Source organism: Mobula hypostoma, chromosome 30 (assembly GCF_963921235.1).
Source record: "Mobula hypostoma chromosome 30, sMobHyp1.1, whole genome shotgun sequence".
NCBI lineage: Eukaryota > Metazoa > Chordata > Chondrichthyes > Myliobatiformes > Myliobatidae > Mobula > Mobula hypostoma.
The window spans coordinates 14,634,775-14,706,863 of NC_086126.1; the positions used below are offsets into that span (position 1 = coordinate 14,634,775).

The 72,089-nt window shown below is 48.0% G+C and overlaps 2 protein-coding genes across 2 annotated transcripts in view; one reads left to right on the top strand and one right to left on the bottom strand.

The window, feature by feature from the left end:
- pld7 (phospholipase D family, member 7) overlaps nucleotides 1–15,726 on the top strand; it is a 58,620-nt gene extending 42,894 nt beyond the window's left edge. The window contains exons 11-13 of the mRNA XM_063036545.1: nucleotides 1,607–1,772; nucleotides 5,846–5,945; nucleotides 10,065–15,726. Coding sequence (XP_062892615.1) covers nucleotides 1,607–1,772; nucleotides 5,846–5,945; nucleotides 10,065–10,270 — 472 coding nt within the window. The 3' untranslated portion in view covers nucleotides 10,271–15,726. The remainder of the gene's footprint in view (nucleotides 1–1,606; nucleotides 1,773–5,845; nucleotides 5,946–10,064) is intronic.
- A 3,119-nt stretch (nucleotides 15,727–18,845) lies between these two features.
- polr2g (RNA polymerase II subunit G) lies at nucleotides 18,846–46,248 on the bottom strand. Its single transcript, XM_063036304.1, has 8 exons — nucleotides 46,116–46,248; nucleotides 43,890–43,999; nucleotides 35,640–35,799; nucleotides 28,007–28,057; nucleotides 23,339–23,404; nucleotides 21,683–21,754; nucleotides 20,591–20,624; nucleotides 18,846–19,771 (listed from the first exon to the last, which is right to left on the bottom strand). Exons 1-8 carry the CDS (start codon nucleotides 46,125–46,127, stop codon nucleotides 19,758–19,760), a joined length of 519 nt encoding a protein of 172 aa, XP_062892374.1. The 5' UTR covers nucleotides 46,128–46,248; the 3' UTR covers nucleotides 18,846–19,757.
- Nucleotides 46,249–72,089: the final 25,841 nt, after the last annotated feature.

Genomic DNA, 72,089 nt, shown 5'->3' on the forward strand with positions numbered 1-72,089 from the left:
CCCTCCTCTCTCCCTCCCCTTCTCCCCCCTCCCCCCTCCTCTCTCCCTCCCCTTCTCCCCCCTCCCCCCTCCTCTCTCCCTCCCCTTCTCCCCCCTCCCCCCTGCTCTCTCCCTCCCCTTCTCCCCCCTCCCCCTCCTCTCTCCCTCCCCTTCTCCCCCCTCCCCCTCTTCCCCCTCCCCTCCCCAGAAATATGGTTGTACTGTCTGTTTCCTTTTGTTTCTTGTTCCCCCTGGACTGCTCTCCCCTCCCATTCTCTCTCCACACACCTCCCACCCTCTGCGATTAAAACCTCCCGTGTTTTCTCACTTTTCCGGCTCTGACAGTGGGGCCCCTTAACCCCAAAATCCCTGCTGTTTCTCCCTCTGCGGATGCTGCCTGACCTGCTGAGCATTTTCCTATCCGAGATACTTACCTGGAGTGCTTTGTGTTGTCAGTGATCCCTCCCATCCGTCCAGCAATCTCTCTGTTCCCCCCCTCCCCGCCCGCCATCAGGCAGCAGGTCCCGTAGCATTAGAACAAGGACTGTTAGGGTGGGAGACAGTCTCTTTCCCCTCCCCCAGGCCGTGAGACGACTGCACTCCCTGCCACCACATATCAGGTATTATATGCCTGCAGCGTTACCCTGTTTACTTTTAATTGTATACACACCTTTTTTATTTGCTAATCTGAGTGTGGTAATATTACATTGTGTTACTGGGTGTGAGTTACATGTATGGTTCTGTACAAGGTTTCGTTTGGCTTGGCACGATACGTGTGCACGGTTGAGCGACAATTGGCTGGCGTTGCCCAGATGCAGACAGACGTACACAAACACATACATATATAGGAATGAAAGGCTTACCATATGAGGAATGTCTGCCAGCTCTTGGGCTGTATTCCCCGGAGTTCAGGAGAATGAGGGGGGGATCTCATAGAAACTTTCCGAATGTTAAGAGGCCTGAACAGATTAGATATGGCAAAGTTATTTCCCATGGTAGGGGAATCTAGGACAAGAGGGCACGACTTCCGGATTGAAGGACGTCCCTTTAGAACTGAGATGTGGAGAAATTACTTTAGTCAGAGGGTGGTAAATCTGTGGAATTTGTTGCCACGAGCGACTGTGGAGTCCAAGTCATTGGGTGTATTTAAGGCAGGTTCTTGATTAGCCAGGGCATCAAAGGGTATGGGGAGAAGGCAGGGGAGTGGGGACGATTGGAAGAATTGGATCAGCCCATGATTGAATGGCGGAGCAGACTCGATGGGCAGAATGGCCTACTTCTGCTCCTATATCTTCTAGTCCTGTGTATACTTACACAGGCCTCTGTCGGTCAGAGTTCACTGTGGATGTTGTGCCCTCGCTGTCTAGATCTGCAAGCCCGGGCAGTACGATACGGAGAGCGAGCTGTTGCCCTTGTAGCAAGCGCCCCCTCTCCACACATCAGTTTGGCACCAGGAGTTGCCAGTCCGCGTTGAGCTCAATGTAGGGACTGCCTCAGGGACTCCCGCTCCGATTTCCCCCTCGGGGTTCACTCCCAAAGCCTTCCCCGTGAGCGGGTGTAGCCCCAAGGCAGCGTCTCTACCCCCTGCCCCCGCCTAACTCCCGCTGCCGTCTTTCCCTCGCCCCAGATACTGGCCGACGATCGAGGACCGTTTGCGCGCTGCCGCCTGCGAGCGCAGGGTGACCGTCCGCCTGCTGATCAGCTGCTGGCCGCACACGTACGCCCCCATGCTGGTCTTCCTGGAGGCGCTGCACGTCCTGCGAAAGGAGCCGCTCAGTTGCAGAGTTGAGGTGGTGAGTTGCGGCGTCCGGGGAGGGGGGGCAGGGGGGCCGGGGGGGTGGGACTCCCGCTCACGCTAGTGGGCGATCGTCGTTTGGAGAGGCACAAGACGGCAGACGCTGTAATCTGGGGGCGGAGGAGCTACTGGGGGATCCGAGGGGGGGGAATGGACAGTCGGCGTCTGGGCCGAGGGGTCAGGGATGGCAGGGTAGCGCCGGGGTTCGATTCCCGCCGCTGACGGTAAGGAGTTTGCACGTTAGCCCCAGACGCTCTGATTTCCTCCCACATTCCGGCTCAGCAGTCGTGTGACGACAATTGCGGGCTCTCCCCCCCACACCCAGCACATCCCCGGACCGTGTGGGTCGTTGACGCAAGTGACACACTTCACTGCATGTTTCGATGTGCGTGTGACAGAAAACCTAACCGGCTGTTATCCCGCTGGTGTTCCAGGCGGCGATGAAGGTCCTCCATCTCTGGCGGGGTTCGGGGCTTCCCTCCTCGTGCCAGTAGCTTCCTCTCAGTTTTCACTCCTGTCAGTCACGCAAGTCCCGGGTGGAGACTCAGGAATACCGTCACACTCAGATGTAGAAGGAATCTTCATTGCCGTTTCCGGAACAGTTTTGTTTGACCAGTCAGGGTTGTTGGCCCCGAACCTGGAGGACCGGTGGGCCACTCTTAGTTTGACCTCTCCCCTTTGACCTGTTTGGCACGGGTGACCCTACCAAGAGCCAAAGCACAAAGCCCTGACCCCAGCCAGCAGAGCTCTCCAGGTCAGTGAAGCAGGCAAGCCTCCAAACCCTACTGCGAGGTTATGGTCCTCCTGGAGGGTTATGACAAATATAGCAAATCTTTATCTTCATTTGGGCTGAACAACAGGGGGTGGGGGAAAAAGCTGGAATAAAGAGGTGAGGAGTTGGGGTGCAGGAGGTGATGGGTGGACCCAGGAGAGGGGAGAGTGGGAATAGTGACCGAGGCTGGGAGGTGATGGGTGGATCCGGGTGAGGGGATAATGGGCAGATGGAGGAGGGGAGAGTGGGAATAGTGACCAAGGCTGGGAGAGGGAGGAGTGTGTGGGTGATGGACAGATGGAGGAGGGGAGAGTGGGAATAGTAACAGAGACTGGGAGAGGGAGGAGTGTGTGGGTGATGGACAGATGGAAGAGGGGAAAGGAACAGGGTGAGGATGGCTGGGCCGGGTGTAGGAGGAACAGGGTGGATCAGGGACAGAGGGGGGGCGTCTGAAATCGGAGAATAAGTTCATAGTTACCCTGCTGCCCAAGGGTTTTGACCCTCAAACCCAAAGGTGAGGAGATCAGATACCTAGCACATACCGAAAGACCCAGACGGGGAGGATGTTTCCTGCAGTGGGAGAACCTAGGACCAGAGGACACAGTTTCAGAACAGAAGGACGTCCCTTTAGAACGGAGATGAGGAGGAATTTCTTTAGCCAGAAGGTGGTGAATCTGATGGAATTCGTTGGCCACAGACAGCTGTGGAGGCCAAGTCATTAAAGCAGGTGCTGATAGGGTCTTGTTTAGTGTGGGTTACGGGGAGAAGGCAGGAGAATGGGGTTGAGAGGCTTAATAAATCAGCCGTGATGGAATGGCAGAGCAGACTCGATGGGCTGAATGGCCTAATTCTGCTCCTATATCTTATCGTTTTTGTGTCAGTGCTTCTTTCTTTGGTAGAACATCCATTCTGAGCTTAAGGGTCCAGGATATCTAACCTGGAGAATGCCCCTCCCTCAGACAGAGTCATAGAAATAGGTCTGTGGCTCAGTGAATCCACATCAGATATCAACCACCTCCTCGACTCTGCCCCCCCCCCCAACCCCCAGACCTTCCCACTCACGCACAATTAACCGCACTCTTTTGGGAAACTATATCACCCGCTGTCACGGGGGGGGAGGAGCGTGCAAACTCCACACAGACGTGACCAGAGGTGGGGATCGAACCCCCCTGCTCCGGCTGGGGAAATGAAAGTGCTGGGGTTGCCCGGGAACTCGGTGACTGCAGAGATCGGTCTGTGGAAGGACAGAAATCAGGGGACGATGACAATACCCAGCAGGTCAGGCGGCGTCCGGGAAGGGGGAAGACGCTGACCCTTTCAGCTCCGGATTATTGCATGTAGTCCTGGTCACCTCCCTACAACTAGATTGAAGGAGTGCGCGGGAATTTTACACCGACGTCTCTGGGACTCGAGCTCACAGTTAACTCGCCGTCAAAGTACATGCACGTCACCGTACGCGACCCTGAAATTCACTGTCTTGCGGGCCTTCGCAGTCGGTAGAAAGAAGCACAATGGAATCGGTGAAAAATCTCACAACCGAGACGGACAAACAACCGGCGTGCAGAAGACATCAAACAGCGCAAATACAGAAAGTGATCGATAGCGAGAACACAAGTCACGGAGTCCGTAGGTCATGGAGTCAGTTCAGGGTTGAGGTGGGTGAAGTTAACCACCGTGACTCGGGAGCCTGATGGCTGAGACTGTTCCTAAACCTGGTGGTGTGGGACCTGAGGCTCCTGTACCTCCTTCCTGATGGCAGCAGCGAGAAGAGGGCACGGCCTGGGTGGTGGGGGTCTCTGATGATGGATGCTGCTCTCCTCCGACAGCATTTCACGTCGATGTGCTCGATGGTGGGGAGGGCTTTACTGGGGCCGAATCTGCTACCTTCTGTAGGATTTTCCGTTCGAGGGCATTGGTGTTTCATACCAGCCCGCAATGCAAGTCAAGTCAGCATCCTCTCCTCGCAGTTAGAGAAGTTTGTCAAAGTTTTAGACGACATGCCAAATCTGCAGAAGCTTCTGAGGGAGTAGAACTGCTGCTGTGGCTGTCACCTTTGTGATGGCACTTAGCACGGGCTGGACCCAGGATAGGAAAACGCCGAGGAATTTAACGTTGCTGACCCTGTCTGATTCCCCCGATGAGGACTGGCCCACGGACTCTTCGGTTTCCTCCTCCTGAAGACAGCTCTTTGCTCCCGCTGGCTCTGGGAGAGGGTAACGCCATTCAACCAGGTTTTCAGTCTCCCTCCCGTACGCCGATCTGCCACCAGCTTAGGTTCGGCCAACAGTCAGCAAGCTTTAAAATATCGCGTGGGGGCTGTTCTTAGCCTCACAGTTCTAAGTAGAGAGCTGGTAGAGCGGAGGGGGGTGCTGAGCACACAGACTTGCGTTAGGAGGACTGGAGCTCTAGGGGAAGATCGAATAGATTCAGACTTTGTTCCTTAGAGCGCAGGAGAACGAGAGGAGATTTGATAGAGGTATACGTCATTACGTGGGCACGTGGCCAAGTGGTTAAGGCGTCGGTCTAGTGATCTGAAGGTCGTGAGTTCGAGCCCCAGCCGAGGGAGCGTGTTGTGTCCTTGAGCAAGGCACTTAACCACACATTGCTCTGCGACGACACCAGTGCCAAGCTGTATGGGTCCTAATGCCCTTCCCTTGGACAACATCGGTGGCGTGGAGAGGGGAGACTTGCAGCATGGGCAACTGCCAGTCTTCCACACAACCTTGCCCAGGCCTGCGCCCTGGAGAGTGAAGACTTTCCAGGCGCAGATCCACGGTCTCACAAGACCAACGGATGCCTTAAATTCTTAATATGTAATTATGAGGGGTGTAGATAGGGTAAATAAAAGCAGGCTTTTTTTTCCACTGAGGTTGGGTAGAACTACAACCAGAGGTCATGGGTTAAGGGTGAAAGGTGAAAATAACCATGTAACAATTACAGCACGGAAACAGGCCATCTTGGCCCTACTAGTCCGTGCCCGTGCCCATATTTGAGGGGAACCTGAGGGGGATTTTGCGTACCTCTGTCAAATCTTCCCCCCATTCTCCAGGGAACAGTCCGAACCTATTCAACCTTTCCTTATACGTCAGGTCCTCAAGTCCCTGGCAGCATCCTGGTAAATTTTCTCTGCCCTCTTTCAACCTTATCGCCATCTTTCTGGTAGGGTAGGTAGGTGACCAAGAGTACTCCGGGTTAGGTCCTCCTGTACAACCTCAACGCGGCGGTCTGCGGATCATTCGTGGCCAGCTCCTTCCGGTGAGGCTTTGGACCGCCCCAGCCTGTTTTGTGCTCTGTTGCAGAAACTCTTCCGGGTTCCAGCCACCGCGGAGCAGCAGAGGATTCCCTTCGGCAGGGTCAACCACAACAAGTACATGGTGACTGACCGCATTGCTTACATCGGTGAGTGCTCTGGGTCGGCGGAGGGGTGATTCGCCCGTACCCCCGCCCCGGCCGCCTCTCATCCACCACTGAGGCTGCTGTGATTGCCGCCCTACAGGCTCGCACGGCAGCATCGCAGTCGGCGCGCTCGTTTGACGGGGGCAGCGACTGTTATCGAAGAGTACAGCTCAGGGACAGGCCTTTCGGCCCATAGTGTCTGTGCTATCCCAGCTAAAAAGCAAATCAGAAGCACCCCAACCCTCCTGCCTACACCATGTCCCTATCCCGCCATCCTCCTCACATCCGTGTGCCCATCCAAACGTCTCTTGTTCTTTTCGGCGTGTCACACCAGACAGTCGGCCGTTCTCGTCTGGCGCGTGGTGTCGGGATGGGTCTCCTTTCGGATTAACCGGCTCACGATATGAACGTTCCTGACTCGACCTTTGTATTTTTCACGGGGCCAAGTGGCTAGCTCGACGCTCAACCTGGCACGGATGGAAAGTGTGCTCGGGCGGGGGGTGGTCTGACTTGGATTTGAACTCGGGAGCCTTCGCTCCGGAATCCACTGTGCCACCAGCGATGTCTCTTAAAAGCCTCTAATCTAATAGCCTCTGCCACCATTCCAGGCCTCCACAGCGCTCTGAGTAAAAAACCTGCCCTCGCATCCCCACTCCCCCAAAAACTACCCCCTCTCACCTTCAAAGCATTCCCTCTGGTATGAGACATTTCAGCTCTGGGAAACAGATACTCCCTGTCCACTCTATCTATGCTTCTCATAATCTTATAAACCTCTATCAGATCTCCCCTCAGCCTCCAACGTTCCAGAGAAAACAACCCAAGTCTATCCACCCTCTCGTGGTAGCACACGTCCTCTAAACCAGGCAGTGTCCTTATAAACGCAAAATACTCTGCACATGCTGGGGTAAAAGCAACGCTCACAACACGCTGGAGGAACTCAGCAGGTCGGGCAGCATCTGTGGAAAAGATCAGCCAACGTTTCGGGCCGGAACCCTTCGTCAGGACTGTAGAGGGAAGGGGCAGAGGTCCTATAAAGAAGGTGGGGGAGGGTGGGAAGGAGAAGGCTGGTAGGTTCCAGGTGAAAAACCAGTAAGGGGAAAGATAAAGGGGTGTGGGAGGTGATGGGCAGGAAAGGTGAAGGAGGAATAGGGGAAAACACAATGGGTAGTAGAAGGAGGTGGAACCATGAGGGAGGTGATAGGCAGCTGGGGGAGGGGGCAGAGTGAAACAGGGATGAGGGAAGGGAGTGGGGAGGGAATTACCGGAAGTCGGAGAATTCTATGTTCATACCAAGGGGCTGGGACAGGATCTCCTGGTAGCCACCCACTTCAACTCTGCTTCCCACTCCCATTCAGATATGTCTGTTTATGGCCTCCTCTACTGCCATGATGAGGCTGAACTCAGGCTGAAGGAGCAACACCTCATATACCATCTAGGTAGTCTCCAGCCCCTTGGTATGAACATAGAATTCTCCAACATCCGGTAATTCCCTCCCCCTCCCTTCCCCTATCCCTATGTCACTCTGCCCCCCTCCCCCAGCTGCCTATCACCTCCCTCATGGTTCCACCTCCTTCTACTACCCATTGTGTTTTCCCCTATTCCTTCTTCACCTTTCCTGCCTATCACCTCCCCACCCCTTTATCTTTCCCCTTACTGGTTTTTCACCTGGAACCTACCAGCCTTCTCCTTCCCACCCTCCCCCCACCTTCTTTTTAGGGCCTCTGCCCCTTCCCCCTACAGTCCTGATGAAGGGTTCCAGCCTGAAACGTCGACTGATCGTTTCCACGGATGCTGCCCGACCTGCTGAGTTCCTCCAGCGTATTGTGAGTGTTGCAGGGTCTTTATAAATCTCTTCTGCGCCCTCTCCAAAGCCTCAGCGTCCTTCCTGTAGTACGGTGACCAGGTTAAATTCCTGCCGCTGCCGTTACGGAGTTTGCACGTTCTCCCGGTGACCGCGTGACCAAAGACCTACCGATTAGGCTGGCTGCTGGGCAAGCGGCTTTGATGCTGGAAGCTGGGTAACGCTCGCAGGCTGCCCCCAGCGCATCCCCGGTCTGTGGCGCTGAACGACACATTTTGTTCGGACGTACGTGTGACAGTGGAGCCGATCTTCAATGTTATGTCTACCTCCTGGGGATTCCCACAGTAAGCGCGGTCGCGCATGCTCCCCGCCTCTGTGAGGTCTCTGAACCAACCCAAAAACCTTAAAGGTTAGCTCGACAGAACTACAGAAAACCTACAGCACAATACAGGCCCTTCGGCCCACAAAGCTGTGCCCAACATGTCCCTACCTTAGAAATTACCCAGGGTTACCCATTGCCTCTATTTTTCTGAGCTCCATGTACCTGTCCAGGAGTCTCTTAAAAGACCCTATCGTATCCGCCTCCACCACCGTCGCCGGCAGCCCATTCCACACACTCACCACTCTCTGTGTGAAAAACTTACCCCGACATCTCCTCTGTACCTGCTCCCCAGCACCTTAAAACTGTGTCCTCTTGTGGCAGCCATTTCAGCCCTGGGAAAAAGCCTCTGACTATCCACACGATCAATGCCTCTCATCATCTTATACACCTCTATCAGGTCACCTCTCATCCTCCCTCGCTCCAGGGAAAAAGGCCGAGTTCACTCAACCTATTCTCACAAGGCACGCTCCCCAATCCAGGCAACATCCTCGTAAATCTCCTCTGCACCCTTTCTATGGTTTCCACATCCTTCTGGTAGTGAGGTGACCAGAACTGAGCACAGTACTCCAAATGGATTCTGACCAGGCTCCTATATAGCCGCAACATTACCTCTCGGATCTTAAGCCCAATCCCACGGTTGATGAAGGCCAATGCACCATATGCCTTCTTAACCACAGAGTCAACCTTTGCAGCAGCTTTGAGTGTCCTATGGACTCAGACCCCAAGATCCCTCTGATCCCCCACACTGCCAGGAGTCTTACCACTAATACTATATTCTATCATCATATTTGACCTACCAAAATGAACCACCTCACACTTATCTGGGTTGAACTCCATCTGCCACTTCTCAGCCCAGTTTTGCATCATATCAATGTTCCGCTGTGACCTCTGACTGCCCTCCACACTATCCACACACCCCTAACCTTTGTGTCATCAGCAAATTTATTAACCCATCCCTCCACTACCTCATCCAGGTCATTTATAAAAATCACAAAGAGTAGGGGTCCCAGAACAGATCCCTGAGGCACACCACTGGTGACTGACCTCCATGCAGAATATGACCCATCTACAACCGCTCTTTGCCTTCTGTGGGCAAGCCAGTTCTGGATCCACAAAGCAATGTCCCCTTGGATCCCATGCCTCCTTACTTTCTCAATAAGCCTCACATGAGGTTCCTTATCAAATACCTTACTGAAATCCATATACACCACATCTACGGCTCTACCTTCATCAACGTGTTTAGTCACATCCTCAAAAAATTCAGTCAGGTTCATAAGGCACGACCTGCCTTTGACACGGCTGTGCCTCTCCAAATGTTCACAAATCCTGCCTCTCAGGATCGTCTCCATCAACTGAAGTAAGACTCAGTGGTCTATAATTTCCTGGGCTCTCTCTACTCCCTTTCTTGAATAAGGGAACAACATTTGCAACCCTCCAATCCTCTGGAATCTATCCCGTCCCCATTGATGATAGAAAGATCATCGCCAGAGGCTCAGCAATCTCCTCCCTCACCTCCCACAGTAGCCTGGGGTACACCTCATCCTAAATCCATAGAACCATAGAACAGGCCCTTTGGCCCTTCTTGGCTGTGCCGAACCATTTTCTGCCTAGTCCCACTGACCTGCACACGGACGATATCCCTCCATACACCTCCCATCCATTTTCTTTCTTTTTCTCTCTCTTTCCATGTCATTTATTTTGCATGCACAAATCACGTATAATTTATGCATTATGCAAATTTATGCTAATTTACACGCCATTTTCATCTTCTGTATGTCTATAACAGCGTTAAACTTACGGAGAAAATGTTTCCGATAGATCCAAAAGTAAATACCGACATGCAGGTTTTGGAACAGGTAGGAGATATGAGGAGAGAGGAAGGGGGCTGACCACGAAGTTGTCACAAGCATGTAACTTGCGATCTTTTTTGCTTCGAAAGGTACATCCAACTGGTCCGAAGACTACTTCATCAGGACGGCTGGCGTGGGACTGGTCATCAACCAGACTGGGGCGGACGCGGGGAACCCCGGCACGGTGCAGAGCCAGCTGAGGGCCGTTTTCCAGCGCGACTGGGACTCTGACCACGCCCTGGAGCTGGGCAGCAAAGGAGTTAAAGAATGCCTGGAATCGAAGCAGAGCGCGTAGGCAGCAGCGAGTGTCGCGCAAGTCCGTTCCGTGAAGGTGGGCGGTGGGAGGGAGGGGGCTGGCTGGCAGAGGGGTGGGGGGAGAGAGCAGCAGAGTCTCACACTCCCTCCCTCCCTCTATTCCTCATCTCTTCCCAGAGGCTGGGTGGCATTTTCATTTTAAAGCTGGCATGGGTTTCGGAACTCTCCACCGCTTTGCAGTCCCGCGACAGTAAAGGAGGGGACGGTGCCAACGGGAGGAATTTCACGACATGGAAGCTGCCGTCACTCTTGAACCTTGACCCCTCAACCCCCTAGGGCCCTTCCAGAAGCCATTGTTAGCAGAGACACAAACTTTGGATTTGTCGGAATTGGAACGGTTCTCCGATTCCCACCCCCCCTTTTCGGCTCATCCAGCAAGCGTGATTGTAGGAAGCAGCCTTTGAATGACTCTCTGGCTGCCCGTGCCACAAGGGGAAGCTCTTCTGCTCCGAGGCAGGTGGGGTTGCTGGTATTTCGGATCCCCGGCCCTGTCTCTGCCTGCGAATGCCACTTAGCCTAGATTTTAACTCTCAGGCCCCGGCTCGTCTCCTCTCACTCATCTGCGAAGCTCACGGGTATACGTACACACAGCAGTTTACATAAAAGTTTCTCAGCTTCTCCCTCCCCACCTGGGTACTTGTAATATACATATATATTAAAAAAAAAGTTGCGTTTGCATCGTGCCTCGTCCAGACTCTGGTTCGCCAAGGCCACTTGCATAGCATAGGATTAGGAAACTTTCTGCCGAGAAGGATTATTAGGATTTAACGCTTTGTCGGAGAGAGGACACAAACTGTCCTGTTTTGCATGAAACACTCAGTGGCCACTTTGTAAGTACAGGCGTGGAACCCGGCGTGGTTTTCTGCTGCTGCAACCCATCCACATCAAGGTCTGACATGTTGTGCGTTCAGAGATGCTCTTCTGCACACCGCTGTTGTAACGGCTGGTTATTTGAGTCACTGTCAGCTTGAACCAGCCTGAACACCATTAACAGGGCGTTCCCAGGGCTGCCGCCTGCTCGATGTTTTTCTCTCCCCCCACCACCGGTTTCTCGCGCCCATTCTCCGTAAACTCCGGGGACCGCCGCGCATGGAAAACCCCCAGATCAGCGGTTTCCAGAACGCTCAAACCACCCCCGCCTGGCACCGACAGTCGTTCCACGGTCAAAAAACAAAATCACCCAGTTCACATTTCATCCCCGTTCTCGTGTTCGGTCTGAACAGCAACCGAGCCTCTTGACCGTGTCCGCGTGCTTTGACGCTTGGAGTTGCTGCCAGGTGATTGGCTGATTAGATCCGTGAGCAGGTGTGCTGATAAAGTGGCCCCTGAGTATAGGTATAGTTTCGAACTGGGCTACGTGCTTAGCCCGCTAGATCTGTGGTAATAGTGTAGAGCGTCAAGCAGACTTGTTAGTGGTGAGGACAATCGCCCAGAGTTGATCGCTGTTGTTACCGCTGACCTTTGCCCCCTTAGACTGCTGCACAGAGGACCAATATAGTGTTCAGTTATAAAAGTATTCCTAGAAGGGAGAACTTTTAAATGTATATTTTGTTAACAGTTCTATTTTTGAAGGCTCTTGTTCTCTATTGTAGGATTTATTTAGCTTGGACAAAGAATGAGTGATTATTTTTTTATACGGACATGTAGCAATAATTAGCCAGACCCTTGCCTATTGGAACATAGTTTTTAGATACAGGAGTAGAGAATATTTGTTTTGTGAACTTCTATAATTGCACCCTTATTTTGCTGAGCCTCTTATAAACTTGATAGAGAAAACCTGTTACATTCATTTCTCAGTGTATCCCAACATTAGTTGTTGACTAATTCCTCCTGGATAATTTATTGGAGAATCCAAAGATTCGTTTTTGTTTCTCGGAAGTTGCTAAGGGATGAACTGTGCTAAATTTTAAACAGTCTGTTATAAATCCGCCCGGCGATTTCTGAAATGGCAGCTCTTTCATCCTGAGTTTAACCATAAAACACAGGAGCAGTATTGGGACGTTCGGCCCATCGAATCTGTACTGCCGTTCGTCCGTGGCTGGTTTACTGCCCCTCACAAGGCCCGTTCTCCCGCCTTCTCTTCCTTACTAATCGAGTGTCAACTGGCTAGTTTTTGTTGGCTAACCCGAAGTTGAAACAGCTTGTTCACAGGGCGAGCTCGGGCTTTTCTCTTTGGAGAGGAGGATGAGAGGTGACCTGATACAAGATAAGAGGCTCAGATCGCGGGGACAGCCAGAAGCTTTTTCTTGGAGGTGGAAGTGGCTAATGCAAGGGGGAGTAACCTTAAGGTGAATGGAGGAAAGTATGGGAGGGGTAAATTCTTTACACGGGAGTGGGGAGGTGCGTGGTAGAGGCAGATACATTAGGGATGTTTAAGAGACTCTTAGGCACATGGATGATAGAAAAAAAAAGGGGGGGGCTACGTAGGAGAGAAGAGCTGGATTGATCTTAGAATAGGTTAGAAGTTACGCACATCGTGGGCTGTAGTGTTCTGCTTTATTTTACTGGCCTGAAGTGGTGGGATGCACAGTTCAGCAAGCTGTGATTCAGGATGTCTGAATCTGTCCGGTCGAGGGATGGCATACCCGGTGTTACTGATGCTGGGGACAACGTGCCCTCGCAGATCCCAGCCCACGGCCGGGTACTGGCAAACCCCTGACCACTTCACCCCCGAGACCTGAAGTCAGACGTCCAGAGGGAGTCAGTGGAGGTCTGGACCTGACACCGGCTGCTTCTGACAAGGGACCCTGTCCCCTTGACCAACTGCCCAGCAGCAACGTCCCGCAGGCGAGTCGGGGCACAAGTTTAAAAATGTGACGTCATAGGCACCAGGCATAGATGGACAGTGTTGGAGTAAACCCCAAAGTCATTTAGGACAAAGTAGCCCTCTTAATCAGCACCCTGTCTGTCACCCTAAACCTTCCTGTCCCATCCACAAAATGACCTCATTTACTCGTCTGGGGTTTTCTGAAACCCCAAACCCGTGACCTCTAACACCAAAAGCAGTAGGCATGTGGGGAGTGGCCCCAACTGCAGATTCCACCCCCTCCCCGCCCCAGCTTGGAAAGGTAGCTGCGGTTCCTTTATTACTGGTTACAAATCCTGGAATTTCCTGCCCAGACTGCAGTGCTGGTAGAAATCGGCCTAAGGGCGTGCAACAGTGCTGGCTTTGCCAGCGAAGTTGAAACCCCTTCTGAGAATTAAAGTGTGTAGGAACGATAAGACACAGGAACAGAATGATACCATTCAGCCCAGCGAGTCTGCACCGTTTCATCATGGCCAATTGATTGTCCCCCTCTGATATTTTGTGTGTTTTCTTTGCATTTGTGTATCGATGTCCTGGCAGGCAGCCGTTCACTAGCGTTCCTAGATGTCTGGGTGAAGCTGTGAGTGGGCCACCACATTGAAATCGGTGCGGTTTGGGTTACAAAGGTGCTGCTGTTTCTCTGGTCGCTGAAGGCTTCCAGTTTGTGCAGATTTAGGCCATTCGGACCATCGAGTCTGCTCCGCCATTCAATCGTGGCTGATTTATTATCCCTCTCAACCCCATCCTCCTGTCTTTGCCCTCGCTAATCAACAACCCATCGACCTCAGCTTTATATACACCCAATAACTTGGCCTCCACATCTGACTATGCCAACAAATTCCAGATTCACCACTGTCCGGCTGAAGAAATTCCTCCTCATCTTTGTGCTTAAAACTAAAAGACTGTCCTTGCATTCTGAGGCTGTGCCCCCTGGTTCTAGATTCTCCCTCTATTGGAAATGTCCTCTCCACGTTCAGTCTACTCAATATTCTACAGGTTTCAGTGAGATTCTCCCCTTCACTCTTCTAAAGTCCAGTGAGTACTGGCTTAGAGCCACTCCTTTAACACTCGTTCATTCTTATGAACCTCCTCTGGACTCATTCTCCCTACCAATAAATACCAAATCCTGCGCTGGTCCAAAGCTTCCAAATGCTAAGGAGAATTTCTGGCAGCCTTTGTGTTTGACGTTAAGCTCGCAATATTCAGTAACTTCCAGCGCATTACCAAGCCACTGGCTAGCTTTCTGCTAAGGCAGAAAGTTTCCGAACAGTTGCAATTAATCCACTTTAAAACAGAGTGGATTTACTTACTTCATACTTTATTGTCGCCAAACAATTGATACTAGAACGTACAATCATTACAGCGATACTTGATTCTGTGCTTCCCGCTCCCTGGGGTACAAATCGATAGTAAATATTAAAAATGTAATCATAAATCATAAATAGAAAATGGAAAGTAAGGTCGTGCAAAAAAACTGAGAGGCAGGTCTGGGCGTTTGGGACTTGGAGCAGTGGGAGAGGGCACAGCCTCAGAATAGAACATCCATTTAGAACCGACGAGGAGGAATCTCTTCAGGCAGAGGGAGGCGAATCTGTGGAATTCTGTGCCACAGCAGAGGTTGAATCATGATTAGTAAAGGCATCAAAGATTATGGGGCAAAGGCAAGTAGAATGGGGTTTGGAGAGAAAATAAACCAGCCATGATTGAACAGTGGAGCAGACACGATGGGCAGACTGGCCTAATTCTGCTCCAGTTTCTTGTACTCAAAGGTTCATGTGAAAATCCCTGCTCTCACGCTACAACTGGGTAAGGAGCTGTGGCCGAGACCGGGGATGCTGTGTGTGTTGAGCTCGGCCAGTACTTAAGGGACAGTTCCGGTGCTAGCAGACATTAAATACACCGAAGCTCTCCACGCCATGCAGATTTGTACACGGCACAACACAACCCGTTCTCCCTGCAGTCCGAGGGGGGATTAGAATCGGGCGTGAAGTGTGTCTGCTGCAGGACAACCGTAGGTAGGGTTGGGAAGAAAGCTAGTGACACATTGGCCTTCATAAATCTGAGTACGGGAATTGGGATGTTACACTGAAGTTGTAAGTTTGGAGTATTGTGTACAGTTCTGGTCACCTACCTACAGGAAGGATGTAAATAAGATGTTGCCAGGGCTTGAGGACCTGAATTATAGGGAGAGGTTAGGACTTGATTCCCTGGAGCGTAGGAGAATGAGGGGAGATTTGATAGAGGTATACAAAATTACGAGGGGTATAGATAGGGTAAATGCAAGCAGGCTTTTTCCACTGAGGTTGGGTGAGACTAGAACTAGGGGTCATGGGTTAAGGGTGAAAGGTGAAACGTTCGGGGGGGAAATTCTTCACTCGGGAGGGTGCCACTGGAAGTGGTGGATGCGGGTTCAATTTCAACATTTAATAGGATTTTGGATAGGTTTGGGGATGGAATTGGATATCCAGCTCTTCTGGGGGCGGGGGGGGGGTGTGGTTAACACTCCTAACTTAAAAGGTGGTGTTGCCATGGTAAGTTTCCTTTCTGCCTTGAATTGAAGTTGTTTTCTGAATGCTGTTTTAGAATGCTTTTTTTTAAAAAAAAGATTTGTCATGCTTGTGTTGAAATAAAGTGATGCTTTTTTTTCTCCCTTGGGACTTGCATGGATTTTTTTTTTGGACGATGAAATATTAATGTCAAAATAAGCCCTGGTCTGTAAGGGCACAGAGGCTGGAAGTATTCACACTGATGTACGGTCCGAGGGGAGGACTGTATTCAACACTGAGGAATCCTCACCGTTGCTGGACGTCGGTGTTACAGTTACTGAACCACATCTGATACTGCACTCATGTTGAAAGCAGAACTACTCACTTTCCGGATCGATGGTGGGTCTCGGCACGAAACGTCGACTCTTTAAACCCCTCTGTAGATGCTGCCCGGCCTGCGGAGTCCCCCCAGCATTTGGCGTGTGTTGCTCTTGAATTAGAGCTGTAACCCAGGGTACTTTACCTCTGGTGTGCCCACCCAGCTCCGCGCGACCACGTGACACTCCTTCCCGCCGCCCACGCAGGGCCGTGGGACATCGCAAGCACGGGAGCCCGTCAGAGCTGAACACAATGCCAGTTTAAAACAAATCCCTGCACGCCACCCGTACCCCTCCATCCCCTGCTCGTTCAGCTAAAAGCACGGCCCCTAGCGGCCTGTTCACACCACCAGTCTGTGTGCAAACAAAATGTTGAAAAAATATCCCCCCTCGCCTCAACTTCACATCCTCTATTTCCACCAAGATACGATGATAACTGCGTGATCTATCGGTGACTCTCAGTTGTATAAACTTTTGTCAAGTCTCCCCTCGGTCTCCGATGCCGCACAGAAAATAACCCACGTTCGTGCAACCTTTCATTACAGCTCCTGTTGCAGGCCGCAGCCTGGTACACCCCTTCCAAAGCTGCAGGGCCTCGCAGGGAGAGTTAACCTACCCCTCGATCCACCTCCAGCTTTAAAGCACGGTCAACTGAACCAAGGTGACTTTATGCACTCTCTCGGGTACACGTCAACAGTCGAGGCCAATGGTCAGCCAGTGCAGAGTTCCTTCTTTTAACAGCGTACATAGAATACACGATGAGCCGGTTGGTGGTGTAGTGTCATACGCACCGGGCTTCCAGGCGACTGGTCCCCGGGTTCGAATCCGGCCGGCTCCTCGTACGCTTCCCATCTGTGCAGGATTCAGCCTCGGCCCTCATAAAAAAACAGACAAATGCTACGGAACTGGCAAAGGTTGCTGCCCGACGCGGATAGGAGCAGCTAAAATAGAGCATGGCACAGGAACACAATGTCGCACCAATTAAACTGGTAACCAACTGGACTAATCTCGTCTGCCATATCCTTCCCTTTCCTTACATTCACTTTATTGAGAGTGTGAAATAGGCACTTGGAGCCGCACCAACCAGCAATCCCTGACAACCCCTATTTAACCCAAGCCTAATCGCGGGACTGTTTACAATGACAAATTGCCTTACCCAGTACACGCCCCTGGACTGAACTCAAGTACTGTACAAAATAAAATAAGAAACGGGAGCAGAAGTCGGCCATCCGGCCCGTCGAGCCTGCTCCACCATTCAATAAGATCATGGCTGATCTGACCACAGACTCATCTCCACCTACCTGCCTTTTCCCCATAACTCTTAATTCCCCTACAGTGCAAAAATCTATCTAACCTTGTCTTAAATATATTTACTGAGGCAGCCTCCACTGCTTCATTGGGCAGAGAATTCCACAGATTCACCACCCTCTGGGAAAAGCAGTTCCTCCTCATCTCCGTCCTGAATCTACTCCCCTGAAACTTTAGGCTATGTCCGCTGGTTCTAGTCTCACCTACCAGTGGAAACAACCTGCCTGCCTCAGTCTTAATTTTATATGTTTCTATAAGATCTCCTGTCATTCTTCTGAATTCCAGCTGTTACGAGAATACACATAAAATTAAGATGTTTGCTGGCCTGGGCTAGCATCAGTGGCATCAGCAGTTGGTCTGCCACCTGCCCTCAGGGGAAGGAGAGATAAGGAACAATGGAGCAGCGTCTGGAGATGTGTAATGAAGGGATGTGGGAGGAAGAGCTGTCTGGAGCGGCTCCCCCCTTTGAAGCCTGAACTGTTTGAAGTGATGGACAGGCGATACCCCAGCAGGGGGATAAAAAGGGACAGGTTCGCTAAGACAGACACACACGCCACCCGAGGTAACGAGACCCTGGAAGCGGTGCGCTTCTCACGAGTGGGTGAGAAGTGCCAGACAACGACAAGGGTGGAAAGGTACGATCAGCGGGAACCTGGTGTGTGTCCGCCCTTGCCTGGGTGCCGGGTTCACTGCAGAGGATCGACCGCATCTGGAGGAGGGGTCACAGTCGGTGACCTCAGGTGACATCACCAAGGACCCGCCCAAATGCTGTTTGTGAGCCATCTCGCTGGTCTGTGAGTGAAGCCGTGTCTGAATGATCAGTTGTTCCTATTCTATGTCTCTCTTCCCCACCTTGTCCATCGCCATGACAACGATTACTGCGAACTGAACTACAAACTGGACTGAACTTTGAGTCATTTTGAAATTGGTCATTTACCCCTAGACAACGATAGAGCTTGATTGATGCGGTTATCTTAATTCTGTGCACATGTGCGTTTATCATCGCTGAACTGTTGCATTTATTATCCTTTCGATTAATGTGTTGCTTGTTTCTTTAATAAAACTTTCTTAGTCCTAGTACTCCAGACTCCAACTGAGTGATCCATTTCTGCTGGTTTGGCAACCCAGTTACGGGGTACGTAACACAGCGAATACGGTCCCAGGTGAGTCAATCTCTCCTCATAGTCTAACCCCCTCATCTCTGGTGAACCTCCTCTGCACCGTCTCCAAAGCCAGTAGATCCTTCCTCAAGCAAGGAGACCAGAACTGCACGCAGTACTCCAGGTGCGGCCTCACCAGTACCCTGTACAGTTGCAGCATAACCTCCCTGCTCTTAGATTCAATCCCTCTAGCGATGAAGGACAACAATTCAATGGCCTTCTTGACAGCCGGCTGCACCCGCAAACTGACCTTTTGTGATTCATTGTAGTACCTATCTAAAAGTTCCCAATATTCTAACTCTACCACCACCCCAAGCAGGACATTCCAGACACCCACCACTCTCTGTTAACAAACTTGCCGCTCACATCATTTTTGAAACTGCCCCCTCACCAATTTTATTTTTTAAATGTTTAGCAAATAGACCAATTAACATCCACAATCAGTTTTGATGGGTAAACAGTGGAAAACGTAGTTTAAAACTGCATAGAAGGCATTAAATAGAAATACCAGAACATTTCCAAGTCAGAGATCTATTTATTAGATAGGAAATACAAGGGGATCTTTGTGGCTTGCTTAGAATTCAATTAAAAATGGGAAAAAGAAACCGCAAAATATTCCATCAGAAAACCAAAATACATTTTTTTTTAAAAACTAGGGAATCAGAAATCACATCTGTTTTAAGTTTAAGATTCAGCCAACACCCTAAGCCTCAGCTTGTCCAGGATAACCGACCGACAGGGGGAGACAGAGTTCCTGGAATGGAAGCGTTGGGCAGTGGAGGCCACAGAGAGAGAAAACAAAACATCAGCCTACTCCTTTCTGGGAAGGCTCAGCGTGTTGGAGGAAGCCCACGGCGATCACACGCTGCCGCTAACACACCGCCGGAGCGGATACCAACTTCTTCGCAGCTTGACCGCGGGTTTGAAGTAGAGCCGACGTCAGCGTGGAGGTTCCAAGGCAGCAGTGCGCACCCGCTCACGTGAGCTATGGCAACACTACCGCCCTGGTGGAGGGAGTTGGGGGGGGGGTCACTCCAGAGGGGCATGAACGGGAGGGTGCGTGCTGCCTCCTTTTGGGCTGAGGGTTCCAGGGAGGTGTCTTCAGATTTACAGACCCGTTTTGCATAGGATCTCGCTGCCCCTTGGCTCAGTCCTCGGACGGCAACCACACCCGCGGGGTCGGACCCCCAAAAGAGCGGGCGTGCGGTACTGACGTCGAGCAGGTCTTGCGCGGCGAGGTGGGGCGGCGGTGCCCTGCCAGGGAAGGGAGCGGTCACCCTTCAGAACTCCTGGTCCCTGTGGCGGCGGGTCTGGATGGGTGGTGGGTGCTCTAGCTCACAAGCCCTGCAAGAGAGAAAAAACGCTTGGCCATCAAGTGACGGAGGCTTGCACGGACCTAGAGGGCAGCCCCTGCCTCCCAAGCCGATGAAACGTTAACAGCACCAAACCCGGCATGCCCCCCATTCCGCAAGATCCTCTGGGAACGCTGTCAACAGAGGCTGAACAGGCTCCGAATCCAAGTTCAATTGTCATTCAACTATCCACACATATACAGACAAATGAAACATCGTCCCCCGGGGCCAAGGTGTAAACCACAACACATGCAATCACACACAGAACACAGCGTTACGATCCAGCACACACAGTCACTAAATAACGACAGCACAGATCCCCCAGTGGCACGGCCTGAGGATTGATGGTGTATGGGACAGTGCCCTTTGGGGATTAGCAGGGACAATCTTACAGAAAGATGCAAGATCCCGGGGGGAGGGGAGATGTGGAGAATCTTCAATAAGAGAATTTAGTTTGTCACTTAAAACTAAGGCGTTTGGAAATTTATTACTGTGTGGAGTGGCGAGTATTTGGTACTCTCTGCCTGAGGGAATACGGGAGGCCAGTTCAGTCCATCAGAAGGCCGGGTGGGAAGCTGGCCTGTCCTGGGGGTTAGAGGGCTGTGTATGTGTGAATGGGTGGCTGGGTGGGAGAAATGGGGCTCGTTTCGCTGTTTCATCTGCATCACCCCGCCACCCATTCTTGATGTGCTGGGAGTTACTGCCCACACACACGGTGAGGGGTGGGTCTTGCCGTCTCATCGCGCATCCAGATGACGGGGAGACACCCGCTAGCCCCCTGTCCTCCCGGGACGACAGCATATGTACTCACCGAGGTAGTCATCCATCAAAGAGCCGATGGCAAACTGCAAGTGAAGTGAAAACACTTGTTACAGGAGTGGACGGGACCCTGCAATCTCCCCTCCCTCCTCCACACAGCTAAAGATGGTGTGTTTGGCATACAGATTCCTCTGCCTCGCCCCCTCCCCCCCTCGCGGGCCGTTCCCCTCCCCTGCCCCCCCGCGGGCTGCTCCCCTCTCCTCCCCTGCTCCCCTCCCCCACTCCCTGCAGCCCTCCCCCCTCCCCTCCCCCACTCCCCGCGGGCCGCTCCCCTCTCCTCCCCTGCTCCCCTCCCCCCACTCCCTGCGGCCCTTTCTCCCTCCCCTGGCCCCCCCGCGGGCTGCTCCCCTCTCCTCCCCTGCTCCCCTCCCCCACTCCCTGCAGCCCTCTCCCCCTCCCCTCCCCCACTCCCCCCCCCGCGGGCTGCTCCCCTCTCCTCCCCTGCTCCCCTCCCCTCCCCCACTCCCTGCGGCCCTCTCCCCCTCCCCTGCCCCCCCGCGGGCTGCTCCCCTCTCCTCCCCCGCTCCCCTCCCCCACTCCCTGCAGCCCTCTCCCCCTCCCCTCCCCCACTCCCCGCGGGCCGCTCCACCCTGCTCCCCTCCTCCACTCCCTGCAGCCCTCCCCCACTCCCCGCGGGCCGCTCCCCTGCTCCCCTCCCCTCCCCCACTCCCCGCGGGCCGCTCCACCCTGCTCCCCTCCCCTCCCCCACTCCCTGCAGCCCTCCCCCACTCCCCGCGGGCCGCTCCCCTCCCCTCCACCACTCCCTCCGGCCCTCTCCCCCTCCCCTCCCCCACTCCCCGCGGGCTGCTCCCCTCTCCTCCCCTGCTCCCCTCCCCCACTCCCTGTGGCCCTCTCCCCCTCCCCTCCCCCACTCCCCGCGGGCCGCTCCCCTCCCCTCCCCCACTCCCTGCAGCCCTCTCCCCCTCCCCTCCCCCATTCCCCGCGAGCCGCTCCCCTCTCCTCCCCCACTCCCTGCAGCCCTCTCCTTCTCCCCTCTCCCACTCCCCGCGGGCGCTCCACCCTGCTCCCCTCCCCTCCACCACTCCCTGTGGCCCTCTCCCCTGAAACCGGGCTGAGTACTCACTATGTCGTTTTTATCCACCCTGGTCCCTACGATCTTCAGGCGAATCTCATCATCTTGCTGAATGACTATGTCCTGAAGGGGAAGACCCAGAATTACAAAAGACCACTCTGTCAAACACACACACTAAAAGAACAGCCGCTCTCTTCCGATGGAATCTGGGAGAGGCCAGGGCCAGAGTGGAAATTCTCTCCGAGCCCCTGAAGTGATTCCAGGGCCCGGAGGTTCGACATGAAACGGCTTCCTTTCTACAATTCCAAGCAGCAATGGTCAGGCTCCCTGCTTACAGACACAGGACAACAGCAAGGAGCTCCAGCGCCTCACCACTCTCGCAGGTAGGAATTTGCTCTCAGGCCTGTGGAAGTGGGTTACTCCTGATTCGCTATTGTAAATCTAACAGTCCCAGTCTTACGGACATCCGGAGGCTGTACTTCTGGTTGGACAGTCGTTACAGCTCTGCCGGCCAGTGAGCTGAAAACTGAGCAAAACCAAAGCAACGATGGTGCTGGAGGCAGCAAACCGGTTGTTTGCCGTTCTTTGTTTGTGCAGCTTTTCACTGATTCTATTTCATTTCTTTGCTCTACCGCGAAGGTCTGCAAGAAAATGAACCTCAGGGTGATATTTGGTGATCTGTACCTCCTCTGAAAACTGCAGAAATCCAAAAGGAAAACAGATAATGCCAGAGCACTTTGAAGATAGGGCAGCATCTGTGGAGAATGAAGAGTCGTTGCCAGGTCCGGCTGAGGGAACATTATAACTGCTTCTCTCTCTCCCCCCCGCCCCCCCACAGATTACTCCCAAACCTGCCAAGTCTTTCCAGCACTTTCTTTAAAAATCCCACACAACGTTATTTGGTATTTTCCTTCAAGTAATTCTAGCCAAACTGTTAACCTTTTTTTGCTTCCAGGGGCTGAAGTTAGGCGGGATCCAGGACATCTGCTCTCATCTGCACTGAAGGGCGACTTTTTTTTTATAACAGTTTAAACGCGAATGGACAGTGAACCAATTCATGAATACTACCTCATTATTTTTGCTCTCTCTTTGCACTACATTTAGATTTTAAAATAAAATTCTTATTGCAATTTATAGGTTTTTAGCAACAGAATTGATATCATCGGCATATGTCATGAAACTTGTTAACAGTGGCAGCAGTACATAACAAGAAAAAAATGAATTAAAATATATATTTTATGTAGTTAAACTAACTAAGTAGTGCAAAAACAGAAATAAAAACATGGGTTCAGTGTCCATTCAGGAATCGGATGGTGGAGGGGAAGAAGCTGTTCCTGAACCGTTGAGTGTGTGTCTTCAGGCTTCTGTACCTCCTCCCTGATGGTAGCAATGAGATCAGGGTGTGTCCTGGGCAACGGTGCAAAACAGGTTCAGTGATATTAAAGCTGGTTCTGATTCAGCTATTCAAAGAGAGAGCAGCAATAACGAGCTGAATTCTCTCTCACCGAATGACCCCACCTATCTGACAATAGAATTACTAGTCACTGGCCGGTCCCATCTTCCCTCATTGCTAGCTACTTGCTGTGGTAACAACTACCAGCCTTCTCAGTGGCGCTGAGCTAGACTGGAGGGGGGAGAGAAGAAAACGAATCCATTCCTTCCGCGTTATAAAGCCACTGAACGCCCGAGCAAAGTCAAGTCACCTACCTCATCACTGGTCTTGTAACAGGGTGGGTTGGAGTTGGGGTCGAATTCCATTTCTGATGGAATAGACTGGGGAGAAAGACACGTCAGGACAAACTGATTGGCTTTACGGCAAAGACAAAATCAAAAGTCAAAGTAAATTTAACATCCAAGTACGTCTTTGTTAGCATATGCTGCCCTCAGTTTCATTCTGGCTTCAAGTACCTTGACTACAATGCGAATCCCCTACACCAGTGGTCCCCAACTTCCGGGCCGCGAAGAATGCAGCGGTAGCCAGAATGCACCCAGCACATCTTTAAGAAAAAAAGCCCGGCACATAATTAATTGGCTTGTTTATTCTGGCTTTTTTCTTACAGACGTTGCGTTCCGGCTACCGCTGCATTCTTCGCGGCCCGGAGGTTGGGGACCACCGCCCTACACGCACAGCCAACCTTCAGGTTAGAACAGGGGTTCCCAACCTTTTCACGCCATGGGCCCCTGCCGTTAAATGAGGGGTCCAGGTTGCGAACCCCTGCGTTAGAATGAAGCTGTCACTTTGACACATGCACGCACATCGGGGGGCGGAATGCACATTGTTGTACTCAGTTCCTCTGACCAGGTGGCAACTTCCTGCCACTGTCATACAAACAGACCTGCTAGTTTACACAGCGGTCGCAGCAACTGGTTGGTGCACGGGCTGTGTTCCACAAGGGACCTCCCCAATCCCTCACCCCACCCAACCCTTTCACTCTCATGCACTTCCTTACCATTCCTTCAATGTACCCATGCAGGACATGGGAGACCAGGCCATTCAGCCCATCGCATCTGCTCGGCCATTTACTGTCCCTCTTTCTCAACCCCATTCTGCCCGTAACCTTTGACACCCTCACTGATCAAGAACCGATCAACTTCTGCTTTAAATATACATGAATGTGCCAATGACTTCCACAGACTCACCACCCAGTGGCTGAAGAGATTCCTCCCCATCTGTCCTAAAGGAGCGTCCTTGTATTCTGGGGCTGCGCCCTCTGACCCTGGACTCCCCCCACTATAGGAAACATCCTCGCCACATCCACTCTATCTAGGCCTTTCAAAATTCAGTAGGTTTCAATGAGATCCCCCCCCCATTCTAAATTCCAGAGAGTACAGGCACCAAATGCTCCTTCTCACAGTAAGCTGACCCTTGAAGGTGAGCTTCCCCATTCTCCAGGTGAAGACTGTCCCTGAATACCTTACAGGGTGTGTGTTCCACACTCGTGAACCACTCACAGCAAGTTCCACGTTCACCCTCTGAGTAAACTCTGTTATCCTCCCCGCCACCATCCACCCTCACAACTGCATTCTCTTCTCTGTGCCATTACGGTGGCAAACGGAATTCCATCTGGTCACCACCCGCCCCCCCCCCCGCCTTCTCCCCTCGGCAAACAGACCCAGCCAATTCGATTAACCTCGGGAATTTGCTGCCATGGGCGACTGTGGAGGCCGAGTTATTGAGGGCGGAGGTTGACAGGTTCTCGATTAGTCAGGGCAAGGGTTACAGGGGGATGGGGTTGAGAGGGATAATGAATCAGCCATGTTGGCATGGCGGAGTAGACTCGATGGGCTGCTCCCACATCTTATGCTCGTGACCCTGTAAATCCCTGACCCTGACCTAGCATACTGGGATTAGTCACCAACTCGATGAGCTGTCGGTGATTAATAGCCTGTCGACGTGACCTTCCCCCTCTGTTTACCCACGAGCGACTGGACAGTAACCTGCCGGTTCGGATTTGCTTTTTCCACGATAGGCGTGACACGCTCACGCAGTTCTGTTACAGCTTTTTTGGCAGTACGTTGAGACGTCCGCAGTGCAGGAGTTCCCAGACCCCTCGGTTAATGGTAGGGGGTCCCTGGCATTAACAAAAGGTTGGGGTCCCCTGCCGCGGTGGAACGCTGCCGACCAGCGCATTCTGGGCTTCAGGAGGATGCCCTGGGGCTCGGTGTGTGCAGGACCGTGTCGTAGGGTTCGTCCACCACTGGACAAGGAGGGGTTGGGTTGGCCTGGGCGACGAACCCCCTCAATTATTGCAATATGTCACCACCCCAGCCAGTGGTGTAGTGGTGTCCGTGCCAGCCTTTGAGTGGAGTGGTCCCCGGTTCAATTCCGGCCGGCTCCTTGCACGCTTTCGACCCGTGTTGGGTCGAGCGTCGAGCTAGCAGCTTGGCCTCGTAAAAAAAAAAGAGAAATGCTAATGAAACGGCAAGGTTGCCGCCCCACGGAGAGAACAACAAAATTACCACCCTGGGGGGGTGGGGGGGCCACATGGGTGGCAACACTGCTATTGGTTTTAAGGAATATAATAGCACACTGCTTAACGTATTAACTATGAATTGTCAATGGTTCAATTTAATATCAGAGAATGTATACGGTTTACAACCTGAAATTCGTACTCTTCACAGATAGCCATGAAACAGAAAAAAGAAACTCCAAGCAATGAATGACAGAAACATCGGAACCCCAAATCCCCCTCCCCCTCACAAGCAGTAGTGAAAACATTGACCCTCCCCGTCCCCCCACTCGCACCGCCTCTACCCCCTCCCCCACCATGTAAGAATGTACACATTTCGTGATTTATCCTTGTAAATATTTGAATGAGGTTGATTTTGATTTCTCTTTAAGTGACTCAGGTTCAATTGCCTGCCGCCGTCTGTAAGGAGTTTGTACGCTCTCCCTGTGACCCGGTGGGATTCCTCCACGTGCTCACATTCCGAAGACAAACCAGTTCGGATGAGTAAGTTGTGGACGTACAATCTTGGCTCTGGGAGCGTGGCGATACTTGCGGGCGGACCCCAGCATACCCTCAATGTTGGGCGCCAAGGCCAAGTTAAGGTGGAGGTAGCTCGGTTCGTGATGAGTCAGGGCATTAAAGGTTACGGGCCGAAGGCAGGAGAATGGGGCTGAGAGGGATAAAACTCAGCCCTGATGCAATGGCGGTGCAGACGCGACGGGGCGAATTGCTTAATTCTGCTCCTATGCCTTACAGTCTAACTGGGGCTCAGAGGACTGGGCAGGAAAAGCTGATGTTTGGTTCCCAGGAAACAAAAGAAGTAAAAGAGCAGAAACAACAGGGACGTGAGTCAAGGAGCACAAACGGAGTCCAACTGGGAAGCACAGAGGGGAGCAGCATTATTTGGCCATTCAAAGGTCTTGCGATGACCGTAATTCACAGCAGCATCTCGTCCCTATGTGAGGAACAGCAAGGTAACACTGAGGTATCTTGAGGCACTGAAACCAGCAAGGCAGAGTGAGGGCCAGTCAGTGTGACTGGATGGCCAGCATGGGGACTGTGGGCCGAAGGGCCTGTTTCTTTATTTGGCGACAGAGCCTTCTGGCCAAAGGAGTCTACGCTGCCCAAATCACCCATGTGACTAATGAACCGACTGAAGGGCAGCACAGGAGCATAGTGGTTAGCACAACGCTCCACAGCGCCAGCGACAAGGGTTCAATTCCCACTGCTGCCCGTAAGGAGTTTGCTCGGCTTCCTCCGGGTGCTCTGGTTTCCTCCCACAGTCCGAAGAGGTACCGGTTGGTGGGTCATTGTAAACTGTCCTGTAATTAGGCCAGGGCTCGACTGAGGGTGGCTGGGCGGCGCGTCTCGAGGGGCCTGTTCCGCGCTGGATCCCAATAAAAACAAATAGACAACCGGCGTGCCTTGGGAAGGCGGGAGGAAACCAGAGCACCAGGAGGGAACCCACCCAGACTCCGGTGCGAACTGAGCCCGTGTCGCCGGCGCTGTGATAGCGTCACGCTGCCAACTCTGCTCCCGGTAACAAAGGGGAAATGTCTGTTACTTGGGGGATACAGGGGTACAACACATCGGCAAGGTTACGGGGTCGTCGCGAGGCATTATACAGCCAGTAACGCGGGATTCACTGGACAGGGCTGCAAAGACGGATATCTGGGTACACCTTCATCACAGTGAGTGGTGTGGAGCCCGAGGGCGTGTGGTATTAGGAATTGTTTCGACCGCTCGAGTCGAGTACGATGCTCTCCTAAGGGGTTACTGCTCAATGGAGAAAACAATGTGCAATGTGTGGGGGGGGGAGATGATGAATGGGGGAGTTCTTCAGAAAAATGAAGGGGGGACCTCACTGAAACCTGTCAAAATAGTGAAAGGCCTCACTAGAGTGGATGTGGAGAGGATGTGCCCTATGGTGGGGGAGTCTAGGACCTGAGGACACAGCCTCAGAATAGAGGTGATGTCCATTTACAATGGAGATGAGGAGGGCGGTGAATCTGTAGAACTCATTTCTACAGTCAGCCGTGGAGGCCAGCTTTCTGACTATATTTAATGTGGAAACTGATCGGCTCTTCATTAGTGAGGGCGTCAAAGGGTACAGGGGGAAGGCAGGAAGAATAAATCAGCCATGATGGATGGTGGAGCAGATCCAATGGGCTGAATGGCCTCATTCTGCTCCTGTGTGTTACGGCCTTGTGGAAACCCACACACCCACAGAGAGACGGGACAAACTCCTCACAGACAGCGGCAGGAATTGAACACAGGTTTGCCAGCACTGTGAAGCATTATGCCACCATTAATTTTTAAGAAATGATACCGAATTCTCAGCCGCCGTAATGGGACTGAACCCGTTACTTAGCGAGCAGCTTTAGCAGTGAACAGGAGGCGAGCGTCAGCAGGTTTTACAACTTACGTGTCTGGAGATGAAGCAGGACATGGGCCCGATTTCAGTGAAGAGTCCAACCTGCAGGGTTCAGGAAGAATAATAAATAAACTGAGCGGCTGTTTGACTCATCCCTAGCCTAACTCTATACTTACACGACCCATCCTTAACCCTGGGGAGTAACAGGGCACTAGAAATACATGACTGATCCTCACCCTGGGGAGTAACCCAGACGTAAGGCCGAGGCTTGGCTTGGAACATTGAGAGCATTCTGGGGCCCCTCGTCCCAGGAAGGATGCTCTGGCGTTGGACAGGGTCCAGAGGAGGTTCACAAGGATCAACTCGGGAACAAACAGGTTAACATACGAGGGGCATTTGATGGCTCTGGGCCTGCGCCCGCTGGAGTTCAGAAGAATGAGTGGGGACCTCATTAAAACCTATCTTGGCCCACATAAGAGCGAGGACTTTTCCAATAGTCTGGGATGTTTCCCCAGGACCTGAGAGCACTACCTCAGAATACAAGGGCATCCCTTTATTATTAATAATAATCATAACAATAATAATATGCTCTTTATTGATTCGTGGGCACGTGGCCAAGTGGTTAAGGCATTGGACTAGTGACCTGAAGGTCGTGAGTTTGAGCCCCAGCCGAGGGAACGTGTTGTGTCCATGAGCAAGGCACTTAACCACACATTGCTCTGCGACGACACAGGTGCCAAGCTGTATGGGTCCTAATGCCCTTCCCTTGGACAACATCGGTGTCGTGGAGAGGGGAGCCTTGCAGCATGGGCAACTGCTGGTCTTCCATACAACCTTGCCCAGGCCTGCACCCTGGAGAGTGAAGACTTTCCAGGCGCAGATCCACGGTCTCACAAGACTAACAGATGCCTTTACTTTATTGATTCTGAGTGGGAGATTCTTCTGCTACAGCAGCAACATTTAAAAACATTTAGCAGTGTGCAAACTAATAAGGCGCAGAATAACATACACAATAATTTACCAATGTGCAATAATGTATGAAATAATAAAACAGAAACTATTGTACTATGATGCGTGTTCTCGTGTTACACAGAGATGAACTGTTGTATATGCTTACTGCATTTGGTAGGAAAGACTTTCTGTAACGATCCTTGTGACAGTGGAGCTGAATGAGCCTGTTGGAAAAGGTGCTCCGCTGTTTATCCAGTAGGTCATGGAGAGGACTGTCCATAATGGATAATAGTTTGTTTAGCGGCCTCCTCTCCACCACTAACTCAGGCAAGGACGGATGAGTTTATTTTGTCTTTTCGCATCACCAGCACCGATGCTGCTCCCCCAACGTAAAGCCACAAAGAAGATCGCACTCGCTACAACAGACTGGTGAAAGATCTCCAACATCCAGAACAGAGACGTTCGGAGGAAGTTTACCAGAATTATCCCGGGAATGAAAGGGTTAACGTGCGAGGAGCGCTCGTTGCCTCTGGGCCCGTGCTCGCGGGAGTTTAGAAGATGAGGGGAGGAGCCCCAATGAAACCTATTGATTATTGAAAGGCCTTGATGGAGTGAACGTGGAGAAGGCATTTCCAATAGTGGGAAGAGTCTAGGACCAGAGGGCACGGCCTCAGAATAGAAGGACGTGCCTTTAGAACAGAAATGAGGAGGAATTTCTTTAGCCATAGGGTGGTGAAGCTGTGAAATCCATTGTGGAGGCCAAGTCACTTTGGATGTACTAAAAGTGGACGTTGGTGGGTTCGTCATAGTAAGATCGTCAGGAAAAAGGCAGAAGAATGGGATTGAGAAGGATAATAAATCAGCCTTGGTGAAATGGCAGAGTGGACCTAATTCTGCTCCTAGGTCTTATGGTCTTGTAACAGGACACGATTGATTCTTATTCTGGGAATAACTGAACACCACCTTGAATCACCTGGACAAAAGCAATACCTACATCAGGCTGCTTTTCATTGATTACAATCATACTTAATCAACAAGCTCCAAAGCCTGGTCCTCTGTACCTCCCTCTGCAACTGAATCCTTGACTTCCTTACCAGGAGACCAGAGTCTGTGTGGATCAGAAATAATATCTCCTCCTCGCTGACAATCAATACCGGCACACCTCAAGAATGCTTGCACAGCCCACTGCTTTACTCTCCCTATACCCACGATTGTGTGGCTGGGCACAGCAACTGCCATCTATAAATTTGCCGCTGACACAATTACTGTTGGCAAAATTTCAGATGGTGACCAGGAGACGTACAGGAGCAAGATAGATCAGCTGGTTGAGTGGTGTCACAACGACCTTACGCTCAGTGTCAGTAAGGCCAAGGAACTGCTGTGGACGGTTGAGGGAACACACTCCAGTCCTCATCAAGAGATCAACAGTGTAGAGAGTGAGCAGCTTCAAGTTCTCGGGTTCATTCATAGCTTGTCGCACCAGACAGTCGGCCTTTCCTGTCTGGTGCGTGGTGTCAGGATTGGTCTCCTTTCGGATTAACCAGGTCATGGTATGAATGATCCTGACTCGACCCTTGTTTTTTTTTTAACAAGGCCAAGTGGCACGGATGGAAAGCGTGCTTGGCGGGGGGGACCGGCTTCGAACTCGGGAGCCTTCACTCCAAAGTCCGGCGCTGATGCCACTGCGCCACCAGCCGTCCCCAAGTTCTTGGGTGTCAACATTTCTGAAGGTCTATCATAGAAACCATAGAAAAACTACAGCACAGAAATAGGTCTTTTGGCCCTTCTTGGCTGTGCCAAACCATTTTCTGCCTAGTCCCACTGACCTGCACACGGACCATATCCCTCCATACACCTCCCATCCATGTATCTGTCCAATTTATTCTTAAATGTTAAAAAAGAACCTGCATTTACCACCTCGTCTGGCAGCTCATTCCATACTCCCACCACTCTCTGTGCGAAGAAGCCCCCCCTAATGTTCCCTTTAAACTTTTCCCCCCTCACCCTTAACCCATGTCCTCTGGTTTTTTTCTCCCCTTGCCTCAGTGGAAAAAGCCTGCTTGCATTCACTCTATCTATACCCATCATAATTTTATATACCTCTATCAAATCTCCCCTCATTCTACTACGCTCCAGGGAATAAAGTCCTAACCTATTCAACCTTTCTCTGTAAGAGTTTCTCAAGTCCCGGCAACATCCTTGTAAACCTTCTCTGTACTCTTTCAACCTTATTTACATCCTTCCTGTAATTTGGTGACCAAAACTGAACACAATACTCCAGATTCAGCCTCACCAATGCCTTATACAACCTCATCATAACATTCCAGCTCTTATACTCAATTCTTTGATTAATAAAGGCCAATGTACCAAAAGCTCTCTTTACGACCCTATCTACCTGTGACACCACTTTTAGGGAATTTTGTATCTGTATTCCCAGATCCCTCTGTTCTACTGCACTCCTCAGTGCCTTACCATTAACCCTGTATGTTCTACCTTGGTTTGTCCTTCCAAAGTGCAATACCTCACACTTGTCTGTATTAAACTCCATCTGCCATTTTTCAGCCCATTTTTCCAGCTGGTCCAAGTCCCTCTGCAAGCTCTGAAAACCTTCCTCACTGTCTACTACACCTCCAATCTTTGTATCATCAGCAAATTTGCTGATCCAATTTACCACATTATCCTCCAGATCATTGATACAGATGACAAATAACAATGGACCCAGCACTGATCCCTGTGGCACACCACTAGTCACAGGCCTCCATTCGGAGAAGCAATTCTCTACTACCACTCTTTGGCTTCTTCCATTGAGCCAATGTCTAATCCAATTTACCACCTCTCCATCTATACCTAGCGACTGAATTTTCCTAACTAACCTCCCATGCGGGACCTTGTCAAAGGCCTTACTGAAATCCATGTAGACAACATCCACTGCCTTCCCTTCATCCACTTTCCTGGTAACCTCCTCGAAAAACTCCAATAGATTGGTCAAACATGACCTACTACGCACAAAGCCATGTTGACTCTCCCTAATAAGTCCCTGTCTATCCAAATGCTTGTAGATTCTGTCTCTTAGTACTTCCTCCAATAACTTACCCACTACCGACGTCAAATTTACCGGCCTATAATTTCCCGGATTACTTTTCAATCCTTTTTAAACAACGGAACAACATGAGCCACTCTCCAATCCCCCGGCACCTCACCCGTAGACACCGACATTTTAAATATTTCTACCAGGGCCCCCGCAATTTCAACACTAGTCTCCTTCAAGGTCCGAGGGAACACCCTGTCAGGTCCCGGGGATTTATCCACTTTAATTTTCCTCAAGACAGCAAGGACCTCCTCCTTTTCGATCTGTACAGTTTCCATGGTCTCACTACTTGTTTCCCTTAATTCCATAGACTTCATGCCAGTTTCCTTAGTAAATACAGATGCAAAAAACCCATTTAGGATCTCTCCCATTTCCTTTGGTTCCGCAAATAGCCGACCACTCTGATCTTCAAGAGGACCAATTTTATCCCTTACAATCCTTTTGCTCTTAATATACCTGTAAATGCTCTTTGGATTATCCTTCACTTTGACTGCCAAGGCAACCTCATGTCTTCTTTTAGCCCTCCTGATTTGTTTCTTAAGTATTTTCTTGCACTTCTTATACTCCACAAGCACCTTATTTACTCCGTTTCCTATACATGTCAAACAACTCTCTCTTCTTATCAGAGTTGCAATATCCCTTGAGAACCAAGGTTCCTTATTCCTATTCACTTTGCCTTTAATCTTGACAGGAACATACAAGCTCCGCACTCTCAAAATTTCTCCTTTGAAGGCTTCCCACTTACTGATCACATCCTTGCCAGAGAACAACCTGTCCCAATCCAAGCTTTTTAGATCCTTTCTCATTTCTTCAAATTTGGCCTTCTTCCAGTTCAGAACCTCAACCCCAGGACCAGATCTATCCTTGTCCATGATCAAGTTGAAACTAATGGTGTTATGATCACTGGAACCAAAGTGCTCCCCTACACAGACTTCCATCACTTGTCCTAACCCGTTTCCTAACAGGAGATCCAATATTGCATCCCCTCTAGTTGGTCCCTCTATATATTGATTTAGAAAACTTTCCTGAATATATTTTACAAACTCTAAACCATCTAGACCGTTAACAGTATGGGAGTCCCAATCAATATATGGAAAATTAAATCCCCTACCACCACAACTTTATGTTTCCTGCAGTTGCCTGCTATCTCTCTGCAGATTTGCTCTTCCAATTCTCGCTGACTCATTGGGTGGTCTATAATACAACACCACTAATGTGGCCATACCTTTCCTGTTTCTCGGCTCCACCCGTAAGGACTCAGTAGACAAGCCCTCTAATCTGTCCTGCCTGAGCACTGCTGTAATATTTTCCCTGACAAGCAATCCTACTGAAGCCACTTACAAGAAGGCACATGTAACTCCTGCGTAGCACCCGTCTTATCACGTGTGACTAGTCACCGCACTCTTTGAGAAAATCAAATGACCCCAAGTGCCTGTAGGCCATCAGAAGATTCTGGTATTGGAAGGAGGCAGCCAACAGAAACCACACACTTCTGGAGATAAGTTTTGTTTATAAGAAAAAAACATGTACAAAATATTTACATCAGCAAGAACAATTCAAAATTCCAACACTCTGTTTACGTTCCAAATCTTAGCTATCAAACCACAATTTCCTTTTAAATTAGAATCAGAGATTCCTTTATTATCCTAATCTCTTTAATTAGATCCAGTGTTATTCCCTATTTAAAAGGGAAACCTCCCTTTTCACTTGTCCCCAGTTAGTTAGAAAACCAAATATAATTCCCATTCTTAAGTGTTAGTTAACTTCAGTTTCGTTCCAGGCAGTACATCTACAATTTTAAATTCAAATTCAAAAATTATATATAATCACTGTTTAACTCCTTTCACGGCAATTCTCCAATATCACAACTTTTAAAAAAAGTAAATCTCGTTCAGTAACTTACTGAAGTCTTTGCAGAAAATAATCAGTCCTTGCAGAAAATCAAATTCAGATTCTTCGAATGAGAATAAACTTATACATCCAACCGTATTAAATCCTCTGCGTCATTACACATTTCGTTCCTGCGCTGGTTCTTCACCTTGGGTGGCTCGCCATCTTGTTTCTTGGTTCATTGGATGAAACGGTTGATCATCCATGGAAAGTCAGTTCACCAACTTGAACAAAGACTTGACCAAATCCCTTGGTATGATCTTACAGAACTAATTCCCGACTACACAGTGGGATCCTTGGACACTCATCTCTGCCGATATTGTCTCGTCATAGCTGTTGCGTGTTTTAGCCGTAGCTTCAATAAGTCTTTCATCTTTATTTTCTCTCCTCCAGGGGTTTCACACTGAAGGATTCAAGTTAGTAAAGATACTCACTACTAATTCCACTCTTAACAGTTCACGTCTTCAGCTTCTAATTGTTGCTGCGTTTCCCTCCTTGTCCGTCCTGCGTCAGCCATGCCCTGCCCTCGCAGAGTATTGTTTTCAAAATCGGTCAACTTTTTTTTCATCCCTCCACAGGTGGAGCTTTCTAACAGCACATATTTGGGTTTAATTAACCTGGGTTACGTGTAGCAGGGCCTATATTTCATTAGGAGTTTGAGGAGATTAGGCATGTCACCAAAGACACTAGCAAATATCTACAAATGTACCGCAGAGAGCATTCTAACTGGGTTCATCACTTTCTGGGACGGAGGGGCTACTGCACAGGATTGGGAGAAGTCACAGAAAATTATACACTCAGCCAGCTCCGTCATGGGCTCTAGCCTCCCCAGCGTCAAGGACACCTTCAAAAGGCGATTCCTCAAGAAGACAACATTCATCAAGGACCCCCATCACCCAGGACATGACCTCTTCTCATTGCTACCAAAGAGGAGGTACAGGAGCCTGAAGACACACTCAACATTTCTAGGAACAGCTTCTTCCCCACCGCATCAGATTTCTGAATGGACAACAGACCCTCGTATCAGCCATTGCTGCCTTGGGGAAAAAGTCTCTGGCTGCCCACTTGATCTGTGCCTCTTATCATCTTGTACACCTCTATCAAGTCACCTCTCATCCTCCTTTGCTCCCGAGAGAGAAGCCCTAGTGTGCTAACCTGGGAAAAAGTCTCTGGCTGCCCACTTGATCTGTGCCTCTTATCATCTTGTACACCTCTATCAAGTCACCTCTCATCCTCCTTTGCTCCCGAGAGAGAAGCCCTAGTGTGCTAACCTATCTTCATAAGAAATCCTCTCTAGTCCAGGTGGCATCCTGGTGAATCTCCTCTGCACTCTCTCGACAGCTTCCACATTGGTGGCCAGCACCAAACACAATATTCCAAGTGAGGACTAACCAGGGTTTTATAGAGCTGCAACATTACCTCACAGCTCTTAAACTCAATTCCCCGCCCCCCCCTGCCCCCCAACCCCGACGAATAAAGGCTAACATAGCATACATTTCTGCTGGAAGAAAAGCCGTAGCAGACCATGAGATCTGTCCTACATTGTGAAATTGAGTTTGTTGCTTTAACAAGTAACATTTTGTGTTTGTGTTGCTCTGGATTTCCAGCAGCTGCAGACTTGCTTGTGTTTATGGTCTGCCGAACCTCTTGCGTTTATGAAGTAATTCCTTCCCCCTCCCCTCTGGGCCGAAACTTAAACTGTTTCACAAAACTACAGACAGGAGCTACGGTGAAATAATTACTCCTGGACATTACCTTGTTGACCTGCGTGACCACAGCATCGACAACCTCCCCTTTGAATGGACGGAAGACGATGGCCTTATACTTGACGGGGTAGAGCACGAACCCCCGTCCTGACTGGATTACACCTGCTCCGATGTTGTCTATGGTGGTGACAGCAATCACAAATCCGTATCTGGAATAAACCAAAACGCTGCAATTTTAGCATGAGGTCCGGATACCGCCTGTGAATTGGGCAGCAGGCTCGGAATAAAACCCACCATAAGTGACACACACAAAATGCTGGAGGAACTTAGTAGGTCAGGCAGCATCTATGGACAAGAGTAAACAGTCGACAGTTCCAGCCGAGACCCTTCATCAGGACCGGAATGGGGAGAGGGAAGAAGTCAGAGTAAGAAGGCTGAGGGGTGGGGGGTGGAGAGGGAGAAAGAGGTACATGGTAGTAGGTGATAGGTGATACCAGGGGAGGGGGTGAAGTACAGAGCTGGGAAGTTGGTTGGTGAATGAGTCAAAGAGCTGGAGAAAGGGGAATCTGATAAGAGAGCGTAGAAAGGGAAGGGGGGAGGATCACCAGAGGGAGGTGATGGGCAGGCAAGAAGATAAGGTGAGAGAGGAAAAAGGGGATGGAAAATGGTGAGGGGGGAGCACAATTACTAGAAGTTTGAGAAATCGATGTTCATGCCATCAGGTTGGAGGCCAGCCAGACGGAATGGAAGTTGTTGCTTCTCCAAGGGAATGGGAATGGGAAGTGGAATTAAAATGGGTGGCCACCGAGAGATCCCGCTCTTTCTGGCAGACGGAGCGTAGGTGCTTGACGAAGCCGTCTCCCAATCTACGTCAGGTCTCACTGACATACAGGAAGCCACAACGGTAGCACGGATACAGCAGATGACCCCAACGGGCGGAGTGTCACCTCTCCTCTAAGGACTGTTTGGGGCCCTGAATGGTAGTGAGGGAGGAGGTGTAGCGGAGCAAGTGCCATGGGATGGGGTGGCTGGGGAAGATATACTCGGTGGCGGGATCCCGTCGGAGATGGCGGAAGTTACGGAGAGTTATGTGCTGGATGCAGAGGCGGGTGGGGTGGTAGGTGAGGACAAGAGGAACCCTATCCCTGGTAGGGTGGCAGGTAGATGGGGTGAGGGAAGGTGTGCGCAAAAAGGAAGAGATGAGGGTGAGGGCAGTGTTGATGGTTGAGGAAGGGAAGCCCCTTTCTTAGGAGGAGATCATGAGCAACCCTCTCAAGATTGTCTGGGACAACATGGTAAGTGTGGTGGTTAGCACGATGGTTCACAGTACAGGCGACACGGGTTCAATTCCCGCCGCTGCCCGTAAGGAGTTTGTACGTTCAAACCCGTGACCGTGTGGGTTTCCTCCCACAGTCCAAAGACGCACCGGTTGGTAGGTTAATTGGTCATTGTAAAGTGTCCTGTGATTAGGCTAGGATTAAATTGGGGGATTGCTGGATAGCATGGATCAAAATTGCGCACCCTATCTCAGTAAATAAATCTTTATGCAAGCAATGCATTTCATTCTATGTTTCAATGTATACATGACAAACAAAACTAAAACAAAACCATGCTGACCAAGGTTTCCATCTAAGCTAGTCCTGTGTTTAGTACGTCTCCCTCCGAACCAGGGGTTCCCAACCTTTCATAGGCCATGGAGCCTTACATTAATCGAGAGGTGTGTGGGCCCAAAGTTGGGAATCCCACTCTACACCTTTCCTACCATGTACCTTAAAAATGTTGTTAATCAACCTGCATCAACCACCACATCTGGCAGCTCGTTCCAGTCTTTGGGTGAAATGGTTACAAATGGTATTCTCTCAGGTTCTCCTCTCTCACCTTAAACTGCGCCCTCTCGTCCTTGATTCTCCCCAATGCTGGGATAAAGACTGTGCACATTCACTATATCTATGTCTCTCTTCAAGATCACTCCTCATCCTCCGATGAATCAAGTCTCAACCAGCCCAACTTCCCTCCGTAACTCAGTCCCTCGAGTCCTGGCAACTCCTCTGCACGCTCGCCACTCTTCCCCCAGGCCAGTGTGAGCACTTGTACAACACTACTTTCCAAATATGGCCTCAGCAGTGTTGCACAAGGGCAACAAAAGATGCTGACTTCTGTACTCAGTGATGAAGGTAAGTGTACCACTCTCAGAAGTCCATAAACTTGTCTACAACACTCCCCATGGCCCCGCCATCCACTGTGGAAGTCTGTACGCCATCTGTCTTCCTAAAATACAACACCCAGCCTTATCCAAATTAAACTCTATCTGCCACTCCTTGGCCCACTTACTCAGCTACTCAAGATCCCTCTGTAGATCCAGATAACTGCCTTTAATGTCTGCCACACCACCTATTTTAGTGTCAGCTGCCAAGCTTACGAACCGCGCCTTGTATACATTCTCAACCAAATTGTTGATACAGACGTCACAGAGCATTGGGCCTAATACAGAGCGCTGGCGAACTCCACCAACCATGCGTCTCCAGTCCAAAAAACAGCGGAAGAGACAGGTACAACTACAACGTTTAGAAGACATCCAGACAGGTCTAGCGGGAAGCCTTCCAAATGGGACTAACTGAATTCAGCAATTTGTTTTAACTTAGCAATACAGAGCGGAGTAAGGTTGTGTTGCCCCAGAAACCCCCGACAAACCCGATTTAACCCTAACCTAAACACGGGACAATTTACAGTGACCAATCAAACTCCCAGCACGTTTTTGGACTGTGGGAGGAAACCGGAGCACTTGGAGGAAACCCACACACTTCAGAGACTTCTGACAGAACGGTGTTGGATTTGAACTCCGGAACAGCCCAAGCAGTAACAGCATCACGCTGACCACTACGCCACCGTGGCAACACAAATGACGTGGGCTCAAAGGCCTCTTCCCACGTTGTATCGGCCTATCACCCTAACATTTAAAGATTGGCTTTATTTGTCACACGTAGACGGAAACATGCAGTGAAATGTGTTGCTTGCGTCAAATCCAATCGGCAAGCACTGTGAACACGATCCCGGAAACCCTGAGCAACGCACACGAAATGCTGGAGAAACTCAGCAGATCAGGAGGCATCTATGGAAAAGATGTTTCGGGCCAAGACTCTTCATCAGGACGTGAAATGTCGACTGTTTACTCTTTCATAGAAACACAGAAAACCTACAGCACAATACAGGCCCTTTGGCCCACAAAGTTGTGCCGAACATGTCCTTACCTTCGAAATTACTAGGCCTACCCATAGCCCTCTATTTTTCCAAGCTCCATGTACCTATCCAAAAGTCTCTTAAAAGACCCTATCGTATCCGCCTCCACCACCGTTGCCGGCAGCCCATTCCACACACTCACCACTCTCTGCGTAAAAAACTTACCCCTGACATCTCCTCTGTACCTGCTCCCCAGCACCTTAAACCTGTGTCCTCTTGTGACAGCCATTTCAGCCCTGGGGAAAAAGCCTCTGACTATCCACACGATCAATGCCTCTCATCATCTTATACACCTCTATCAGGTCACCTCTCATTCTCCGTCGCTCCAAGGAGAAAAGGCCGAGTTCACTCAACCTATTCTCATAAGGCATGCTCCCCAATCCAGGCAACACCCTTGTAGATCTCCTCCGCACCCTTTCTACGATTTCCACGTCCTTCCTGTATGAGGCGACCAGAACTGAGCACAGTACTCCAAGTGGGGTCTGACCAGGGTCCTATATAGCTGCAACATTACCTCTCAGCTCCTAAATTCAATCCCACGATTGATGAAGGACAATACACCAGACACCTTCTTAACCACAGAGTCAACCTGCGCAGCTGCTTTGAGCGTCCTATGGACTCGGACCCCAAGATTCCTCTGATCCTCCACACTGCCAAGAGTCTTACCATTAATACTATATTCTGCCATCGTATTTGACCTACCAAAATGAACCACCTCACACTTATCTGGGTTGAACTCCATCTGCCACTTCTCAGCCCAGTTTTGCATCCTATCAATGTCCCGCTGTAACCTCTGACAGCCCTCCACACTATCCACAACGCCTCCAACCTTTGTGCTTTCCTGCAGATGCTGCCTGGCCCGCTGAGTTCCTCCAGCGTTTTGTGTGTTTTACACTCCAGTTTCAATTTACCGCTGCCAATACTGCCCACACAGAGGTGAAAGGGTTTGCGTGATATCAACAGCATTTACTGCCCATCCTAGTGGCGGCAAGAGTCGTCCCATGCTGCGCAAGGCAAGAAAGGATGTGCTGGCATTGGGAAGAGTCCAGACGTGGTTCACAGCAATGATCCTGGAAGTGAAAGGGTTAACGTATGAGGAGCATTTATTTATTATTTGGTGATACAGGATGGAATGAGACCCAACAGCCCTTTGAGCCACGCTCTCCAGCGAACAGTGCCCCCCCCCCCATTTAACACTAGCCTAACCACAGAATTTACAATTAATCTTCTAACCTGTACGTCTTTGGACTGTGGGAGGAAAGTGGAGAACACGGACAAAACCCTTGCATTCTACAGGGAGGATGTACAAACTCCACAGAGGAAACACGGATTGAACTCCATACTCCGATACCCCAAGCTGTATCAATGGCGCTAGGTCTGTACTCATGGAACAGAAATCTACACATTACAGGCCCTTTGGCCCACAATGTTGTGCCGACCATGTAACTTAGTCTAGAAACTGCCTAGAATTTCCCTACCGCATAGCCCTCTATTTTTCTAAGCTCCACATACCTAAGAGTCTCTTAAAAGACCCTATTGCATCCGCCTCCATCACCGCTGCCGGCAGTGCATTCCACGAACTCACCACTCTGTGTGAAAAACTTACCTCTGACATTACCCCCCCATCCTCAAGCATCTTGAAACTATGCCCTCTCATGTTAACCGTTTCAGCCCTGAGGAAAAAGCCTCTGGCTATCCACACGATCAACGCATCTCATCATCTTATACACCTCTATCAGGTCACCTCTCATCCTCCGTCGCTCCAAGAAGAAAAGGCTAAGTTCACTCAACCTATTCTCATAAGGCATGCTCTCCAATCTAGGCGACAATCTCCTCTGCACTCTCTCTATAGAACTCCAAACTTGCTCGAGTTTAGAAGAATGAGGGGTTGGTGGGAATATGCTCAGATTGGAGAGGGTTTGGAAGAGGTTCATGAGACTGACCCTGGAATAAAAAAGATCATACAAGGGGCACTTGATAGCCTACTCACTGGAATTTAGAAAAACAAGGGAGCAATCTCACTGAAACCCATCGAACATTGATAGAAACATACAAACATAAAAAATAGGTGCAGGAGTAGGCCATTCGGCCCTTCGAGCCTGCACCGCCATTCAGTATGATCATGGCTGATCATCCAACTCAGAACCCTGTACCAGCCTTCCCTCCATACCCCCTGATCCCTTTAGCCACAAGGGTCATATCTAACTCCCTCTTAAATATAGCCAATGAACTGGCCTCAACTGTTTCCTGTGGCAGAGAATTCCACAGATTCACTACTCTCTGTGTGAAGAAGTTTTTCCTAATCTCGGTCCTAAAAGGCTTCCCCTTTATCCTTAAACTGTGACCCCTCGTTCTGTACTTGCCCAACATCGGGAACAATCTTCCTGCATCTAGCCTGTCCAATCCCTTTAGGATTTTATACATTTCAATCAGATCCCCCCTCAATCTTCTAAATTCCAATGAGTACAAGCCCAGTTCATCCAGTCTTTCTTCATATGAAAGTTCTGCCATCCCAGGAATCAATCTGGTGAACCTTCTTTGTACTCCCTCTATGGCAAGGATGTCTTTCCTCAGATTAGGGGACCAAAACTGCACACAATACTCCAGGTGTGGTCTCACCAAGGCCTTGTACAACTGCAGTAGTACCTCCCTGCTCCTGTACTCGAATCCTCTCGCTATAAATGCCAGCATACCATTCGCCTTTTTCACCGCCTGCTGTACCTGCATGCCCACTTTCAATGACTGGTGTCTAATGACACCCAGGTCTCGTTGCACCTCCCCTTTTCCTAATCGGCTACCATTCAGATAATAATCTGTTTTCCTGTTTTTGCCACCAAAGTGGATAACTTCACATTTATCCACATTAAATTGCATCTGCCATGAATTTGCCCACTCACCCAACCTATCCAAGTCACCCTGCATCCTCTTAGCATCCTCCTCACAGCTAACACGGCTGCCCAGCTTCGTGTCATCCGCAAACTTGGAGATGCTGCATTTAATTCCCTCATCCAAGTCATTAATATATATTGTAAACAACTGGGGTCCCAGCACTGAGCCTTGCGGTACCCCACTAGTCACTGCCTGCCATTCTGAAAAGGTCCTGTTTATTCCCACTCTTTGCTTCCTGTCTGCCAACCAATTCTCTATCCACATCAATACCTCACCCCCAATACCGTGTGCTTTAAGTTTGCGCACTAATCTCCTGTGTGGGACCTTGTCAAAAGCCTTTTGAAAATCCAAATATACCACATCCACTGGTTCTCCCCTATCCACTCTACTAGCTACATCCTCAAAAAATTCTGAGATTCGTCAGACATGATTTTCCTTTCACAAATCCATGCTGACTTTGTCCCATGATTTCACCGCTTTCCAAATGTGCTGTTATCACATCTTTGATAACTGACTCTAGCAGTTTCCCCACCACCGATGTTAGGCTAACCAGTCTATAATTCCCTGGTTTCTCTCTCCCTCCTTTTTTAAAAAGTGGGGTTACATTAGCCACCCTCCAATCCTCAGGAACTAGTCCAGAATCTAAAGAGTTTTCAAAAATTATCACTAATGCATCCACTATTTCTTGGGCTACTTCCTTAAGCACTCTGGGATGCAGACCGTCTGGCCCTGGGGATTTATCTGCCTTTAATCCCTTCAATTTACCTAACACCACTTCCCTACTAACATGTATTTCCCTCAGTTCCTCCATCTCACTGGACCCTCTGTCCCCTACTATTTCCAGAAGATTATTTATGTCCTCCTTAGTGAAGACAGAACCAAAGTAATTATTCAATTGGTCTGCCGTGTCCTTGCTCCCCATAATCAATTCACCTTTTTCTGTCTGTAGGGGACCTACATTTGTCTTAACCAATCTTTTTTTTTTCACATATCTATAAAAGCTTTTACAGTCAGTTTTTATGTTCCCTGCCAGTTTTCTCTCATAATCTTTTTTCCCCTTCCTAATTAAGCCCTTTGTCCTCCTCTGCTGAACTCTGAATTTCTCCCAGTCCTCAGGTGAGCCACATTTTCTGGCTAATTTGTATGCCTCTTCTTTGGAATTGATACTATCCCTAATTTCCCTTGTCAGCCACGGGTGCACTACCTTCCCTGATTTATTCTTTTGCCAAACTGGGATGAACAATTGTTGTAGTTCATCCATGCGATCTTTAAATGCTTGCCATTGCATATCCACCGTCAACCAGCAACATACATAAAAGTTGCTGGTGAACGCAGCAGGCCAGGCAGCATCTGTAGGAAGAGGTACAGTCGACGTTTCGGGCCGAGACCCTTCGTCAGGACTAACTGAAGGAAGAGCTAGTAAGAGATTTGAAAGCGGGAGGGGGAGGGGGAGATCTGAAATGATAGGAGAGGACAGGAGGGGGAGGGATGGAGCCAAGAGCTGGACAGTTGATTGGCAAAAGGGATATCAGAGGATCATAGGACAGGAGGCCTAAGGAGAGAACATTGATAGGACTAGAGGGCACAGCCTCAGAATGGGAGGACGTCCCTTTAGAACAGAGATGAGAGGAACTTTTTTAGGCAGAGGGTGATCAATCTGTGGAATTCATTGCTACAGATGGCAGTGAAGGGCAAGTTACTGGGTACATTTAAAACAGAGTTTGACAGGTTCTTGATTAGTAAGGAGGTTACAGAGAGATGGCAGGAGAATGGGGTTGAGGGGATAATAAATCAGTCATGATGGAATGCCAGACTCGAAGGCTAATTGGCCTAATTCTGCTCTTATGGGACAGAAACACATGCACAAACTAGAAGTCTTTAGTTACTGGAGAAACAGCAGCATCTTTGTAACACAAACTGCACCAATTTCATTTGGTGGCCCACTCACACCTTCACTTGGACATCTAGGAACGCTAGTGAACGGCTGCCTGTCAGAACATCGGTAAACAAATCCAAAGAAAACACAAAAAACATCAGACTGGGAAATCTACGCATGCAGTTTTAAATCTAATTGCAAACACAGCAACCACTATGGAAAAAAAACTGTGACAAACATGAGAGATTTCTGCTGTTCTTGACATGTACTGTTTTGAATATAGCTTTAATCACTCACTTCCCAGTGCAGGTTCCTTCCACCTCTGTGAACAGCTTCTGTTTGACGGTATTGAGGAGGTTGGGCCCAAAGTAACGAGGGTGAAGCAGGATTTCGTGTTCCAGAGAAATCTGTATTCATAAGGAAAGAAATACATTTCAAAAATACGCAGTTGTACTTTTCAGCGGGCTTCTGAAACTTTCAACAGTGAATAAAAATACAGCTCGCAAGTGCACACCGGCTGGAGTTTTGGGGGGGGGGGCCGTACCGCCATTGCTGGGGGAGGTCAAACCAGCGGCAGGAGTCTACAGTCTCAAGTACGAAACTGAAATTGCCCTTGCAACACTACTGGGGAAAAGAGCACCACATTGTTAGAGGTGCCTTCACTTCCAGGATGCATTAAACCCCCTTGACTGGTTGCAAATTATTCCACAGAAAATACCAAGGTGGGGTTATAAGATATGGATAGAACTGGAACTGGAATAGATATTGTCACAGGTACTGAGATACAGAGAAAAACTTTCTCTTGCAGACCATCCATACTGATCATGTATGTAGTACAGGGGAAAACAATAACAGAATGCAGAATCTGAGCAAGATCAGCTTCTTCCTCTTCATTCTCCGCCTGTTAGTGCAGACCGAATGGCCCCAAGTCAGTGTCACGTTCTTCGGGTGAGAGGCCCTTGTTTGAAGTTAACAACTCATCTCCTTCTACCCTAGGCCACAAACTTATCAATCACCCCTGATGAGTTATTAACTTCAAACTTTCTGCACAATCACTCAAAGAGTTGAAGTGCATGCAATGAGAGCCGTTTTGGTCCCCTAATCTGAGGTAAGACATTCTTGCCATAGAGGGAGTACAAAGAAGGTTCACCAGATTGATTCCTGGGATGGCAGGACTTTCATATGATGAAAGACTGGATCGACTAGGCTTGTACTCGTTGGAATTTAGAAGATTGAGGGGGGATCTTATTGAAATGTATAAAATTCTAAAGGGATTGGACAGGCTAGATGCAGGAAGATTGTTCCCGATGTTGAGGAAGTCCAGAACGAGGGGTCACAGTTTAAGGATAAAGGGGAAGCCTTTTAGGACCGAGATGAGGAAAAACTTCTTCACACAGAGAGTGGTGAATCTGTGGAATTCTCTGCCACAGGAAACAGGTGAGGCCAGTTCATTGGCTATATTTAAGAGGGAGTTAGATCTGGCCCTTGTGGCTAAAGGAATCAGGGGATATGGAGAGAAGGCAGGTACAGGGTTCTGAGTTGGATGATCAGCCATGATCGTACTGAATGGCGGGTGCAGGCTCGAAGGGCCGAACGACCTACTCCTGCGCCTATTTTCTATGTTTCTATGTATAACTCATCTCCTTCTACCTTAGGCCATGAACCTACCAACCACCCCTGCTGCGGACACTTTCTGGAGGTCCAAGATCTGTATGCTCCACGACCGCTGGACTAAGTGTGTACATGTAGGAGGGGACTAGGTTGAAAAATAAATGTGCCAGGTTTTGTAAAACTGACTCTGTCTACCTTGGGCCACTAACTTTATCAATCACCCCTAGTACCTGAACTTCTCTTAAACATTGAAATCGAGCTCGCCAGCGCTGGGCAGCTCGTCCCACACCCTCATTACCCTCTGAGTGAAGAAGTTCCCCCTTCATGTTCCACTTAAACTTTTCACCTTTCACCCTTAACCCATGCTTGGCACATTTTAAACCTTGCTTGAATGAGGTGTGCAGAATAGCATTCAGCAGAGGGAATAGGAGTAGGGGTTGCAACACTTGCTTTAAAAAATGAGTTAAGTTATTGTCAGAGGCAAATGATTTCTGACAAACAAAATAGGGAGGTTAGGCACCTTTAGTCGAGTAGAGGATGAGGCCTAGTCAGCATCCGTAGGCAACACTTAGGGTAGGCTTGTGTTTTTTATTACCTAAAAGATTATTATTATTATTTCCAACAATATCTCCTTAGATTTCGGGCTTTTAACTTCAACACTTTGGTAAATTTGAATTAAAAACGGAATAAAAAACTATCCTTACACCCTCGTCCAACCCGCCCGCAACTATCATTGGTGGAACGAACCGCCAATCAAACAGAAACCGACAATACTGTCACCGGATTGGTCGTCGCGGCCGTCAATCCAGGGAAGTAGGGCTGGAGAGCTCCTTTAACTCGCCCGCCGCTCCTCAACCGCTGGTATGCCCTCTTCAATTAATATCATTTCTATAAACTCAACCAAATACGCACGTGATAAAACATCGCTGCAACGATCGGGGGACGCCAGAAATAGTTAAACCAGCTCTTACGGTCCGCCAGGCATCAAACGCGCGGCGAGGTCGGCGGCTAACTGCATCTCGTGTGCGTCATGACGCAGACTCCGTCCCCGCCCTCCTCGTGACGCAAGCGCGTTGCGGGCGTTCCCGCCCTTTTCGCTTGGCCTTCTCCTTCTTCCCCACCCCCAGCTCTACCCGGCCGCCATTTTCTGGTCCTGCTCCACGTGGATGCTAATCTGGCCTTAAGCCCCGAGAAAAGGGGAAACTAATGGGTTTTGGGAGGGAAATAAAAAAAAGATGACGGCAGGAGGATGGAGAAATAGGTGGTGATACAGGAAACTGTGTTACAGCCAGGATATCCCTATACAGCCCTACCTGCTGAGGTAGACATGTACCTCCACCAACCCTAAGGTTGCGTTCCGTGCCCTCAGTCTGGCTTCCTCTGCAATGTTGAGACCGAGCACAGGCTAGGCAAACACTTCTCCGAGCACCTGTCCCATATGGTCAAGAAGGCTCAGCCGCTCGGCATTCAGGATGAGGGAGTAAATTGGATTAGGAGTTGGCTTTGTGGGAGGAACCAGAGAGTCAGGTTCAGGTTTAAATTTGTTAACTTAGCGGCAGCAGTACAATGCAATACATGATAAATAGAAAAAATCAATTATGGAAAGTAAATTTCTGTATATTGAATAGGTTAAAACAGTGCAGAAACAAAAATAATTTTTTAAAAAAGTATTGGGGTAGTGCTCATGGGTTCGATGTCTGTTCAGGAATCGGATGGCAGAGGGGAAGAATCTGTTCCTGAATCGTTGAGTGTGTGCCTTCAGGCTCCTGCACCTCCCTCCTGATGGTAGCAATGAGAAGAGGACATGACCTGGATGGTGGGGGTCCTTAATGAAGGACGCCACCTTTTTGAGGCATTGCTGCTTGAAGATGTCCTGGGTACTATGGAGGCTGGTGCCCATGAGGGACCTGACTAAGTTTACAACTTTCTGCCGCTTATTTCGATCCTGTGCAGTAGCACCCCCCGCCACCCTGTACCAGATGGTGATGCAGCCAGTTAGAATGCTCTCCACAGTACATCTGCAGAAATTTGTAAGTGTTGTAGGTGACAAACCAAATCTCCTGAGTCTGCCAATGTAATATAGTCTTCTTTATATGTTGCGACCAGGTTAGGTCCTCAGAGATCTTGACATCCAGGAAATTCGTCACTCTCTCCACTTCTGATCCCTCTATGAGAATTGGTTCATGTTCCCTCGTCTTACCCCTTTTGAAGTCCACAATCGGCTCTTTGGTCTTACTGACAATGAGTACAAGGTTGTTGCTGTGACACCACTCAACCAGCTGGTACCTCTCGCTCCTGTACGCCCTCTCGTCTCCATCTGAGATTCTGTCAACAATGGTTGTGTCGCCAGCAACTTTATAGATGGCATTTGCACCGTGCCTAGCTACACAGTCACAGACTGGCAGAAGATGGTTGCCTCTCTGATCGGAGGCCTGTGACTAGCGGAGCGCCACAGGGATCGGTACTGGGTCTGTTGTTGTTTGTCATTTATATCAACGATCTGGGTGATAATGTGGTTAACTGGACTGGCAACTTAGTGGATGACACCAAGACTGGGGTGTAGAGGGCGACGAGGAAGATGATCATGGTTTACAGCTGGATCTGGACCAGCTGGAAAAATGGCGGATGGAATTTAATGCAGACAAGTGCGAGGTGCGCACTTCAGTAGGACCATCCCGGGTAGGTCTTACACAGTGAACAGTGGGGCACTGAGAGTGCAATAGAACAGAGAGATCCAGGGATACAGGTACATAATTTCTTGAAAGTGGCAGCAAAGGTAGACAGGGTTGTAAAGAAGGCCTTCATAAATCAAAATATTGAGTACAGGAGATGCGATGTTATGTTGAAGTTGTATACGATGTTGGTAGGGCCTAATTTGGAGTATTGAGTGCAGCATTGGTCACCTACCTACAGGAAAGATGTAAATAAGTTGGAAAAAGTACAGAGAAATTTTACAAGGATGTTGTCAGGTCTTGATCTGAGTTATAAGGAAATATTGAATGGGTTAGGCCTTTGGTATTCCTTGGAAAGTAGAAGATTGAGGGAAGATTTGATTGAGGTATATAAAACTATGAGGGACATAGACAGGGTAAATGCAAGCAGACTTTTTCCACTGAGGTGGGGTGGGACTACAACCAGAGGTCATGGGTTAAGGGTTAAAAGTGCAGAGGAAGATTGAAACATCAAGGCAAATGTGGAGGAGAGCGAACGATTCTTGGAGAGGCCACTGGTTCGAGTCACTACCAACAGAGGGGCCGCTAGTTTGATTTGTTGCCATTGGAGGAGCTGCCGGGTCCTGATGCTCTTGGAGATGTTATCAAAATTTTGTGATTTATGGATTGGACTGTTGTTCATATTGACCTCTTTCAGTTATATTATTTTGTGTGTTCCCGCCCATTCTTTCTTGTTGCTGTTTGGGTAATCTGGTAGTTTTTGTGCAAGGGGGAGGGGGGTTTGTGGGTGTTTGGGATTTGTGTGGTGTGGGGTGGGGAGGAATTGGCATCTTTCTTTCAACTACCTGTATGATCTTCTGTATTTCATGGCTATCTGGAGAATACAAATCTCAGTTGTATTCTGCATACAACATTTGATAATAAAATGAAGCTTTGAACCTTTGAAGGGTGAAAGGTGAAAAGTTTAAGGGGAAAATTAGAGGAAACATCTTCACTCAGAGGATTGTGAGAGTGTGGAACGAGCTGTCATCCCCTCCCAGCCTCTCTTTCTCTATTCCCCTCCTCCATCTGGCCATCACCCCTCCTCACCTGGATCCACCCTTCACCTCCCAGCCTCTGTCACTATTCCCACTCCTCCCTCCTCCATCTGCCCATCACCCCTCCTCACCCAGACCCACCCATCACCTCCCAGCCTCTATCACTATCCCCACTCTCCCCTCCTCCATCTACCCATCACCCCTCCTCACCCAGATCCACCCATCACCTCCCAGCCTCGGTCACTATCCTCACTCTCCCCTCCTCCATCTGTCCATCACCCCTCCTCACCCAGACCCACCCATCACCTCCCAGCCTCGGTCACTATCCCCACTCTCCCCTCTTCCGTCTGTCCATCACCCCTCCTCACCCAGATCCACCCATCACCTCCCAGCCTCGGTCACTATCCTCACTCTCCCCTCCTCCATCTGTCCATCACCCCTCCTCACCCAGACCCACCCATCACCTCCCAGCCTCGGTCACTATCCCCACTCTCCCCTCTTCCGTCTGTCCATCACCCCTCCTCACCCGGATCCACCCATCACCTCCCAGCCTCGGTCACTATCCTCACTCTCCCCTCCTCCGTCTGTCCATCACCCCTCCTCACCCGGATCGATCCATCACCTCCCAGCCTCTGTCACTATCCCCACTCTTCCTTCCTCCATCTGTCCATCACCCCTCCTCACCCAAACCCACCCATCACTTCCCAGCCTTGGTCACTATCCCCACTCTCCCCTCCTCCATCTGTCCATCACCCTCCTCACCCGGATCCACCCATCACTTCCCAGCCCTTGCTTCACCCCCTTACCCTCACCATAAGCAGAATTAGGCTGTTCGGCCCATTGAGTCTGTTCTGCCATTCCATCATGGCTGATTTATTATCCCTCTCCTACCTTCTGCTCATACCCTTTGATTACCTGACTAACCAAGAACCGACCAACCTCCCCTTTACACTTTTGAAGCGGGTAATAGTAAAAAGTTCTGTAGTTATTCTTTACTGACTGGATACTGTACTGTATATTTTCCGTAAGTTTAATTCTCATGATGAACAGAACACTGCAGGTGTATTGAGAGCAATATGATATGGATTACTGTTTCTGACATTCCAGACTTACAGACAGACAGAAACGTAACCCTTACTAGCCCGAGAGCTGTCCCTTATTGCTGAATCTTCTAAAGTGGCATCTCATCATCCATTCTCACAATCTAACTCACATTCTACCTCACTGTGGCCCTTGCTCCTGATTGCATACCTGCCCTGCACTTCCTCTATAAGTGAACACTAAATTCTGCATTCTGTTACAGTTTTTCCCTGTACTACCTACATGATCAGTATGGATGGTCTGCAAGAGAAAGTTTTTCACTGTATCTCAGTACTTGTGACAATACCCTTTCAATTCTATCCTTACCTTACAAATTTCGGTGTGTATTTTCTGTGGAATAATTTGCGACCAGTCAAGAGGGTTTAATACATCCTGGAAGTGAAGGCACCTCTAACAATGTGGTGCTCTTTTCCCCAGTAGTGTTGCAAGGGCAATTTCAGTTTCGTACTAGAGACTGTAGACTCCTGCTGCTGGTTCGACCTCCCCCAGCAATGGCGGTATGGCCGGTCCCCCCTCCAAAACTCCAGCCAGTGTGCACTTCCGAGCTGTATTTTTATTCACTGTTGAAAGTTTCAGAAACCTGCTGAAAAGCACAACTGCATATTTTTGAACTGTATTTCTTTCCTTCTGAACTCAGGTTTCTCTGGAACACGAAATCCTGCTTCACCCTCATTACTTTGGGCCCAACCTCCTCAATACCGTCAAACAGAAGCTGTTCACAGAGGTGGAAGGAACCTGCACTGGGAAGTGAGTGACCAACGGGTCCTGTTTAAAGCTGTATTTAAAACAGTACATGTCAAGAACAGCAGAAATCTCTCATGTTTGTCACAGTTTTTTTTCCATAGTGGTTGCTGTGTTTGCAATTAGATTTAAAACTGCCTGCGTAGATTTCCCAGTCTGATGTTTTTTGTGTTTTCTTTGGATTTGTTTATCGATGTTCTGGCAGGCAGCCGTTCACTAGCGTTCCTAGATGTCCAAGTGAAGGTGTGAGTGGGCCACCAAATGAAATTGGTGCAGTTTGTGTTACAAAGATGCTGCTGTTTCTCTGGTAGCTGAAGACTTCCAGTTTATGCATGCGCCTCCTGTCCCATAAGAGCAGAATTTGGCCATTTGGCCCTTTGAGACTGCTCTGCCATTCCATCATGACTGATTTATTATCTCCTCAATCCCATTCTCCTGCCTTCTCTCTGTAACCTCTCAGAGGAGGTAAGGAGGAGAAGATGGTGGTGTGACAGCAGCGCACGCGACCTCTCCGGTGAATGATATCTGTAATCTGTCAAGTAGGGGACCGTGCACAATTATGATTTGCTGGAGACAGACGTGAGAGTACGGAGGAACATCTGGAGAAACTTCTGGAATGCCCGCTTCGCTGCTGCTGCTACTGTGTGGTAACCGGAATCTCCGGAGCAGAAGGCCCCGAATCTTCGGCTTTGCTTGTTTCAGCGGCCGGGGCAAGGTTGAAGGCGCTCAGCAGAGGATAGCGCTCGGGAGGCTGTATCGGAGGGGCCGGTCGGAGGCTCGAAGTTTTCAGATGGACGGACTCAGTGTCGGCTGTGGTCGGCTGCTCCCAAGGTATTGGCAAGTTGACGGTGCCTGGAGGTTTATGGCAGGGAGTTTCTCCCTTTTGCCGCCTGCTATCGGGGACTCGGGAGTCGATCGACTCAGGAACTTTGAGACTTTTTTTTACCATGCCCATGGTCTGTTTTTTATCAAATTATGGTATTGGGTCTGCACTGCTGTAACTATATGTTACAATTATGTGGTTCTGTCAGTGTTAGTCTTTGGATTGTCCTGTTTTTCTGTGATATCACTCTGGAGAAACATTGTATCATTCCTTAATGCATGTATGCATTTCTAAATGACAATAAAAGAGGACTGAGTGTTCTCATAATCTAATCTAACCTCCTTACTAATCAAGAACCTATCAACTTCTACTTTAAATATACCCAATGACTTGGCTTCCACAGTCAACAGCAGCAATGAATTCCACAGATTCCCCACCCTCTACTCATCTCTGATCTAAAAGGACATCCTTGTATTCTGAGGCTGTGTCCTCTGGTCCTAGACTCCTTCACTACAGGAAACATCCATGTCCACTGTATCTACGCCTTTCAATAGTCCATAGGTTTGAATGAGAACACCTCTCATCCTTCTAAACTCCTGAGAGTACAGGCCCAGAGCCATCAAATATTAACCCTTTCATTGCTGGGGTCATTCTCATGTACCTCCTTTGGACCCTCTCCAATGCCAGAGTATCTTTCTTCGATAATGGACTGAAAATTGCTCACAAAACTCCCCAGCTCACCTCTTCACATGAGCTATCTTCCCTCTGTCCTTCAGTCCAGACGAAGAATCATCTGTCCATTCCCCCGCCCACCACGCCACCCTCCCATAGATGCTCCCTGTGAGATGAGTTCCTTCCAGGGTTTGCACTTCCCTTCGGGCTCCTTGTGTCTCTGGGTTGTATCCTGATTGTTATGGGATTACAAGAATTAATGATTGATCATGCAGTCCTCCGTAACCCTGTGGTTAAGTGATGGGTTCACTCATGTGCCTGCTGGCCGAGATGGACAGTTATACTGACATGTGTACACCATATGACACATAAACCACTCCCACGTCATCTCGTTGTGGTGGAATCCAATGGTTGGAGTGGCTGAGATAATAAAACCCAACAGCAAAGTGCTTGTGACACCACCTACATAAGGAGGCCTTGGATATGCCATTGTTGTGATCTTCCTCAAGATACGGTACAGGTCTGATTGCATGAGCTAGAATAGTCAACAGAAGAATTCGGCTAGGACTAAGTGTGTCATCTGCCGAGCAAAGGTCTGCTTTTCAGAGCAATGCACAAAATGCTGGAGGAGCTCATCAGGTCAGGTAGCTTTTGTGGAGGCAGATAGACAGTTGCCATTTTGGAGCAAAGGGTCTCGGCCCAAAATGTCGACTGTTTATTCCCCTCCGAGGATGCTGCCTGACCTGCTGAGCTCCTCCAGCATTTCGTGTACACATCCTTAAGGAACGGAGTCTCAAGAAGGCGGCGTCCATTATCAAAGACCTCCAGCACCCAGGGCATGCCCTTTTCTCTCTGTTACCTTCAGGTAGGAGATACAGAAACCTGAAGGCACACACTCAGCGATTCAGGAACAGCTTCTTCCCCTCTGCCAACCGATTCATAAATGGACTTTGAAGCTTTGGGACACTACCTCACTTTTTAAAATATACAGTATTTCTGTTTTTGCACATTTTTAAATAATCTATTAAATATACGGAATTGATTTACTTTTTATTTATTATTATGTTTTATTTTATTTTATTTTTTCTCTCTCTCTGCTATATTACGTATTGCATTGAACTGCTGCTGCTAAGTTAACAAATTTCACATCACATGCCGGTGATAATAAACCTGATTCTGATTCTGATTTCCAGTATCTGCAGAATCCCTTGTGTTTACGATTGGCTACTCAGGACTGATCTGCTCCACCATTCAACTACATCACAACCGATCTATCTCAACACCATTTCTTACCCAATTGTCACATAGCAATAATCCTCCATTATCTACTAAACACCACAGCCCCCCAGGGCACAGAATTTCATATGTTCACCATCTTCAGAATAGGGGAATTTCCTCTTCTTCTCAGTCCTGAATGGCCAACCCTTGTTCCACAAATGGCCATAAGACATCGGAGCAGAATTAAGCCCCTCAGTCATTCTTCTAAACTCCAGTGAGTACAGCCCAAAGCCTTCAAACACTCCTCGTATGTTAACCCTTTCATTCCTAAAATCATTGTCATGAACCATTTCTAATGACAGCTCAAGCAACACACATCAAAGTTGCTGGTGAACGCAGCAGGCCAGGCAGCATCTCTAGGAAGAGGTACAGTTGACGTTTCAGGCCGAGACCCTTCGTTTCAGGCCGAAGGGTCTCGGCCTGAAACGTCGACTGTACCTCTTCCTAGAGATGCTGCCTGACCTGCTGCGTTCACCAGCAACTTTCATGTGTGTTGCTTGAATTTCCAGCATCTGCAGAATTCCTCGTGTTTGCCTAATGGCAGCTCATTGTTTTTTCTTAGATAAGATGCCTTATAAAGTCTTAACATCACATTCTTGCTTTTTCATTCTTGTCCTCTTGAAATGAAAGCTAACATTGCATTTGACTCCTTTACCACTGACTCAACCTGCAAGTTAATCTGTAGCGAATCCTACACAAAGATTCCCAAGCCCCTTTGCACCTCTGATTTTTGAAATTTCTCCCCATTTAAAAAATAATCTACAGCTTTATTCTTTCTACCAAAGAGTGTGACCATACATTTCCCTACCCTATATTGCATCTTTCACTTCTTTGCCCACTCTCCCAATCCATCTAAATCCTTCTGCAAACTCCCTGCTTCCTCAGCACCACCTGCCCTTCCCAACTGTCTGCAAACGTGGCCACAAAGCCATCAATTCTGTCATCCAAATCATTGACATATAACACGAAAAGAAGCATTCCTAATACCAAGTCCTGCAGAACATCACTGGCCTCCAGCAGTCAACCAGAATAGGCCCCCTTTATTTCAAGTCTTTCCCTACTGCCAATAAACCAGTCTTCTGCCCATGCTGGTATCTTACCTGTAATACCATGGGATCTTATCTTATTAAGCATCCTCATGTGAGGCACCTTGTCAAAGACCTTCAGAAAATCCTAGTAAACAATATCCACTGACTCTCCTTTGTCTATCCTGCTTGCTATTTCCTCAAAGAATTCCAATAGATTTGTCAGGCAAGATTTTCCCTTTAAGGAAGCCATGCTGACTTTGGCCTACTTCAACGTGCGCCCTGAAAACTCATCCTTAATAATGAATCCAACATCTTCCACACCCCTGAGATCAGGCTAATGGGCATATCATTTCCTTTCTTCTGCCTCCCTCCCTCCCTCCCTCCCTCCCTTAAAGAGTGGAGTGACATTTGCAATTTTACAGTCTTCCGTGACTATTCCGGAAACTAGTGACTGTTGAAGATCATTACTAATGCCTCCATGATCTCTTCAGTCTCTCAGAACTCTGGGGTGTAGCCCATCTGGTCCAGGTGACTTATCTACCTTCAAACTTTTCAGCATCCTAAGCACCTTCTCCTTAGTAATAACAACCACGCTCACTTCTGCTCTCTGACACTCTCGACTTTCTGGCATACTATCAGTGTCTTCCACAGTGAAGACTGACGCAAAATTCTTATTAAGTTCATCTGCCATTTCTTCGTCTCCCATTCCTAGAAGGAACCCTTGCGAGGCAGTGATTCAGTTTTATTGTCCAGAGTCAGAACCAAGTTTATTATCACGGCATGTGTTGTGAAATTTGTTAACTTAGCAGCAATTCAATGCAATACATAACATAGAAGAAAAACAATAATAATAAATAAGTGAATCAATTACAGTATACATATATTGAATAGATTTAAAAATCATGCAAAAAACAGAAATAATATATATTTAAAAAGTGAGGAAGTGTTCAAGGGTTCAATGTCCATTTAGGAATTGAGTGGCAGAGGGGAAGAAGCTGTTCCCGAATCACTGAGTGTGTGCCTTCAGGCTTCTGTACCTCCTACCTGATGGTAACAGTGAGAAAAGGGAATACCCTGGGTGCTGGAGGTCTTTAAAATGAGACTCTGCTCCCTAAAGATGTCCTGGGTACTTTGTAGGCTAGTACCCAAGATGGAACTGACTAAATTTACAACACTCTGCAGCTTCTTTCGGTCCTGTGTAGTAGCAGTGCCCCCCCCCCCGCCCCATCCCCATACCAGACAGTGATGCAGCCTGTCAGAATGCTCTCCACAGTACATCTATAGAAGCTTTTGAGTGTATTTGTTGACGTGCCAAATCTCTTCAAACTCTTAATGAAGTATAGTCACTGTCTTACCTTCTTTGTAACTGCATCGATGTGTTGGGACCAGGTTAGGTCCTCAGAGATTTTGACACCCAGGAACTTGAAACTGCTCACTCTCTCCACTTCTGATCCCTCTATGAGGATTGGTATGTGTTCCTTTGTCTTACCCTTCCTGAAGTCCACAATCAGCTCTTTTGTCTGACTGACGTTGAGTGCTGTGTTGTTGCTGCAACACCTCTATACTAGTTGGCATATCTCACTCCTGTACGCCCTCTCGTCACCACCTGAGATTCTACCAACAATGGTTGTATCGTCAGCAAATTTATAGATGGTATTTGAGCTATGCCTAGTCATGAGTATGTAGAGAGTAGAGCAGTGGGCTAAGCACACACCTCTAAGATGCACAAGTGTTGATCGTCAGCGAGGAGAATATGTTATCATCAATCCACACAGATTGTGGTCTTCCGGTTAGGAATCAGAGGATCCAATTGCAGAGGGAGGTACAAAGGCCCAGGTTCTGTAACTTCTCAATCAGGATTGTGGGAATGATGGTATTAAATGCTGAGCTATAGTCAATAGTCCAGTAGTCCAATATCCCCTCTTTTACTCTTTATATATCTGAAATAAACTTTTGCTATCCTCTTTGATATTTTTGATTAGCGTACCTTCATATTTCATCTTTTCTCTCCTTATAGTTTTTTTTAGTTGCCTTCAGTTGGTTTTTTAAAGCTTTCCAATTCTCTAACTTCCCACTATTTTTGCTGTATTATATGTTCTCTCTTTGTCTTTTATGTTGGCTTTGACTTCTCTTGTCAGTCATAGTTGCCTCATCCTCCCTTCAGAATTTTTCTTCATCTTTAGTATATATCTAATCTGTGTCTTCTGAATTGCCCCCAGAAACTCCATACATTGCTGTTCTGCTATTAACCCTGCTAATATCCCCTTCCAATTAACTTTGGCAAGCTCCTCTCTCATGCCTCTGTAATTCCTTTTACTCTACTGTAATACAGATATATCCAACTTTACCCTGTCCCTCTCAAACTACAAGATGAATTCTATCATTTTATGATCACTGGCTCCCAAGGGTTCCTTTACCTTCAGCTCCCTAATCAAATCTGGTTCATTACACAGCACCCTATCCAGAATAACCTTTCTCCAAATGAGCTTAACTACAAGCTGCTCTAAAAAGCCACCTCGTAGGCATTCTATAAATTCCCTTTCTTGGGATCTAGCACCAACTTGATTTCCCCAATCTACCTGCATGTTGAAATCCTTCGTGACTATTGTAACATTGCCCTTTTGAAATGCTTTTTCTATCTCTCGTTGTAGTTTGTAGCTCACATCCTGGCTACTGTTTGGAGGCCTGCATGTAACTCCTATCTTTTTACCCTTGCTGTTTCTTAACTCTACCCACAGTGATTCTACAAATTCCAATCCTATGTCACCTTTTTGTAAAGATTTGATTTCATTTTTTTGCCTGCCTTTTTGATACAATGCGTATTCGTGGATGTTACCCTGCCAAGTATGAACTTCTTTCAGCCACGACTCAGTGATGCCCATAACTTCATAACTACTGATCTTCAACAACGCTACAAGATCATCTCCATTGTTCCGTATACTGTGTGCATTCAAGTATAACACCTGCAGTCCTATATTCATCACCCTTTTCGATTTTGTCCCCATGATACACTTTAACTCAAACCACTGACTGTAAGTTTGCCCTATCATCTGCCTGTCCTTCCTCACAGTATCACTACACACTGCATTGACTTGTATATCAACTGCCCCGTTCTCAGCCCAATCACTCAGGTTCTTATCCCCCTGCCAAATTAGTGTCAACGCTCCCCAACAGCTTTAGCACACCTCGCAAGTATCCCACAAGGATATTGGTTCTCCTTGTGGTTCAGGTGTAACCCGTCTATTTTGTACAGGTCATACTTTCTCCAGAAGAGATCCAATGATCTGGAAGTCTGAAGTTCTGCACCAGTTTCTCAGCCGTATCAAACTATTTTTACACAATCCAGAATTGCCTTTCTCCTAATGGGCTCAAACTGCTGCTCTGAAAAGGCTTCTTGAAGATATTCTACAAATCCCCTCTTATGGGATTTTCCCAATCTACCTGCATATTGAAATCCCCCATGACTATCGTGACTTTGCCCTTATTAATGCATTTTCTATTTTCCATAGAAATTTATATCCCACATCTTGGCTACTGTATAGCTCTCATCAGAGCCGATTTACTCTTGCAGTGTAGAAAATTCTTGCCTGACCTAACAATGGAAAGAGAATCATTGGGGGAGCAGCCGAAAACCCTGGGGCCAAGAACATACATTGTTTAGAGAAAATGTATGATAAATGTACTTCAATAGTTCAGAGTAATAGAACACAACAGCACATAAACAGACCCTTTGGCCCTTCCATTGACCTGCACTTGTACCAAAACCCTCTATAGCCCTCTCATCCGTGTACCTATCCAAATTTCTCTTAAATGTTTAAATCAACCCTTGTGCTGGCAGCTCGTTCCACACTCTCACCACACTCTGAGAACCTCCCCCCCCCACCAATGTTTCCCTTAAACTTTTCACCTTTCACCCTTAACCTGTGACCTCTATTTGTAGTCTCATCCAACCTCAGAAGAAAAAGCCTGCATGCGTTTACCCTATTTATGCCCCTCACAATTTTGTATACCTCTGTCAAATATCCCCTCAATCTTCTATTTTCCAGGAAATAAAGTCCTAACTTATTCAACCTTCCCCTATGCCTCATGCCCTCAAGTCCTGTCAACCTTATTTACATCTTTCCTGTAGGTAGGTGCACAAAACTGCACACAATACTCCAAATTAAGCCTCACCAACATGATATACAATTTCAACATAACATCCCAGCTCCTGTATTCAATACATTGATTTATGAAGGCTATTGTACCAAAAGCTTTCTTTACTATCCTATCTACCTGTGACACCACTTTCAAGGAGTTATGTACCTGTATTCCCAGATTCCTGTGCTCTTCCACACATCTCAACGCCCTGCTGCTCACTGTGTAAGACCTACCCTGCTTTGTCCTCCCAAAGTGCAACACCTCACACTTGTCTGCATTAAATTCCATCCGTCATTTTTCAGCTCATTACACCAGCTGGTCTATATCCCGCTGCAAGCTTTGATAGTGATCTGCAAATTTGTTGATCCATTTTACCACATTATCATTCAGTTCGTTGATATAGATAACAAAAAACAAAGGCTCAGTACCGAACCCTGCAGCATGCCACATCTTGAATGCCGAGCAACTGAATCTTCTTGACTAACCTCCCATGTGGGACCTTGTTAAAGTCCATGTAGATAACATCCACTGGTTTGCCTTCATCCACTTTCCTGATAGCTTCCTCAAAAAACTCTAAAAGTTTGGTTAGACACGAGTTACCGCACACAAAGCTATGTTGACTATTCCTAATCAGCCCCTGTCTATCGAAATACTTATATATCTGGTCCTTTACAATAGCTTCCAACTACTTTCCCACTACAGATGTCAAGTTCACCAGCCTGTAATTTCCTGTCTTATTCTTAGAGCCTTTCTTAAACAATGGAACAACTTTGGCTATCCTCCAATCTCCGGCACCTCACCCATGGCTAAAGATATATTAAATATCTCTGCTAGGTCCCCTGCAATTTCTGCCCTAGCCTCACAGAGGGTTCAAGGGAAAACCTTGTCAGTCTCTGGAGCTTTATCCACCCTAATTTGCATCACTACCGCAAACAGCCCCTCTTCTATAAACAGTATGGAGTCCATGACCTCGCTGCTGTAGTGCCTCACATCTGTAGGCTCTGTGTCCATCTCCTGAGTAAATACAGATGCAAAAATTCTGCTTAAATTGTCCCTCACCTCTTTTGCCTCACACATAGATCATCACTCTGATCGTCCAGAGGACAAACTTTGTCCCTTGTAATCCTTTGGTTCTTAATATATCTTGATATATCAGCTCTCACCTGTGGCTCCCCGTAGCTGTTTGCATGTAACAGCGGCCACACCCCGGGTAATGGCTTCGACAAGCCGGCTAAACCAGGTGAGGGTAGCCGACGGGTCTCAAACCCTCGGTGAGATAGGAAGTTGTCTATCCCAGCACATGAAGACAGACTCCGGCAGATTGAGCGGACGAGACCATTGGAAGGTCCAGTGGTGAAGAAAGCAGTCTCTGCAAGCGTCTTGGAACGTGTAGAGCAGGACAAGACACAGAAGGCGTTCTGGTCATCCACTGCGCCTGGTCCCATCTCCAGCCGTCTCAATTCTGTCTTGCCACTGGATCCAGATGGGAATTGGGAAGAGAGAGTGTGGCAACTCTCCCTCACTTAAATCCAAATCATGTGCTACTCCCTACACCATTCTAATGGTAGCAACGATGGACAAACACAAATATATCTGTAGAAGTCCTTGAGATTCTCCTTCATTGTGTCTGTTAGAGCAACCTCATGCCTTCTTTTAGCCCTCCTGATTTCCTTGTGTTCTCTTTCATTTCTTACACTCCTCAAGGACCTCATTTGTTCCTGTTTGCCTATACCTGCTCTGCACCCCCTTCTTTTTCTTAACCAGGGCCTCAATATTTCTTGGAAACCAAGGTTCCATAAACTTGTAATCCTTGCCTTTTATTCTGACAGGAAAATAGAAATCCTATACTCTCAAAATTTCACTTTTGAAGCCTCCCAATTACCAAGTACATCATTGCCAGAAAACAACCCATCCCAATCTATACTTGCCAGATAATTTCTGTTACCATCTAAATTGGCCATTCTCTAATTTGGAACCTCAACCCAAGGACCAGACGTGTCCTTCTCCATAATTATCTTGAAGCTAATGGCATTTCCTTGTCTCATTCCCTAATAGCAGATCTAGCATCACCCTCTCTCTAGTTGTACTGATTGAGGAAACTTTCCTGAACACATTTGACAAACTTTTCCCATCCAACCCTTTTACAGTAAGGGAGTCCCAGTCAATATGTGGGAAGTTAAAACCATCTCCTTTCACAACTTTATGTTTCTTGCAACAATCTGTGATCTCTCTGCAAATTTGCTCCTCTAAATCCCACAGACTATTGGATGGTCTATAATATAAGCTCATTAGTGTGGTCATACCTTTCTTAGTCCTCAGTTCTACCCACAAAATCTCATTAGACAAGCTCTCCAGTCTGTCCAGACTGAGCACTGCCACAACATTTTCCCTGACGAGTAATGCCACCCCTCCTCCTTTAATCCCTTCTACTCTATCATGTCTAAAACAACAGAAATCTGGAACATTGAGCTGCCAGTCCTGCCACTTCTGAAAACAGGTCTTACTAATGTCTCACAGTAATTCCACATGCTGGCCTATTTTCTAAATTCATCTGTCTTTCCTACAATGCTCCTTGCATTTAAATAAATACAGATCGGAACATTAGTCCCACCACGCTCAACATTTTGATTCCTAGCCTTGTATGTAGGCTTAACAACACCTTTCCTCCACAACCATTCCACTACCTGTTCTGGAGCTCTGGTTCTTATCCCCCTGGAACTCTAGTTTAAATCTCCCCGTGCGGCTCTGGCAAACCTTCCTGCTAGGATATTAGTCCCCCTCCAGTTCAGGTGCCAACCGTCTCTTCTGTACAGGTTTCACCTTTCCTGGAGAAGAGCCCAATGACCAAAAATCTGGAGCCACACCATTTCCTTAGCCACGTGTTAAACTGTATAATCTTCCTAGTTCTGACCTCATTGGTATGTGACACGGGTATCAATCCTGAGATCACAACCTTGGGGGTTGTGTCCTTTAATTTAGCACCTAACACCCTGAGCTCATTTTGCAGGATCTCATCCTGTCTATGTCATTAGTACCTACACAGACCACGACCTCTGGCTACTCACCCTCCCACTTCAGAATGCTGTGGACTCGATCTGATAAACGGGAATTTCGTTTTCATCCACAGAACTTCCTTTTTGTTCCCCTAACCAAGGAATACCCTATCTCTACAGCTTACCTCTTCTCTCCACTTCCCTCCTGACCCACCCTCAGTTTGATGAGGGGCATATTTGCTTATTTACTTATTAGGATTCAGCACAGTATAGGCCCTTCGAGCCGCACCCCCTGATTTAATCCTAGCCTGATCACGGGACAATTTACAATGATCAGTTAACCTACCAACCAGTAGGTCTTTGGATTGTGGGAGGAAACCGGAGCACCAGGAGGTACAAACTGCTGACAGGCGGCGGCGGGAATTGAACCAGGGTTGCTATTAAAGTGTCGTGCTAACCACTTCGCGACCGCGATGTCCAGAAGTCAGTTCCAGAGAGCAAGTCTCTGCTGAAGGGCTCTGAGCAAATGTTAGAAACCTGAAATGTAAACTCTGTTTCATTCCATAAGTACTGCTCGACATGCTGAATATTTCCCGAACATTCTGCTTTTATTTCAGATTTCTAGCATTTGCGTGTTCTGCTTTGATAGGAATGTAATGAGCATTGTTAGTCGGAGCAAATAATTAGGGCCAGTATTCAGTAAATGAAATCCTATTTTGCAGCAGTTTCCAAACTGCTCTCACTCAATTGTCAAATGCGTTTGCGTCACCACAATGTCTGCTTGATCACAATGACAGGATAAAGCACATTTACACGCTGACTTTGGCAACGTGCATTGAAACGTCGATTAATCATTCCTCTAGTGTCTGTCTTTACTTGCTTTTGCCTTTCCTTCTGCCTTGTGCTTCTGCATGGGTGTTGCATAGATGGGAAAGGGGCTGATTTTACGGGACAGAAATTTTTTTTTGGGGGAGTGTTTCTTCCTCAGAATTTTTTTTTGTTTGACTTGAAGCTGAATGCAAATATAATTTCAGACTACTTGTATCATGTAGGAACTTGGGGAAGTAAGACTCACAACATGCTGGAGGAACTCAGCAGGTCGTGCAGCATCCGTGGAAAAGATGGGTCGACGTTTCAGGCTGGAACCCTTCATCAGGACTGTAGAGGGAAGGGGCAGAGGTCCTATAAAGAAGGTGGGGGGAGGATGGGAAGGAGAAGGCAGGTAGGTTCTAGGTGAAAAATTCTGCCCCCTCCCCCAGCTGCCTATCACCTCCCTCATAGTTCCGCCTCCATCTACTACCCATTGTGTTTTCCCCTATTCTTTCTTCACCTTTCCTGCCTATCACCTCCCCGCCTCCTCTCCCCCACCCCTTTATCTTTCCCCTTACTGGTTTTTCACCTGGAACCCACCAGCCTTCTCCTTCCCACCCTCCCCCCACCTTCTTTATAGGGCCTCTGCCCCTTCCCTCTACAGTCCTGACGAAGGGTTCCAACCCGAAACATTGACACATCGTTTCCATGGATGCTGCCCGACCTGCTGAGTTTCTCCAGCGTGTTGTGAGCGTTGCTTTGATCCCAGCATCTGCAGATTATTTTGTGGGGAAGTAAGAAATGTTTTTCTGTCATAAATTCTTTGGGTTTTTCTCTCTGTTTTGTGGATGTCTCTGAAGAGTAAGAATTTCAGGTTGTACATTGTACACATTCTGTGATATTAAGTTGGACCATTGAACCAGTGAATATAATGGGTTTAATTGCATAGTGTGCTGACACATTGCAATATTTCAACTCAGCTAAAAATGTTTTGTTGATAAGTTTTGTTTATATTCAGTGTCTGAGGCTTCTTGCTTAAGAGTCCAACAATAATCAGCCATCATTGATGGATTCCAGTTGCTCTGGTACTGTTTCTCCATGACGGCAATGCCCTGGTGAAACCTTTCACCATGCTCATCACTGATAGCGCCAGGGTTGGCAGGGAAGCAATCTAAGTGGGAATGCGGAAAATGAATCTTTAGTGGCATGTTGCTCTTCATGGTTTTGTATCAGATGCTGCACGAAGGTCGCTTCTGTAAGTGTTGTATTCTGGAAGATTTGCAAGATTAGAGCTGAACTCTGCCATGCTGGTTTATATTCGAGGTACATTTCTGAAAGTCCAAAGCAAATGTATTATCAAGGTATATATACATTACTACATACTACCCTGAGATTGATTTTCTTGCATGCATTTGCAGCAGAACAAGGAAATACAATATAATCAATGGAAATCTAGGTTTGTTAACATACTAAACATTTTGGCATGAATACCCATCAATAGTCTTTGGTGGATCTTCTCATCAAGATCCCTAATTGATTTGTAGGCACCAAAAACACTCTGTTATCTTGATAATTGATTCATGTTTACTCTTTTTTCCTTGTGCTTGACATGCAGTTTCTTTCTGTGAAATCTGTTAATATCAGATTGAATAGTGATGTGCCTTTGTCCCTCATGCCTCTTAACCACTTGAATCAGGTTTATTGTCACTGACATCTGTTGTGAAATTTATTGTTTTGTGGCAGCAGTACAGTGCATCAGACATAATAAATTACCACAAGTGTCAGGGAAACTAATGAACTCAAGTGCAGGAATCACAGAGACTTTGGCTATTCAAACAAAACAAAAGATTTATTACAGAATTTAACCAGCAAGACTAACATGAACTCAGGCAAACTATGCAGAATCCTGAAGAACTGAAATCACTCACAATACACAGAAGAACTCGGTCAGAGTTTCACCAGATAAGGATCCACAAAAACCAAGCAAAGAGCAGTTGGCAAGCCCCACTGAAATACACCTGGGAGCACATAGGAATCCAGAATCCATCAGACAGCCCTGGTGCTGAGATGAAACAATAACAACCAAAGACTACAAGTACAGTACAAGCCATTGAAAATCCCGTGCTAATTCAATTATCCCAAATTGGGTAAAAGTGATAGAAAGAGAGTTTAATAATCCCATGCCCCATATGAGGCACCTGATAAACAATGTGAAAACCCAGAGCTAGCCCAAAGACAAACAATTAGACCTAAAAGGTGAACTATCCAAGGACAAGGCATACCCACGAGGTGGTACTGAGAAAATACAGCCCACATGCTGACTGGGAAAAATAAAACGACCTCCGGTTGTGACAGGAAGTTACATTAAAACTAAAATAAATAATGAGTGCAAAAGCGGAATAGTGAGGTAGCGTTCATGAGTTCATGGGCCATTCAGCCATCTGACGGCGGAGGGGATGAAGCTATTATGAAAGCATTGATTATGCGTCTTCAGGCTCCTGTACTCCCCTCCTGATGGTAGTAATGAGAAGAGGGCATCTCTTCACATAACAGTCATCTATGCTGTTTGGAAGTACAAGTGTCCCCCGCTTTTCGAACGTTCGCTTTACGAAACCTCACTGTTACGAAAGACCTACATTAGTTACCTGTTTTCACTAACAGAAGGTGTTTTCACTGTTACGAAGAAAAGCAGCGCGCAATAAAAAAAAGCAGCACGCACCCCGAGCAGCCGCTCTCCCCCGGATTCGGAATTGCATTCTCGCCGGCATTGCTTAAACACGTGCCTGTGAGCAGCCGTTTGCAAGATGAGTTCTAAGGTATCGGAAAAGCCTAACAGAGCTCATAAGGGTGTTACACTTAGCGTAAAACTAGACATAATTAAGTGTTTTGATCGTGGTGAACAAAGTAAGGACAAAGTGAGTTTGGCTTGTGGAAGATGACGAAGATGATGTTGAAGAGGTTTTGGCATCCCATGACCAAGAACTGATAGAAGAAGAGCTGATGCAATTGGAAAAGGAAAGGATAACAATCGAAACCGGATGAGTAATGATAAAGTATGACTTTAATTTTGAAAGGGTACGTCAGTTTGGGCATATTTGCAAGATGGTTTGAGTGCTTACAAAGAACTGTATGATAGAAAAATGCGCGAGGCTGAGCAGTCAAGCAAGCCTTCCTCATCAGCCACAGTAGACGACAAACCTCGACCTTCGACGTCGAGGCAGGCAGTCATGGGAGAAGATAACCTGCCTGCCCTGATCGACAATGAGATGACATCCCAGTATTCCACCACCCCAGCTCCTGGGCCACGGACAGTTACCGATTCGCGGAGAATGCAGCAGTAGCCGGGAGGCACACAGCACATCTTTAAGAAAAAAGCCGAAATAAACATGCTAATTAATTAGGTGCCGCCTGGCACGTAATTGGCGGCCCAGATCAGAGGCAATTGCCGATTGCATCGCCTCTGATCTGGGCCGACATTTACATGCCGGGCAGCACCTAATTAATTAGCTTGTTTGTTTCGGTTTTTTTCTTAAAGATGTGCTGGATGCATCCTGGCTGCCGCTGTACCTCTGCATGCTTCGCGGATCAGTATCAGTTCACTGCCCGGGGGGGGGGGGTGTCACTGCACCACCCCAAGCTGCAACAACTCAGCCTAACACACCACCATGAGTGTGCTCTATGTCTTCCCGATTTCTGTAAGTAATACTACACTGTACATACATTATTTCTACTTTATATCGGCTTTGTATTTTTACGTGTTATTTGGTATGATTTGGCAGCTTCATAGCTTAAAGGTTACTGGAGAGCGCTTGCACCGTGTTTTTGCCGGGAGTGCTTGCGTGAAATTTTCGCTACGGAGAACAGTTCAGGCAATTATTGTGGAAAAGTATTTCTATTTTATATAGGCTGTGTATTTATCATATCATTCCTGCTTTTACTATATGTTACTGTTATTTTAGGTTTTATGTATTATCTGTCATGATTTGGTAGGTTATTTTTTGGGTCTGCGAACGCTCACAAATTTTTCCCATATAAATAAATGGTAATTGCTTCTTCGCTTTATGACATTCCGGCTTACGAACCGTTTCATAGGAACGCTCTGCCTTCGGATGGCAGAGGAAACCTGTAATGGCATGCAAACCTCTGCCACTGCTGTCATGCATCCAATTGCGTCTCTAATTTCACACATAGTTGCCTTTTTGCTTTTGTAATAGCCTTCCATAAGTTGAATCTAAACTTCTTGTAGGGTTCTGGTTCACTAGACTTTAATGCCATAGACCTAGCCCTCAGCAGAGTGCAGATCTCTTGATTCATCTGGTTTGGGTATGTCCAGTATGTTTTGGAAGACACACACTCATCCACCCAAGTCTTGATGAAGTCGGTGATGACTGTGACATATTCATTCCTAACCAAAGAATGATCCTTGAATGTGGTCCAGTCCACAGATTCAAAGCTATTTTGTAGGAGCTCTGTCAACTCTCTTGACCGTTCCTTCATGGTGGGGTGTATGGGGTGTCAGGGAGGGGTAGCACCTCTGGTGGGGGAACATGTCGCATCCTTTTCTGGGCGGTTAGTCCACCTTTGGTCCCCACCTGGCACTCAGCTCTCACCTGTGGCTCCCCGTAGCTGTTTGCATGCGACAGCAGCCACACCCTGGGCAATGGCTTCGACAAGCCGGCTAAACCAGGTGAGGGTAGCTGATGGGTCTCAAACCTTCGGTGAGATAGGGAGTTGTCTATCCCAGCATGTGAAGACAGACTCCGGCGGATTGAGCGGACGAGACCCATGGAAGGTCCAACGGTCAAGAAGGCGGTCTCTGCAAGCGTCGTGGAACGTGTAGAGCAGGACAAGACACAGAAGACGTCCTGGTCATCCACTGCGCCTAGTCCCATCTCCAGCCGTCTAGACTCTGTCTTGCCTCTGGATCCAGATGGGAATTGGGAAGTGAGAGTGAGGCTGACGCTGCGCAACTCTCCCTCACTTAAATCCAAATCACGCGCTGGTCTCGACACCATCATAATGGTGTCGAGGTCCTCATCGACGTCTACGATGGACGAACAACAACACCTTCATGGTACACTCCACTGGTGCTGTGTTGGTCTATCTGACCAGGTGAACCCTATGCCTCTTTGAAAGGAGATTGGCACAAGTGTGGGCTGTGTTCAGGGCATGAGAGAAGTGAGAGCTACATATTTATATTCAGTGGTTTATAAATCATAAGGGATTTATTTATTCATTGTTATTGAGATACAGCGTGGAATAAGCCCTTCCAGCCCTTCAAACCCACCACCAGCAATCACCCGATTTAAATCTAGCCTAATCACGGGACAATTCACAATGACCAATTAACCCACCAACTGGAATGGAATGTGGGAGGAAACAGGAGTACCCGGAGGAAACCCACGCGGTCACGGGGAGAACGTACAGACTCCTTACAGGCAGCGTTATGAATTGAACCCGGGTCACCTGTACGGTAAAACGTTGTGCTAACTGCTGCACTACCGTGCCACCCTTCTGAATGATGAATAAGTGGAATGTATGAGAATTATACCCGAGCACACAGCAAACAAAAGAGCTGATCATGGAATTGGAACTGGTTTATTATTGCCACATGTACCAAGGTACAGTGAAAAACTTGTCTTGCCTACTGTCCGTACAAATCAATTTATTGCACTGCACTGGACAGCTGGACACTCTCCACAAACTAAAGGAAAGTTATACACAGGATGAGGCTACTTAGTCTATTGTGCCCTTCCATACCAGTAAAGAATAGACATTAGGGCAATTCCTACCTTCAAGTTCCTGATCCATACCCAATCAGATTATGTCTTTTCAAATCATCATTGTAGTACTAATTACATGTGAGGGTTTCTGCTATCTCGTCAGAATGAGATCTACTAACTGGAAAATAAAATAGCCCCTTCTCAGCTTCTCTCTTACCAATTGCTTTAAATCTGTCTCCCAGTGGCTGACTTCGTGAAATTCATCCTTTTTTATTTCTCCTTTTTAGATTTCTCATAACTTTATTGATTCTATTAGTCATAGTAGTAGTCATAGTCGATCCCGGGGGATCAATAAAGTCTCTCCCCAGTCTCCTTTGTTCCAGTGCAAGCACTTTCATTGTGGCCAGTCTCACCGTACAACTATAATTAAATTATGCCTTCCTGGAAGCTTCCTTGTAAATCTTCTTGACCCACTTTCTCCAAAATAAACATAGAAACATAGAAAATAGGTGCAGGAGTAGGTCATTCGGCCCTTCGAGTCTGCACCGCCATTTATTATGATCATGGCTGATCATCCAACTCAGAACCCCGCCCCAGCCTTCCCTCCATACCCCCTGACCCCCGTAGCCACAAGGGCCATATCTAACTCCCTCTTAAACATAGCCAATGAACTGGCCTCAACAGTTTGCTGTGGCAGAGAATTCCACAGATTCACCACTCTCTGTGTGAAGAAGTTTTTCCTAATCTCGGTCCTAAAAGGCTTCCCCTCTATCCTCAAACTGTGACCCCTCGTTCTGGACTTCCCCAAAAACATTATGCGTTCCTTTGGAAAAAAAACTGTTGAGTCTTTATCCATAACCTGGGATCTGGGGCATTTTATTACAGGAAAAATACGATAGACAATAAGATATAGGATGCAGAATTAGGCCATTTGGCCCATTGAGTCTGCTCCATCATTTCACTGTGGCTGATCCATTTCCCTCTCAGCCCCATATCTCTTCATGCCCTGACTAATCAAGAATCTATCAACCTCTGCTTTAAATATACCCAATGACTTGGCCTCCCCAGCTGCCCGTGGCAATGAATTCCACAAATTCGCTGTTCTCTGACTAAGGAAATTCCCCCTCATCTCTGTTCTAAGTGGATGTCCCTCTATTCTGAGACAGTGTCCTCTGGTCTTAGACTCGCCCACCATAGGAAACATCCCCTCCACACATCCACTCTATCGAGACCTTTCAACATTCAACAGGTTTCAATAAGACCACCCCTCATTTTTGGGAACCTATGTTGTGAGATGTGAGTGTCTTGAGAGGGTGTAGTAAAGGTTTAGTCAAGTTGTCTTGGGAGAGACTTTAGTGAACAGACTGCAGAAGCTGGGATTGTTTGCTTTGGAGGAAAGGAGAGTAGTTTCAGTCCTCCAAGAGGACCACAACCTTGTTGTAGGATTTGGAGGCCTGCATGCCTCAATGAACCAGAGAGCTATGTTGACCGGAGTCAGGGCTTTGTGCTTTGGCTCTTGGCAGGGTCACCCATACCAAACAGGTCACAGGGTAGAGGCCAGACTAGGAGTGATCAACCGGTCCTCCAGGTTCAGGGCTAACAACCCTGACGGGTCAAAAGTAAAAATGATATGGAAACAGCAATGAAGAATCCTTCTTTATCTGTGTGTGACTGTACGGACAGACAGAGATGGAGGTCCTTCACTGCCGCACTAAACGCCAGCAGTGCAACAGGCCGTAAGTATGTAAATTGGTCCAGGTGCAATTTAATAAGAGATTGAGACCAAGTCAATAAAGAGACAATGTTAGCATTGGAAGAAGTATCAAACAGCACGGTGGGTTTTAAATGATATAAAGGATTTAATTGAATCTTGTAACATTATGAGAAACTTAGAAAGGAGGAATAGAAAGGATTGACTTGCTAACAAAGTGGGTGAAGAAAATGTTTAAACAGCAAACAGTCATTGTCTTGCACTCACATAGTGATGAAGACATTTAGTCACTGCTTTTGAAGGGGAATTGGATATGTATTAGAGGGTAAGATGTTTTAAGGCTTCATCAGAAGAGTTGGGGAATGGATGTATCTGCTTTTCTCTTGTAGGCAGACAGTTTAACTTCCCAAGCAGTAAGGCTGATCGAAACCTCCACCGATCACCCCATCCTTCCACACTCCCAACCGCCACTACTTTATCATTGTCAGAGTGTTCGGATATAGCCCAAGTGCGGGGGGTGGGAGGGAGGGAGAGAGACAGACACAGACACACCGAAGCAGGTCAACAGTTCACTGGTTTTAATGAGAACTGTAGAACCTAAAGGAAAAAGAAAACAATAGCCAACACAGCCATTTACTAAACCTCTCAAACTGAAAGTTAAATACCACCATTGCCCCCGCACGGAGGCAATACCTAAATACTAAATGAGTAGCTGCTTTCTGGCATCATTCAAAGTAATAGTCCTCTTTCCCAGGCAAGCAGGGAGCGTAATGTTGATGTGCTTTGGGAAAAGTCTCGACAAGAAGGGAGTTAAATACTGTCATAATGAAATAGTAATTAGCTCAAACATGCATGCTCACGAGTGTAATTGCCGAACCTGTTGCGCAGCTCTCCACCACCAGAGTCTGTGATTGTGACAATCTTTTCCTGTCAGTGCAGACACTCCTGTGCCTCTGTCACTTTATGGACATACAATCAATCTAGGTATATAAGTTAAGTATTTATATTTATTGTGCTTTTATTGTTCTTTTATCTTATTGTGGTTTTTTTTTTGCGTCGCTTCAAATCCAGAGCAACAATTATTTTGTTCTCCTGTACACTTGTGTATTGGAAGTGCCATTAAACAACCTTTTATTTATTGTTTGAGATGCAGTGCGGAATAGGCCCTTCTGGCCTTTGAGCAACACCACTCAGCAAACCCCCTGATTTTCTTCTAGGGCAATTTACAATGACTAATTAACCTACCAACTGGAAACAAGAGAAAATCTGCAGATGCTGGAAATCCAAACACATACAAAATGCTGGAAGAACTCAGCAGGCCAGGCAGCATCTATGGAAAAAAAGTACAGTCGATGTTTTGGGCCGAAACCCTTCAGCAGGACCCTTCCTGTCGAAGGGTCTTGCTCTAAACATCAACTATACATTTTTCCATAGATGCTGCCTGGCCTGCAGAGTTCGTCCAGCATTTTGTATGTGTAACCTACCAACCGATATGTCTTTAGACTGTGGGAGGAAACTGGGGCATCTGCAGAAGAGGGAGAACATACAAACTCCTTGCAGGCAGCGGCGGGAGTTGAACCTGCGTCGCCTGTTCGGTAAAATCATTGTGCTAGCCATTACGCTAGGTGCCTGGTGGAATTAGTAGAATCTTGATTTCACTCATCAAGATTCATGATTCAAGATCTTGATTAGTGGAATGCTGTAAGCCTCCTCGGATACTTAAAAAAGGACAAATTACATCTGTAAGTTAGGTCCAAGGTGCTTTGTCAGAACTGGGAATGAGAGAAAAAAAATAAATTTCATTTGTAGAGATGGTTGGGGAGAATGGGTATAACAAAGGTAATTTCTCAGACAGAGTGGACAAAAAAAATGTAATGTGGCAGCTAGAAGCAAATGATTCTTTGTCTATGTCATAGCAAGCCCCACGGATAGTGTTGGGAAGGCCCCAGCAAACCATAGGAGAAAGAACATCTGGCCACAGTTACAAGTGAACGACTGGCTGAAATGCCTGTTTCTGATACAGACAGAAAGATAGAATGGGTTACTTAAGGTTGAAGAATTTGATATCGAGTCCAAAAGGATGAGCTGTGCCCAGGTGGAATTTGAGGTGCTGCTCCACAAACTTGAACCGAGGTTTATAGGAACAATGCAAGAGTC

Coding starts and splice junctions, on each gene's coding strand:
- polr2g (XM_063036304.1), bottom strand. Junction 28,058..35,639: donor TGGTCACGCAGGTCAACAAG/GTAATGTCCAGG, acceptor TGAACCCTGCAG/GTTGGACTCTTCACTGAAAT. Junction 20,625..21,682: donor GGGTGGATAAAAACGACATA/GTGAGTACTCAG, acceptor CTTCACTTGCAG/TTTGCCATCGGCTCTTTGAT.